This window comes from Phyllobates terribilis, unplaced genomic scaffold (assembly GCF_046119375.1).
Source record: "Phyllobates terribilis strain yellow unplaced genomic scaffold, ASM4611937v1 Scaffold_69__1_contigs__length_7402412, whole genome shotgun sequence".
Taxonomy (NCBI): Eukaryota; Metazoa; Chordata; class Amphibia; order Anura; family Dendrobatidae; genus Phyllobates; species Phyllobates terribilis.
In genome coordinates this window covers 4,532,395-4,604,483 of record NW_027362829.1, presented here as the reverse complement: position 1 = coordinate 4,604,483, position 72,089 = coordinate 4,532,395, and positions in this window count along the sequence as shown.

The following is a 72,089-nucleotide window of genomic DNA, read 5'->3' as shown; positions in this document are numbered from 1 at the left end:
ATTGGTAAGGGGTGTAGATCCATCCAGAATGTCTGATCCAATGCTTTACTACAGCCTAAAGCTGGAAAATCTGGGTTATGTTAATAAAAAATAAACCTTAAAAAAAAAGTTTTCTGCCCTTTTCTTTCTGGTGTCCTGCATGTGGTTTTCTTCTGTAGAATACACTCGATGTGCGAGTATACAAGTATTCCATGTTACCTCTGTGAAGTTACTGAGCATTCACATCACTTTGTAGAAAGCACCATGTCCATGTACCTGAACATCGCTGGTTGTATGGGGATCAGAGCCAAAAAAGGGGGAAAAAGGGGCCGATTTGTGATGTGTTTTTAAGTCACTTTTCTTTTGATGTCTTTTAGTATTCCTACATATTTTTGCGCCTGATTCTTATAAATTGTGCGTGTGGTTTCATGAATTTGGGTGGATTTAGCACAAGTCTCATATGTTCGACTGCAATGTCGCAAAAAAACGGAGTAAAAATGACAGCCGCCTATAGAATAATTTGGGGTGGGGGCCTAGTACATTTCTGCAGAAGGGTCTAGGCTATTTTTGCTGTCACTTGAGAGCTTGAGGAAGGTGAGTGGTTTTTGCTCCTTTCATGTGGTGTTGGTGCAGTGTGTCGGCCATTGTTGCTGTGGTTTTGTGCTTGTGGGGCGGCGCGGCCTGGAGTCATGGGGACTCGGTCTGGCAGCATGGGTGCTGTGAGGCACCGGGCCGCCCGCCCTGCTGGTGCATTGTCGCTGCGGCGGTGGGTGGCGCACGGCTCCGCTCCCGTTCAGGCAGGAAATGTTAGGACCCACTATGAGGTTTGCCGTGACGTGGCAGTGGGCTTCATACAGTCTGATCATTACATCAAATGGATGAGTTTTTGGAGGTGCGCTCCATGCTCCTTTTTTTTACATTTCTGTAAAGACTTTGTAACATTTTAAATAAACCCAGGAGAAGACATAAAATAGACTTTACAAAAGGGGCAAATTAAAACCGTATAAGGCCGAAATGAGAAACAGCCAAAAACACAGAAAACCACACAAAAATGTGCAAATGAAAACATGGATTGGGCCCAAAGTTTATTATTATAGAGGGATTGATACCTTTAGTTATAAAAAGGGACTTAAAATGGGAGTCGCATCACAGCTCAATACAACCTACTTTATATTTCACCAAATACATTAATGTAATTATAGCGGAGCATGGTATGGATGGTGTATATAAACATGCAGACAAGATGGCGGTATATTATCATACCTATAGCGGTGCATGGTATGGATGGTGTATATAAACATGCAGACAAGATGGCGGTATATTATCGTACCTATAGCGGTGCATGGTATGGTATGGATGGTGTATATAAACATGCAGACAAGATGGCGGTATATTATCATACCTATAGCGATGCATAGTATGGATGGTGTATATAAACATGCAGACAACATGGCGGTATATTATCGTACCTATAGTGGTGCATAGTATGGATGGTGTATATGAACATGCAGACAACATGGCGGTATATTATCGTACCTATAGCGGTGCATAGTATGGATGGTGTATATAAACATGCAGACAACATGGCGGTATATTATCGTACCTATAGCGGTGCATAGTATGGATGGTGTATATGAACATGCAGACAACATGGCAGTATATTATCGTACCTATAGCGGTGCATAGTATGGATGGTGTATATGAACATGCAGACAACATGGCGGTATATTATCGTACCTATAGCGGTGCATGGTATGGATGGTGTATATGAACATGCAGACAACATGGCGGTATATTATCGTACCTATAGCGGTGCATGGTGTGGATGGTGTATATGAACATGCATGCAACATGGCGGTATATTATCGTACCTATAGCGGTGCATGGTATGGATGGTGTATATGAACATGCAGACAACATGGCGGTATATTATCGTACCTATAGCGGTGCATGATATGGATGGTGTATATGAACATGCAGACAACATGGCGGTATATTATCGTACCTATAGCGGTGCATAGTATGGATGGTGTATATGAACATGCATGCAACATGGCGGTATATTATCGTACCTATAGCGGTGCATAGTATGGATGGTGTATATGAACATACAGACAACATGGCGGTATATTATCGTACCTATAGTGATGCATAGTATGGATGGTGTATATGAACTTGCAGACAACATGGCGGTATATTATCGTACCTATAGCGGTGCACAGTATGGATGGTGTATATGAACATGCAGACAACATGGCGGTATATTATCGTACCTATAGCGGTGCATAGTATGGATGGTGTATATAAACATGCAGACAACATGGCGGTATATTATCGTACCTATAGTGGTGCATAGTATGGATGGTGTATATGAACATGCAGACAACATGGCGGTATATTATCGTACCTATAGCGGTGCATAGTATGGATGGTGTATATAAACATGCAGACAACATGGCGGTATATTATCGTACCTATAGCGGTGCATAGTATGGATGGTGTATATGAACATGCAGACAACATGGCGGTATATTATCGTACCTATAGCGGTGCATGGTATGGATGGTGTATATGAACATGCAGACAACATGGCGGTATATTATCGTACCTATAGCGGTGCATGGTGTGGATGGTGTATATGAACATGCATGCAACATGGCGGTATATTATCGTACCTATAGCGGTGCATGGTATGGATGGTGTATATGAACATGCAGACAACATGGCGGTATATTATCGTACCTATAGCGGTGCATGATATGGATGGTGTATATGAACATGCAGACAACATGGCGGTATATTATCGTACCTATAGCGGTGCATAGTATGGATGGTGTATATGAACATGCATGCAACATGGCGGTATATTATCGTACCTATAGCGGTGCATAGTATGGATGGTGTATATGAACATACAGACAACATGGCGGTATATTATCGTACCTATAGTGATGCATAGTATGGATGGTGTATATGAACTTGCAGACAACATGGCGGTATATTATCGTACCTATAGCGGTGCACAGTATGGATGGTGTATATGAACATGCAGACAACATGGCGGTATATTATCATACCTATAGCGGTGCGTGGTATGGATGGTGTATATGAACATGCAGACAACATGGCGGTATATTATCGTACCTATAGCGGTGCATGGTATGGATGGTGTATATGAACATGCAGACAACATGGCGGTATATTATCGTACCTATAGCGGTGCACAGTATGGATGGTGTATATGAACATGCAGACAACATGGCGGTATATTATTATACCTATAGCGGTGCATGGTATGGTATGGATGGTGTATATGAACATGCAGACAAGATGGCGGTATATTATCGTACCTATAGTGGTGCATAGTATGGATGGTGTATATGAACATGCAGACAACATGGCGGTATATTATCGTACCTATAGCGGTGCACAGTATGGATGGTGTATATGAACATGCAGACAACATGGCGGTATATTATTATACCTATTGCGGTGCATGGTATGGTATGGATGGTGTATATGAACATGCAGACAAGATGGCGGTATATTATCGTACCTATAGTGGTGCATAGTATGGATGGTGTATATGAACATGCAGACAACATGGCAGTATATTATCGTACCTATAGCGGTGCATGGTATGGATGGTGTATATGAACATGCAGACAACATGGGGGTATATTATCGTACCTATAGCGGTGCATAGTATGGATGGTGTATATGAACATGCAGACAACATGGCGGTATATTATCGTACCTATAGCGGTGCATAGTATGGATGGTGTATATGAACATGCAGACAACATGGCGGTATATTATCGTACCTATAGCGGTGCATAGTATGGATGGTGTATATGAACAATGCAGACAACATGGGGGTATATTATCGTACCTATAGTGGTGCATAGTATGGATGGTGTATATGAACATGCAGACAACATGGCGGTATATTATCGTACCTATAGCGGTGCATAGTATGGATGGTGTATATGAACATGCAGACAACATGGCGGTATATTATTGTACCTATAGCGGTGCATAGTATGGATGGTATATATGAACATGCAGACAACATGGCGGTATATTATTGTACCTATAGCGGTGCATAGTATGGATGGTGTATATGAACATGCAGACAACATGGCGGTATATTATCGTACCTATAGCGGTGCACAGTATGGATGGTGTATATGAACATGCAGACAACATGGCGGTATATTATTATACCTATTGCGGTGCATGGTATGGTATGGATGGTGTATATGAACATGCAGACAAGATGGCGGTATATTATCGTACCTATAGTGGTGCATAGTATGGATGGTGTATATGAACATGCAGACAACATGGCAGTATATTATCGTACCTATAGCGGTGCATGGTATGGATGGTGTATATGAACATGCAGACAACATGGGGGTATATTATCGTACCTATAGCGGTGCATAGTATGGATGGTGTATATGAACATGCAGACAACATGGCGGTATATTATCGTACCTATAGCGGTGCATAGTATGGATGGTGTATATGAACATGCAGACAACATGGCGGTATATTATCGTACCTATAGCGGTGCATAGTATGGATGGTGTATATGAACAATGCAGACAACATGGGGGTATATTATCGTACCTATAGTGGTGCATAGTATGGATGGTGTATATGAACATGCAGACAACATGGCGGTATATTATCGTACCTATAGCGGTGCATAGTATGGATGGTGTATATGAACATGCAGACAACATGGCGGTATATTATTGTACCTATAGCGGTGCATAGTATGGATGGTATATATGAACATGCAGACAACATGGCGGTATATTATTGTACCTATAGCGGTGCATAGTATGGATGGTGTATATGAACATGCAGACAACATGGCGGTATATTATCGTACCTATAGCGGTGCGTGGTATGGATGGTGTATATGAACATGCAGACAACATGGCGGTATATTATTGTACCTATAGCGGTGCATGGTACTGGCTGTGCAGGGATATGGACTGTTGCAGCTTCTCTACTGTGGCAGCACTGAGAGATAGGAGACAAATCGTCAGTGATGTGAATGGCTTCTAGAGACATAAGTGAAACATGACAGGACTCGGCTCTGCACAGATGCACAATATGATCTAGAAGCCATGGAGCCAGTGTCAGTCACTATCTTTGTCTTTCCTAGGCTTCTTCGTGCAGTCGTTGTATAGGTGCACTATAGGTGCATCAGTGACTGCCAGTCATACTGAGATAACACAGGAGGACATACAATACAAGAGGGCTGTATCCAGCACCAGATCGGAAGAAAATCATTGTAAAAACAACCATTTATTGAAAAGTTATTAAAACTGCCGCACTTCAGACTCTGCGCTCTTAATCCTAGTATGGCGTAGTTCTCCAGCGCTAGGTCGTGGTTACATAATGAAGGTATAGGATATGATGTAGACAGATCATTAGTTCTCTGAACTGAATATATAGACATTTGTTTCTCCAATCAATTCTTTATTTAGTTAATATCCATTAAATCAGTTCCAGCATGCATGCCATCTGGTTCTCTGATCTTTAATGTGAGGAGCCATGAAGCCTCTATGTTTTCTACTACGTGATCCATCGCCTCCTCTCTTGGGTGGAGGAACTTTCTCAGCCGCATTAACCCCGAGGCTTCTGACATCACCATTGTGCTGATGTGGAGAGGCACCGGATACCCTATACCTTCATTATTTCCCCCCACCTAGCGCTGGAGAGCTAGAACATACTAGGAGAACACATGGTGTGAAGCGCGGCAGTCGTGCATGCCTCGGAGAAATGCTTTTTTTATTAGATGAATTCTTTGTAACATTTTTTTCAATAAATGGTTTTTACAATGATTTTCTTCGGCCCTGGTGCTGGGTGCACCCCTCTTGTAGCCATTTTGCCCTGCTGGGGGGAGTATGCACAATCAGCAGGGGAGCTGGATTAACCTCTTCTTTCCTCTCTAGGAGGACATACAATGTGGAGTCCATGGCTTCCCGCTCATCGGTACCAGCCGTGTCCGCTGCTCCACCAGATCCAGACCGCAGATAACATTCGCTCTATGGATCCAAGGCTGACCAGCCCAGATACTGAAGCATTAATGGCAGCAATTCCCTGTATACAGACATATCTTAGGGAACTGCTATTCATGCAATTCCCCAGTATAAGCTGCACCACTATTAAACCAATACCACAGCACTTACTCTTCTCTTTTCCTTGAACAGAGTTAAAAAATCATCTATTTCTGTTTTTCCCTCAAGGAAATTTTCGGCAAAATTGTCAGAGTCCTCTTCAGCTTGGTGGGCAGCGACCTTTAACCTGGCCTGTAGTGCGCTGAGACTGCAGCTCTGCGAGGGGGGGAGGAGCAGGACGTTACACCTCATCCCATATGGCACAGGGAGTCACCTATTTTACTAGCGGCAGTAGGTTTCCCCAGCAAATGGGGCTCATTTACAGATCGTCCATTGCAGCCAATCATAATGCAGCTTTCATTCCTCAAACTGTTCCTAAAAAATGAAAGCCAACCTCTGGTTGGCTGCTGTGAAAGCATCTGGTCATGTACCATTCACATGCTATAACCTCACAGCACTAATCATCAGGATTAAATACAAGTCTGGACAATTGGACCTATCGTCTGTCTAGTAGAAAAGATCAGCTGATATAAAAATGCGTATTATATGGAAAACTGGGTGAGATGATGCTGAAAACATTGTATAGGACTATAGTGGCAATCTGGGAACATGTAGCGACTAGTGATGAGCGAGCGTGCTCGTTTAACCCTTTAAACGAGCACACTCTGGTACTCGCTGAGTAGTTTTGTCGTGTTCAGCATTTCCGTTGCAGCCGGGGCGGCTGCATGTATCGCGGCTGTTACACAGCTGTGACACATGCAGGGATTGCCTGTTTGTTAGCCAGTCTCTGCATGTGTCACAGCTGTGTAACAGCCGCGACACATGCAGCTGCTGCGGCTGCAACCGATATGCACAGCACGCCGAAACTACTTGGCGAGTACCCGAGCGTGCTCGTTTAAAGGGTTAAACGAGCACGCTCGCTCATCACTAGTAGCGACATCATACATATAGTAATATTTCAATATTCAGCCAATTCTTGCATGGCCCCCTTACAGTGCACGCCGTCCATATCCCCCCGCACTGTAAACCTTTCAGAACGTTCCCTTTGTTCTACTGAACAATAATGTAATTTGTGGCTTCAGCGGCTTTCTGCAGATTAGAAGTCCAGTTTCCACAGGACACATAAAGGGCTTTTATTACCCTTTAACTTATCAAAGAGATCTACTGACAGCACAGTTCTGCAATTAAAGGGAATGTGTCATCAGAAAATGACCAGGACTTTATGTTAAAGGTAACCTGTCAGCTCCCCCGAGATCACAAACCGTCACCATGTATTTATTTCTCACTTTATACCCGTCCTAACAAACCCCTTTTAGTGGCTTTCTGATTTCTGCATTTGGCGAAAATCTATTTTATAATTGTGGTGGCAATTTGCTAATTAGAGGGTGACTAGTGGTGGGGCGCGTTGCAATGCCCCCACAAATATTCACCTACTTATTATCACGGCCGCAGTTATAAAAATGTTAGAAATCAGTAAGCCACTATTAATGGGCTCTTTACACAGGGTACAAAAAGATGAATAAATACATGGTGGCGCTTCGGGAGGCATGAGAAAGCTGACAGCTTCTCTTTACATGTTATTTTTAACTACTGAGTTTTTTTTCGATTTTCCATAACACAATCTAGATAAAAAAAAAATGCAAACTGGCCATTAATCCTAATACTAGACTCAAACGTCTTATTCTGTTCACAAGGCTTTGCATCAGTCTCATGATCATCACAGACAGGATAATAATGAAAGGTAACAATCAATATAGAATAGAATCCACCATTCACAAGAGGTGATATCACTGTCCCGCAGGCGCCATCTTCTCTAGCCCCGTATCCGCCACATTACCTCGCTCAGCTCATGCTGTCTTTGCTGGTTTTCATTTGAGTCAGAAGCTCATACTGGAAGAGAAGAAAAACACAAGGAAATGAGGATGAATTCACGCGGGCCGCATTTGCTGCAGCTTTTACGGCCAGATCAGAGCAGGTTTATAAGGTAAGTGGATGAGACTTTACAAATCTCATCCGCAAACTGTAAAGATTGCCCATATAGAAAAATGAGAACGCCAAAGATGTTCCAAATCCCGGCATGTCATTGTGGGGTGAAAATACAGCAGATTATCAATGTGAATTTCACCAACTTCAATATAGCAAGGGTGAGATCGTCAGAATTCCTCAGCACAATCCACAAATGAACCAAACCTACCGTAAAGACTGCGCCTGCCATGTCAGCCCCATCCACAGTGGCTTACCTTATCTAATAATGCTTGTCGCTTTGACTCCAGAATTGGCTCAATTTGAAGATTATTTTCTGGATTAAAAAAATTAAAAAAAATTCTATATTAATATACACATACAGAGGATGAAATAAGTATTGAACATGTCACCAATTGTCTAAGTAAATATATTACTAAAGGTGCTATTGACATGAAATTCTCACCAGATGTCGGTAACAACCCATCCAGTCCACACAGGCAAAGAAATCAAATCATAGATGTCCATGAATTATGTGTAATAATGAGAAATGACACAGGAAAAAGGTACTGAACACATGAAGAGAGAGAGAGGCAAAAAGCCATGGAAAGTCATGACACCAGCTGAAATCTATCAGTAATTAGAAACCCATCCTGTCACTTAGTGAAAAATAATATTAGGTGGTTCAACTGATGGCCTATAAAAAGGTGTCTCGTTAGCAAGATGCCACACAAGAAACATCTCATGATGGGTAAAACCAGTGAGCGGTCTCAAAACCTCCGCAACCTAATTGTTGCAAAACATACTGACGGTATTGGTTACAGAAGAATTTCTAAATTACTGAAGGCTCCAGTGAGCACTGCTGGGGCCATAATCCAGAAATGTAAATGTAGCACCCTGAGGATTCGGCTGCTACAGGGGTATTGCACCTCAACCCAGAGGTGTGATATTCCACTCCCGGGTAAGGATGGAGTGTGGAACTGAGCTAGTAGGCTGCATGCACTACACACATCCCATTTCCGAGGAACAGACCGATGGTACTCCCACTAGAGAAATGTGCAGGTACGACAGTGTCTGTTCCTGGCTGGAGTGGGAGGGGGGTGGAACATCCCAGTAGTGTAGGGGCAGATAGGGGGAGCAGCCTGGGTAAAGTTAGGAGCTCATTGGGTGCTGGTCACCTGAGCTCACACATAGAGGGAGTATATAAGGTGGGAACCATCTTAGATCAGGGTCAGTCTGTCAGAGTTGAGTCAGAGAAGCAGAGCAGAGGAGAAGAGCAGCTCCAAGGCCAAGAGAGAGAGAGAGGAGAAAGAAAGACCCAGAGGGGGAGAAAGAAGGAACTCCAAGAGCCCAAATTAGACCAGAGGGTGAAGAGTTGGCAACAGGGTACCGGATCCCAAGCTGGCAGAGGCTACAGCACACCTTAGCCAGGAACCGGAGGTCGTGGGCAGGATCGATCTGCCACGATCACCCACTAAATCCACCCGGAAGGCAGACCAGGAATAGGGTCAGGGAACCCAGAGACAAGGGTTTACCACCAAGAGGCCCGAGGGAGCCGGACATAGGTGGATCCCTGGTGGGGAAGGCCAGAGAAGAGGACAGGACAGAAAGGGAGCTCAGGACCACACTCCGGAGTTGCCTGGGAGTTGACCGAGTCCAGGACCTGGTGGACGCAGCACGGCTCGGGTGGTCACTCAAGGCCGGAGTGACCAGAACAACTGCAGTAAGTAAAAAACCCTGAACTGCACAGCCCGACTCTGAGTCTCATTTCCATCCTCGCTGCACCACCACAACCCCCATCCTCTGCAACTGACCCCCTGAGGCTATACCCCTCCCGTTGGGGGTTATACTACCTAAGCTGCACACACATCACCAGCCTCAGTGGACCCTGCTGCAGCGGCGGCCTTTTGACCGCAAATCAACGGGTGGCGTAGTCGACACAAAAGAACATCTAGAAACATCATAAGGACTGCCACACACTGAGCTTGACACCCTGGGCACGGACCGGGTCACAGCCACTCGGAGACTACAACCCCCATCTGATCCGGCTCCGGGTATCCCCAACAACACTGGCCCAGGGGGCGCTTCAACTTTGGCGTAGTCGGCAGGATCACGTGCCCGCAACCACCGGGTACTGCGTGCCTGAAGAAAAGTTCACCGTTACCTTAAAAAGAAGTCTCCCGCCGGTTCCGGAGGGTCCCCGCCATCGGGCCCCATCACAGGTCGTTTCCCGCCGGTTGTCCGCCATTTGCAGCTTTTTCCCGCCATCCATGGAGTTTCCCGCCACTGGGAGACGATTCCCGCCATTTCCAAAGATTTCCCGCCTTGGAAGAGTGAACGCCATTATGGGCGTGCCAGAGGGTGGCAAGAGGCCACCTCCCATCGTGGGCCAGGTCGAAGAATGGCGCCAAAAGCGGAAACCGCGCCCACCAACAGAGACTGTGATGCTGGAAGTGTCCATCAGCGTAAGAGAACTGCCCCTGGAACTGACAATCACAAAGTTGCCCCGGGACCACCCTCGATGTGGGCGGAGACAGAAGAAGAGAACAAAGATGGGTGTCGCCTGGAGCAGTCTGGAGAGAGCGCACCCGGAGACAAGACGTCTGGAAGAGAGTCCAGAGAAAGCCTACCCGGAGATGGAGGGAGAGTCAGGCAGCACCGACCCAGTGGTCAGGAGCCTGTTGCAGGTCGCCACTCCAGAAGGCCTGCTGGAGATCCTAACACAGCTCCCCCGAGACCGGGAGTGTGCACAGACCGCGTTGGAGGGCCTCGCACGGAGGATGGCCCGGGTGCAGCGAGAGACGTTGGCGGAGTGGAGCCGAGAGATGGCCCAGCAGACCGGCACCCGTCAGCGGAGCACGCCACCTGAGACGAGGAGACAGACCGCCTCTGAGGATGGCGCAGGAGGAATGAAGGCAGGAGACGGCGCCGAGAAGGGAGCTGAACGGACGGAGGCAGGTAAAGGGGACGTCTCTACCCCGAGCCGGGAAACCGCGTGCCTGCCCCAGCTCCCCGTCGCAGAGCCCGAAATTCCCCCTGCCGTGCCCGTCGCTGCATCGTCACCGCCGCCGACTAGGCCTCAACCGGAAACCGCGGCCGCGACCCCTGTGACGTCACACGCCTCGACCTCGAGCGTGGCCAAGCAGGAAAAACCACCGGCCTGGTCGCAAGGCCTAGTACCTCCGGGCGCCGCAATACCAACAGCGCCCCCTACCTCCGCGGAGCCACCGGCCTGGTCGCAAGGCCGAGTAACCCAGGGCGCCGCCGTTCTTACGGTGCCCTTTGCCTTTAGGGTGCCCCAAGCCTGGTCGCAAGGCCTGGTCGACCCGGGCGCAGCTACCATCAACGCGCCCTCAACATCTAGAGTGCCGCACCTGGGTGAAGACCTGTTTGCCCAGCATACGTGCCCGGATGGGCAGCCCTTTGTATGGCCCCAGGAGTACATTCAGCTGGAACTCCAGAGAGCAAGGCCCATGTGCGAGCCCCTGATTCCGGCTCCGAAGCCTGTAAAGAGGACCTCACCCCCGCTGGAAGAGGCACAGTTTGAGTGGGACCCCACCGGAGAAGACCTCATGGGGTTCACTCAGGAGACTCGGGCGGCCGCAGCGGAGCGTGCAGAGTGCTGCCGCCAGCAGCTCGAGGTCTTCGAGAAGGAGCAGAGAGAGAGGCGGGTCCTGGAACAGCAAGCACAGATAAGGAGCGCGGAGCAGAAGAGCCGGACCAGGAGGAACCCCCGTGCAGCTCATGGTCCCCCTTCCACCGGGACTGTGATAAAATTCAACATGCAGCACGGATGGGGCTTTATCAGAGACCATCAGACCCCCGGCGACGTCTTTGTAACCCGCAGAGACGTAGAAAGCCATCTGCCGGAGGGACACAGAGGTCGTGACCTGTACGTAGGGGACGAGGTCACCTTCACCCGGCACAAGTGTGCCAAAGGACCCTACGCCCTCCATGTGCATCGCCTGACGGAGGAGGAGCTGCGGTGTGAGGAGGAGCAAGAGGACCCGGACGGGTCTGAAACTGAAACCAACCAACAAGAAAGAGCAGGAGGACGCCGTCGTTGAAGTACGGTAGAGAGAGACTGTACATAGTTACCCGTCAGGGTATAAGAACTGTTCTAGTTAAAATATAGTCCCCGTTGGGACCAGCAGATTGAACTGAAACCCGTGTGTCCCTATTCCCACTGACCGAGGACTGAGAGCGGTCATTCCTTTCCTAATACCTGGCCGAGGACTGAGAGCGGCCATATCCCCTTGTATATAGTTGCGCTTCCTAAAGCGCCCCCTACCGGTTTTATAGGGAACTGTTTTATTCCAAGAGAGACTGTCGCACTTTACCCGGTCACAAGTTGCACAGTGACCGGAGGAACCAGAAACAAGAATGTTATTTATGAAAAGTTATTTATATGAAAAGTTTATTGCTGATATATATATATGATGTTTTCTATGTTTATGTTTATGAAAAATTTTGTATGTTTTGGATGTTTATATCTTACAGCCCGAGGACGTGCTGTGATTTACCAGGGGGGAATGTAGCACCCTGAGGATTTGGCTGCTACAGGGGTATTGCACCTCAACCCAGAGGTGTGATATTCCACTCCCGGTTAAGGATGGAGTGTGGAACTGAGCTAGTAGGCTGCATGCACTACACACATCCCATTTCCGAGGAACAGACCGATGGTACTCCCACTAGAGAAATGTGCAGGTACGACAGTGTCTGTTCCTGGCTGGAGTGGGAGGGGGGTGGAACATCCCAGTAGTGTAGGGGCAGATAGGGGGAGCAGCCTGGGTAAAGTTAGGAGCTCATTGGGTGCTGGTCACCTGAGCTCACACATAGAGGGAGTATATAAGGTGGGAACCATCTTAGATCAGGGTCAGTCTGTCAGAGTTGAGTCAGAGAAGCAGAGCAGAGGAGAAGAGCAGCTCCAAGGCCAAGAGAGAGAGAGAGGAGAAAGAAAGACCCAGAGGGGGAGAAAGAAGGAACTCCAAGAGCCCAAATTAGACCAGAGGGTGAAGAGTTGGCAACAGGGTACCGGATCCCAAGCTGGCAGAGGCTACAGCACACCTTAGCCAGGAACCGGAGGTCGTGGGCAGGATCGATCTGCCACGATCACCCACTAAATCCACCCGGAAGGCAGACCAGGAATAGGGTCAGGGAACCCAGAGACAAGGGTTTACCACCAAGAGGCCCGAGGGAGCCGGACATAGGTGGATCCCTGGTGGGGAAGGCCAGAGAAGAGGACAGGACAGAAAGGGAGCTCAGGACCACACTCCGGAGTTGCCTGGGAGTTGACCGAGTCCAGGACCTGGTGGACGCAGCACGGCTCGGGTGGTCACTCAAGGCCGGAGTGACCAGAACAACTGCAGTAAGTAAAAAACCCTGAACTGCACAGCCCGACTCTGAGTCTCATTTCCATCCTCGCTGCACCACCACAACCCCCATCCTCTGCAACTGACCCCCTGAGGCTATACCCCTCCCGTTGGGGGTTATACTACCTAAGCTGCACACACATCACCAGCCTCAGTGGACCCTGCTGCAGCGGCGGCCTTTTGACCGCAAATCAACGGGTGGCGTAGTCGACACAAAAGAACATCTAGAAACATCATAAGGACTGCCACACACTGAGCTTGACACCCTGGGCACGGACCGGGTCACAGCCACTCGGAGACTACAACCCCCATCTGATCCGGCTCCGGGTATCCCCAACAACACTGGCCCAGGGGGCGCGTCATAAAGAACATAATTTCATAATAAACCGGCCACGACCAGGTGCTCCCCGCAAGATTTCAAACAGATGAGTGAAATTACTTATCAAAAGAGTTGTCCATGACCAAGAACCACCTGTGGAGAGTTACAGAAAGACCAGGAATCAGCAATTGTTTCAAAGAAAACTATAAGTGATGCACTCAACCTCCATGGTCTGTATGCACGCTTAGCACGCAAGACTCCATTGCTGAACAAAAAGCATGTTGACGCGTGTTTAACGTTTGCTCAACAATATTTAGACAAGCCTGTGAAATACTGGGAGAATATAGTCTGGTCAGATGAGACCAAAATTGAACTCTTTGGATGTCATAATACACACCATGTTTGGAGGCCAAAAGACACTGCATATCACCCCCAAAACACCATACTAACAGTGAAGTTTGGAGGTGGGAACATCATGGTGTTGGGCTGTTTTTCAGCATACGGCAATCTTCATATTAATGAAGGAAGGAGGAATGGAAAAATGTACGAGACATTCTTTTTAAAAATCGGCTGCAATCTACCAGGATGATGATGAAACAAGGGTGGACATTTCAGCAAGACAATGATCCCAAACACACAGCCAAGGAAATGCTCAATTGTTTTCAGAGAGAGATAATTAAAGCTGCTAAAATGGCCCACCCAATCACCTGACCTGAATCCAACAGAATATTTATAGAAGGAACTGAAGCTCAGAGTTCATAGAAGGAGCCCAAGGGATCTTCAGGATTTGTAGCGTGTTTGTGTGGAAGAATGGGACAAAATCACACCTGAGCAATGCATGCAACTAGTTTCTCCATACAGGATGAATCTTGAAGCTGTCATCACCAACAAAGGCTTGTGTACGAAGTATTAAATACATTTCAGTAAGCATAGTCAATACTTTTTCCCCGTGTAATTTCTCATTATTACACATAACTTAATTTATGGAACATCTATTGTTTGATTTCTTTGCCTATGTGGATTGGATGGTCTGTTACTGATATCTGGGGAGAATTTCATGCCTATAGCACCTTTAGTAACATAGTTACTTAGAAAATTGGTGAAGTGTGAGTATTTCACCCGCTGTGTATATCCAGTGGGGAAAATAAGTATTTGATACACTGCCGATTTTGCAAGTTTTCCCACCTACAAAGAATGGAGAGGTCTGTATTTTTTTTTTTATCGTAGGTATACTTCAACTGTGAGAGACAGAAGAAGAATCCAGAAAATCACATTGTATGATTTTTACATAATTAATCAGCATTTTATTGATTGAAATAAGTATGTGATACAATAGAAAAACAGAACGTAATATTTGGTACAGAAACCTTTGTTTGCAATTACAGAGGTCAGAAGTTTCCTGTAGTTCTTGACCAAGTTTGCACACACCGCAGCAGGGACTTTGGCCCACTCCTCCATACAGATCTTCTCCAGATCTTTCAGGTTTCGGGGCTGTCGCTGGGCAACATTGGAGTTTCAGCTCCCTCTAAAGATTTTCTACTGGGTTCAGGTCTGGAGACTGGTTAGGCTACTCCAGGACCTTGAAATGCTTCTAGCAGAGACACTCCTTAGTTTCCTTGGCTATGTGTTTCGGGTAATTGTCATGGTGGAAGACCCAGGCACGTCCCATCTTCAATGCTCTTACTGAGGGATAGAAGTTGTTGGACAAAATCTCGCGATACATGACCCCATCCATCCTCCCTTCAATATGGTGCAGTCATCCTGTCCCCTTTGCAGAAAAGCACCCCCAAAGTATGACATTTTCCCCACCATGCTTCACGGTTGGGACAGTGTTCTTGGGGTTGTACTCATCCTCCTTCTTTCTCACGGCGAGTGGAGTTGATACCAAAAAGTTCTATTTTGGTCTCATCTGACCACAAGACCTTCTCCCATGCCAGATGGTCATTGGCAAACTTGAAATGGGGCTGGACATGTGCTGTTGTTTGAGACTGTGGTCCCAGCTCTCTTCAGGTTATTGACCAGGTCTTCCTGTGTAGTGATGGGCTGATTCCTGACCTTTCTCAGAATCATGCTTACCCCACAAGGCGAGATCTTGCATGGAGCCTTACACCGAGGAGAATTGACAGTCATCTTGTGTTTCTTTCATTTTCTAATAATTGTGCCAACAGTTGTTGACTTCTCACCAAGCTCCTTGTCTACTGCCTTGTAGCCCATGCCAGCCTTGTGCAGGTCTACAATTTTGTCCCTGGTGTCCTTAGACAGCTCTTTGATCTTGGCCATGGTGGAGAGGTTGGAGTGTGATTGATTGAGCATGTGGACAGGTGTCTTTTATACAGGTTTATATGGTGCAATTAATAAAAGGTAATGAGTGCAGAGTAGAAGGGCTTCTTAAAGAAACACTAACAGGTCTGTAAGAGCCAGAATTCTTGCTGGTTGGTAGGAAATCAAATACTAATTCCATGCAATAAAATGCAATTTAATGATTTGAAAATCAAACAATGTGGTTTTCTGGTTTTTATTTTTAGATTCTGTATCTCACAGTTGAAGTGGATATACGATAAAAATTACAGACCTCTCCATTCTATGTAGGTGGGAAAACTTGCAAAATCGGCAGTGTATCAAATACTATTTTTACCACCATGTATATGAACAGTACAGACCAAAAGTTTGGACACACCTTCTCATTTAAAGATTTTTCTGTATTTTCATGACAATGAAAATTGTACATTCACACTGAAGGGATCAAAACTATGAATTAACACATGTGGAATCATATAGTTACATAGTTTATAAGGCAGAAAAAAGACAAGCGTCCATCCAGTTCAGCCTATTTCTTGTGCACTGCAGCTATTCCGCAGCGTTGATCCAGGGGAAGGCAAAAAAAAACCATGCGGTATAGGACAATTTACATCATTGAGGAAAAATTCACTTCCCGACACCAATCTGGCAGTCAGATTAAATCCCTGGATTAATTAACTATCACTAAGCATAAGATGTAATTTTATTGTTCTCAAGAAAGGCGTCCAGGCCTCTCTTGAACTCATTAAGTGAGTTGGACATCACCACTTCCTCTCCCAGAGAGTTCCAGAGTCTCACGGCTCTGACCGTAAAGAATCCCCTTCTATGCTGGTGCAGGAACCTCCTTTCCTCCAGACTCATAGTGTGCCCCCTCGTCTTTGTCACCATCCTTGGTATAAACAGGTCATGGGAGAGATCTCTGTACTGCCCCCTGATGTATTTATACATGTTTATGAGGTCTCCCCTAAGCCTTCTCTTTTCCAACGTAAATAGGCCTAATTTTGACAACCTCTCTGGGTATTCTAGTCCCTCCATTCCCTTTATTACCTTAGTCGCCCTCCTTTGTACCCTCTCTAGCTCCAATATGTCTTTCCTGAGCACCGGAGCCCAGAACTGTGCACAATATTCTAAGTGCGGCCTTACCAGCGCTTTATACAGAGGAAGAACAATGTTCTCATCATATGCCCCTATTCCTCTTCTGATGCATGCCATGACTCTATTTGCCTTCGCAGCTGCTGCCTGACACTGGGCACTCCAATTTAATTTGCTATTAACCAAGACGCCCAGGTCCTTCTCCATGTCAGATTTCCCCAACGGTTTCCCATTTAATATGTATGGGTGACTGCTGTTTTTCTTTCCCATGTGCATGACCTTACATTTATCGGCATTGAACCCCATTTGCCATTTTTTGGCCCAACTCCCCAATTTATCTAAATTCTCCTGTAGCTGTGCCCTATCCTCATCTGTATTAACTACTTTACAAAGTTTAGTATCATCTGCAAATATTGCTATTTTACTATGCAACCCTTCCACTAGATCATTAATAAATATATTAAATAATATAGGGCCCAAGACAGACCCTTGAGGCACCCCGCTAGTAACCCTGACACACCCTGAGCTTACACCATTGATAACCACCCTCTGCTTTCTATCACTCAGCCAGCTATTTACCCACTTGCACACATTATCCCCCAGACCAAGCATTCTCATTTTATATACCAACCTTTTGTGTGGCACGGTATCAAACGCTTTGGAGAAGTCAAGGTATACAACATCCACTGACTCTCCCCGGTCCAGCTGTGAGCTCACCTCCTCGTAGAAGGCCATCAGGTTTGTTTGGCAGGAGCGATCCCTCATGAATCCATGTTGATATGGAGTTAGACAGTTATTATCATTAAGATATTCTACAATAGCATCTCTAAGAAATCCTTCAAACAATTTACCCACAACAGACGTTAAGCTGACTGGTCTATAGTTCCCAGGGTCACTTTTAGACCCCTTTTTGAATATTGGTACCACATTTGTTTGGCGCCAGTCTAGTGGGACAGTCCCTGTTCATAAAGAGTGCTTGAATATAAGATACAGCGGTCTGTCTATCACATTACTTAATTCTTTTAGTACCCGGGGGTGTATGTCATCTGGGCCTGGTGACTTGTCTATTTTGATATTATTTAGACGTTTCTGAACTTCCTCCTGGGTTAGGTGGGTGATATTTAGCGGAGGGTTTACTTTATCACTCTGCATTTCCTCCGATAAATTGTTTTCTTTTGTGAAAACAGTGGAGAAGAAGCTATTGAGTAGGTTTGCTTTACCCACATCGCCCTCTATGATTTTACCCAGGTTATTTTTCAATGGGCCAACTCCATCAGTTTTAATCCTTTTACTGTTTATATAGTTAAAGAACAGTTTGGGATTCGTTTTACTTTCCTTGGCAATTAGTCTCTCTGTCTCCTCTTTTGCTATTCTTATTTGTTTCTATACTTAACAAAAAAGTGTGAAACAACTGAAAATAAGTCTTATATTCTAGGTTCTTCAAAGTAGCCACCTTTTGCTTTGATGACTGCTTTGCACACTCTAGGCATTCTCTTGATGAGCTTCAAGAGGTAGTCACCAGAAATGGTCTTCCAACAAACTTGAAGGAGTTCCCAGAGATGCTTAGCACTTGTTAGCCCTTTTGCCTTCACTCTGCGGTTCTGCTCACCCCAAACCATCTCGAGAGAGGTCTGTAATTTTTATCGTATATCCACTTCAACTGTGAGATACAGAATCTAAAAATAAACCCATCTCGATTGGGTTCAGGTCTGGTGACTGTGGAGGCCAGGTCATCTGGCGTAGCACCCCATCACTCTCCTCATTGGTCAAATAGCCCTTACACAGCCTGGAGGTGTGTTTGGGGTCATTGTCCTGTTGAAAAATAAATGATGGTCCAACTAAACGCAAACCGGATGGAATAGCATGCCGCTGCAAAATGCTGTGGTAGCCATGCTGGTTCAGTATGCCTTCAATTTTGAATAAATCCACAACAGTGTCACCAGCAAAGCACCCCCACACCATCACACCTCCTCCTCCATGCTTCACGGTGGGAACCAGGCATGTAGAGTCCATCCGTTCACCTTTTCTGCGTCGCACAAAGACATGGTGGTTGGAACCAAAGATCTCAAATTTGGACCAAAGCACAGATTTCCACTGGTCTACTGTCCATTCCTTGTGTTCTTTAGCCCAAACAAGTCTCTTCTGCTTGTTGCCTGTCCTTAGCAGTGGTTTCCTAGCAGCTATTTTACCATGAAGGCCTGCTGCACAAAGTCTCCTCTTAACAGTTGTTGTAGAGATGTGTCTGCTGCTAGAACTCTGTATGGCATTGACCTGGTCTCTAATCTGAGCTGCTGTTAACCTGCGATTTCTGAGGCTGGTGACTCGGATAAATTTATCCTCAGAAGCAGAGGTGACTTTTAGTCTTCCTTTTCTGGGGCGGTCCTCATGTGAGCCAGTTTCTTTGTAGCGCTTGATGGTTTTTGCATCTGCACTTGGGCACACTTTCAAAGTTTGCCCAATTTTTTGCACTGACTGATCTTCATTTCTTAAAATAATGATGGCCACTCGTTTTTCTACACTTAGCTGCTTCTTTCTTGCCATAATACAAATTCTAACAGTCTATTCAGTAGGACTATCAGCTGTGTATCCACCAGACTTCTGCACAACACAACTGATGGTCCCAACCCTATTTATAAGGCAAGAAATCCCACTTATTAAAGCTGACAGGGCACACCTGTGAAGTGAAGACCATTTCCGGTGACTACCTCTTGAAGCTCATCAAGAGAATGCCAAGAGTGTGCAAAGCAGTCATCAAAGCAAAAGGTGGCTACTTTGAAGAACCTAGAGTATAAGACATATTTTCAGTTGTTTCACACTTTTTTGTTAAGTATATAATTCCACATGTGTTAATTCATAGTTTTGATGCCTTCAGTGTGAATGTACAATTTTCATAGTAATGAAAATACAGAAAAATCGTTAAATGAGAAGGTGTGTCCAAACATTTGGTCTGTACTGTATGTGTGTGTATATACACTACCCACAAAAAGTTAGGAATATTTGGCTTTTCAGGATGAACCTAAAATGCCCTCTAACCTTTTCAGGTGAACTTAATGTGACCTTCTCTAAACTTTTGAATGCACATGTCCAACTGTTCAATGTTTCAGTACTTTTTGCACAACTTGCTGTTCTCTAACAAGGAGCTTAATGGCAAAATTCACATCAGGTGTTTGATCCATGTATCGCCCAATAAAATTTGGGGTTCAATTAGAATTGGTATTAAACAGCCCCTACTACTTGAATAACAACATTAATCCTGTCATTGTCCCTCTGCATTCACAACACAGGCCTAATTTCATCTTCATGGATCACAAGGCTCCAGCTCATTGAGGTTACATCATTAGGGAATGGCTGCTGGAGACAGGGGAACCTCAAATGGAGTGGCCTGCATTTTCTCCAGACCTGAATCCCATAGAAAACCTATGGGATCAGCTGAGTCGCTGTGTAGAGGCTCGGAACTCTGTACCCCAGAACCTCAATGACCTGAGAACCGCCCTTTCCAGGGCTGTGGTGTCAGTAAGCCAAACTTCCGACTCCCGACTCTGACTCCACAGCCCTGGTCACTACTGAGCGTGTACATAAAGTGCAGCACAGATTCATCTGAACTAAAAGCCGAGATCCTTAGATCAGGAACAGAACAGACATTTATAGGACATTTCAGAACTTTCACAAATTCTTATGGAAACATTTACAGCACATCCTGTATTGTACTGCTGTACCCAATTTATTATATATTTTAGGAGTCGGAGTGGGTCCATTTTATACCGACTCCACCAACATAGACACCGACTCAGACTCCACAGCCCTGCACCCTCCAAGAAGAGTGGGATGCCATGCCTCAGCAGACAATAACTCCACTTGTGAACAGCAGGAGAATTCATTGTCGAGCTGTAATTGATGCTGCTCAAGGCCACATGACAAGTTATTGAGACATTGACATTTTTTGTTGGGGTATACCCACCACTGTTGTTGGCATTTGTTTCAATAAATGGTTTGAGATGAGGAAATCACCGTTACATGCTTCTACTTAAACGCCCTACTTGTATTATAATATATTACTGTAGAGGGAACTTTTTACATTTTCCATACATTTCACCAGAAAGCCACATATCCCTAACTTTTTGTGGTCAGTGTAGATATACAGGTGCTTCTCACAAAATTAGAATATCATCAAAAAGTTAATTTATTTCAGTTCTTCAATACAAAAAGTGAAACTCATATATTACATAGAGTCATTACAAACACAGTGATCTATTTCAAGTGTTTATCTCTGTTAATGTTGATGATTATGGCTTACAGCCAATGAAAACACAAAAGTCATTATCTCAGTAAATTAGAATATTTTATAACAGCTTAAATAATGATTTTAAAATCCGAAATGTTGGACTACTGAAATGTATGTTCAGTAAATGCACTCAATACTTGGTCGGGGCTCCTTTTGCATCAATTACTGCATCAATGCGGCGTGGCATGGAGGCGATCAGCCTGTGGCACTGCTGAGGTGTTATGGAAGCCCAGGTGGCTTTGATAGCAGCCTTCAGCTCGTCTGCATTGTTGGGTCTGGTGTCTCATCTTCCTCTTGACAATACCCCATAGATTCTCTATAATAGATTCTCTATGAGGTTATGGTCAGGCGAGTTTGCTGCCAATCAAGCACAGTGATACTGTTGTTTTTAAACCAGGTATTGGTACTTTTGGCCGTGTGGACAGGGGCCAAGTACTGCTGGAGAATGACATTTCCATCTCCAAAAAGCTTGTCGTCAGAGGGAAGCATGAAGTGCTGTAAAATTTCCTGGTAGACGGCTGCGCTGACTTTGGTCTTGATAAAACACAGTGGACCTACACCAGCAGATGACATGGCTCTCCAAGCCATCACTGATTGTGGAAACTTCACACTAGACCTCAAGCAGCTTGGATTGTGTGCCTCTGCACTCTTCCTCCAGACTCTGGGACCTTGATTCCCAAATTAAAATTGGAACTTTGGGACCTTGTGGAGTGTGTCAATGACTGCCTTCTGGACATCTGTCAAGTCAGCAGTCTTCCCCATGACTGTGGAGCATACTGAAAGAGATTAAGGAGCCTTTTTAAACACGCAGGAAGCCTTTGCAGGTGTTTTTTTCTTAATTATTCTAATTTACTGAGACAATGACTGTTGTGTTTTCATTGGCTGTAAGTCATAATCATCAACATTAGCAGAAACAGCCACATGAAATAGATCACTCTGTTTGTAATGACTCTATATAATATATGAGTTTCACTTTTTGTATTGAAGAACTGAAATGAATAAACTTTTTGATGATATTCTAATTTTATGAGACGCACATATATATATACAGTACAGACCAAAAGTTTGGACACACCTTCTCATTTAAAGATTTTTCTGTATCTTCATGACTTTGAAAATTGTACATTCACACTGAAGGCATCAAACTATGAATTAACACATGTGGAATTATATACTTAATAAAAAAGTGTGAAACAACTGAAAATATGTCTTATATTCTAGGTTCTTCAAAGTAGCCACCTTTTGCTTTGATGACTGCTTTGCACACTCTTGCCATTCGTCTCCTGCATGAAATGATCTCGATGGTCCAGATGGATGGAGTGGAGGATGGCTGGTTGATGGACACCCCATGCAAACACGGCTACAGCGCTAACAAGGAGGAGGTGGAGTAATGTTTTGGGCTGGAATCATGGGGAGAGGGATTGTCGGCCCTTTTAGGATCCCTGAAGGGGTAAAGATGAACTCCATAATGTATGTTGAGTTTCTCAAACAGCACTTCCTTTCATGGTTCAAGAAGAAGAACCGTGCATTCCGCAGCAAGATCATTTTCATGCATGATAATGCCCCGTCTCATGCTGCACATAACACATCTGCATCTCTGGCTGCTATGGGCATAAAAGGGGACAAACTTATGGTGTGACCCCCATGCTCCCCTGACCTCAACCCCATTGAGAACCTCTGGAGCATCATCAAAAGGAGTGTCTATGATGGCGGGAGGCAGCTCACATCTAAGCAACAGCTCTGGGAGGGTATTCTGTCCTCATGCAAAACAATTGAAGCAGAAACCATCCAAAACCTGACAAATTCAATGGACGAGAGAGTTCAGAAGCTCCTTTCGAACAAGCGGTCCTATGTGCAAATGTAACATCACCTAGAATAAAGTTTTGAGTTGAAAACTGTTTGATTTCAGTGTGTAATAACCTGCTAATGCTTAGAATTTCAAAAAAGACCATTTTTTTGTTCTTTATTAAAATGAAAAGGTTGAAAACTCTGCTGTGCATAATAATTTGGAACATGCATTTTGAGTGCAGTTTGAGTTTTTTTTTGTTTTTTTTTAAATATACTGTTATCATAGGCAGTTTGTACAAAAACCTTTCAGTTGTACTCTAATAGTTATTGACTGGAAAATTACAATGACTGCAATTCATATAGGTAATTTGGGAAAATCTGAGAAAATAATATTTGCATAATAATTTGGAACACAGTGTATACAGACCACAAAGTATGGCAGTATCAGCGATCAAGCAGACAAGGGCTGGAGAGAGCAGGAGAGACACTAGAAAGACGCTCGAGAGAGAGAGAGCAGGAGAGACGCTCGAGAGAGAGAGAGCAGGAGAGACGCTCGAGAGAGCAGGAGAGACGCTCGAGAGAGAGCAGGAGAGACGCTCGAGAGAGAGAGAGCAGGAGAGACGCTCGAGAGAGAGAGAGAGCAGGAGAGACGCTCGAGAGAGAGAGAGCAGGAGAGACGCTAGAAAGACGCTCGAGAGAGCAGGAGAGACGCTCGAGAGAGAGAGAGAGCAGGAGAGACGCTCAAGATCAGAAGAGACGCTCGAGAGAGAGAGAGCAGGAGAGGCGCTCGAGAGAGAGAGAGCAGGAGAGACGCTCAAGATCAGGAGAGACGCTCGAGAGAGAGCAGGAGAAACGCTCGAGAGCGAGAGAGCAGGAGAAACGCTCGAGAGAGAGAGCAGGAGAGACGCTCGAGAGAGAGAGCAGGAGAGACGCTCGAGAGAGAGAGAGCAGGAGAGACGCTCGAGAGTTAGAGAGCTGGAGAAACGCTCGAGAGAGAGAGCAGGAGAGACGCTCGAGAGAGAGAGCAGGAGAGACGCTCGAGAGAGAGCAGGAGAGACGCTCGAGAGAGAGAGCAGGAGAGACGCTCGAGAGAGAGAGCAGGAGAGACGCTCGAGAGAGAGAGCAGGAGAGACGCTCGAGAGAGAGAGCAGGAGAGACGCTCGAGAGAGAGAGCAGGAGAGACGCTCGAGAGAGAGAGCAGGAGAGACGCTCGAGAGAGAGCAGGAGAGACGCTCGAGAGAGAGAGCAGGAGAGACGCTCAAGAGAGAGAGAGAGCAGGATAGACGCTCGAGAGAAAGAGCAGGAGAGAAGCTAGAGAGAGAGAGCAGGAGAGACGCTCGAGAGAGAGAGCAGGAGAGACGCTCGAGAGAGAGAGCAGGAGAGACGCTCGAGAGAGAGAGCAGGAGAGACGCTCGAGAGAGAGAGCAGGAGAGACGCTCGAGAGAGAGAGCAGGAGCAACTGTCAATCACTTCATCACTATATGACTCAGTAATGATACCTATAGCATATTACTCAGGGTGACAACATGGCAGGTCACAGAGTTACTTTCATGATCTAGATTTGCTAAATTGGAGACATATCATGATACAGAGCCCATGTCCATGACTTATGTCAGCTCCAAAGTGAAATATGTATTGAAAAAAATAAAAAAAAATTATATATATACACACACATATACATACACTGCTCAAAAAAATAAAGGGAACACTTAAATAACACATCCTAGATCTGAATGAATGAAATATTCTCATTGAATACTTTGTTCTGTACAAAGCTGAATGTGCTGACAACAAAATCACATAAAAATCATCGATGGAAATCAAATTTATTAACTAATGGAGGCCTGGATTTGGAGCCACCCCCAAAATTAAAGTGGAAAAACACACTACAGGCTGATCCAACTTTGATGTAATGTCCTTAAAACAAGTCAAAATGAGGTTCAGTATTGTGTGTGGCCTCCACGTGCCTGTATGACCTCCCTACAACGCCTGGGCATGCTCCTGATGAGGTTGCGGATGGTCTCCTGTGCGATCTCCTCCCAGACCAGGACTAAAGCATCCGCCAACTCCTGGACAGTCTGTGGTGCAACGTGACGTTGGCGGATGGAGCGAGACATGATGTCCCAGATGTGCTCAATCGGATTCAGGTCTGGGGAACGGGCGGGACAGTCCATAGCTTCAATGCCTTCATCTTGCAGGAACTGCTGACACACTCCAGCCACATGAGGTCTGGCATTGTCCAGCATTAGGAGGAACCCAGGGCAAACCTCACCAGCATATGGTCTCACAAGGAGTCTGAGGATCTCATCTTGGTACCTAATGGCAGCCAGGCTACCTCTGGCGAGCACATGGAGAAATGCCACTCCACACCATTACTGACCCACTGCCAAACCGGTCATGCTGAAGGATGTTGCAAGCAGCAGATCGCTCTCCGCGGCGTCTCCAGACTCTGTCATGTCTGTCACATGTGCTCAGTGTGAACCTGCTTTCATCTGTGAAGAGCACAGGGCGCCAGTGGCGACTTTGCCAATCCTGGTGTTCTGTGGCAAATGCCAAGCGTCCTGCACAATGTTGGAATGTGATCACAACCCCCATCTGTGGACGTCGGGCCTTCATACCACCCTCATGGAGTCGGTTTCTAACCGTTTGTGCAGACACATGAACATTTGTGGCCTGCTGGAGGTCATTTTGCAGGGCTCTGTCAGTGCTCCCCCTGTTCCTCCTTGCACAAAGGCTGAGGTAGCGGTACTGCTGCTGGGTTGTTGCCCTCCTACGGCCCCCTCCTTGTCTCCTGGTGTACTGGCCTGTCTCCTGGTAGCACCTCCAGCCTCTGGACACTACGCTGACAGACAAAGCAAACCTTCTTGCCACAGCTCGCACTGATGTGCCATCCTGGATGAGCTGCACTACCTGAGCAACTTCTGTGGGTTGTAGAGTCCGTCTCATGCTACCACGAGTGTGAAAGCATAACCAACATTCAAAAGTGACCAAAACATCTGCCAGAAAGCATTGGTACTGAGATGTGGTCTGTGGTCCCCACCTGCAGAATCAATCCTTTGAGGGTGTCTTGATAATTGCCAATAATTTCCATCTATTGTCTATTCCATTTGCACAACAGCATGTGAAATTGATTGTTAATCAGTGTCGTTTCCTAAGTGGACAGTTTGATCTACTTGGAGTTATATTCTGTTGTTTAAGTGTTCCCTTTATTTTTTGAGCAGTGTATATATACAGTACAGACCAAAATGTGGACACACCTTCTCATTTAAAGATTTATCTGTATTTTCATGACTAAGAAAATTGTACATTCACACTGAAGGCATCAAAACTATGAATTAACACATGTGGAATTATATACTTAACAAAAAAGTGTGAAACAACTGAAAATATGTCTTATATTCTAGGTTCTTCAAAGTAGCCACCTTTTGCTTTGATGACTGCTTTGCACACTCTTTGCATTCTCTTGATGAGCTTCAAGAGGTAGTCACCGGAAATGGTTTTCACTTCACAGGTGTGCCCAGTCAGGTTTAATAAGTGGGATTTCTTGCCTTATAAATGGGGTTGGGACCATCAGTTGTGTTGTGCAGAAGTCTGGTGGATACACAGCTGATAGTCCTACTGAATAGACTGTTAGAATTTGTATTATGGCAAGAAAAAAGCAGCTAAGTAAAGAAAAACGAGTGGCCATCATTACTTTAAGAAATGAAGGTCAGTCAGTCCAAAAAATTGTGAAAACTTTGAAAGTGTCCCCAAGTGCAATTGCAAAAACCATCAAGCACTACAAAGAAACTGGCTCACATGAGGACTGCCCCAGGAAAGGAAGACCAAGAGTCACCTCTGCTTCTGAGGATAAGTTTATCCGAGTCACCAGCCTCAGAAATCGCAGGTTAACAGCAGCTTAGATTAGAGACCAGGTCAATGTCACACAGAGTTCTAGCAGCAGAAACATCTCTTCAACAACTGTTAAGAGGAGACTTTGTGCAGCAGGCCTTCATGGTAAAATAGCTGCTAGGAAACCACTGCTAAGGACAGGCAACAAGCAGAAGAGACTTGTTTGGGCTAAAGAACACAAGGAATGGACATTAGACCAGTGGAAATCTGTGCTTTGGTCTGATGAGTCCAAATTTGAGATCTTTGGTTCCAACCACCGTGTCTTTGTGTGACGCAGAAAAGGTGAACGGATGGACTCTACATGCCTGGTTCCCACCGTGAAGCATGGAGGAGCAGGTGTGATGGTGTGGGGGTGCTTTGTTGGTGACACTGTTGGAGATTTATTCAAAATTGAAGGCATACTGAACCAGCATGGTTACCACAGCATCTTGCAGCGGCATGCTATTCCATCCGGTTTGCGTTTAGTTGGACCATCATTTATTTTTCAAAAGGACAATGACCCCAAACACACCTCCAGGCTGTGTAAGGGCTATTTGACCAAGAAGGCGAGTGATGGGGTCCTATGCCAGATGATCTGGCCTCCACAGTCACCAGACCTGAACCCAATCGAGATGGTTTGGGGTGAGCTGGACCGCCGAGTGAAGGCAAAAGGGCCAACAAGTGCTAAGCATCTCCGGGAACTCCTTCAAGATTGTTGGAAGACCATTTCCGGTGACTACCACTTTAAGCGCATCAAGAGAATGCCAAGAGTGTGCAAAGCAGTCATCAAAGCAAAAGGTGGCTACTTTGAAGAACCTAGAATATAAGACATATTTTCAGTTGTTTCACACTTTTTTGTTAAGTATATAATTCCACATGTGTTAATTCATAGTTTTGATGCCTTCAGTGTGAATGTCCAATTTTCATAGTCATGAAAATACATAAAAAGTCTTTAAATGAGAAGGTGTGTCCAAACTTTTGGTCTGTACTGTACATACACACACACACACACACACATATATATATATACATACACGCACGCAGTAGGGAAAATAAGTATTTGATACACTGCCGATTTTGCAAGTTTTCCCACCTACAAAGAGTGGGGAGGTCTGTCATTTTTATCATAGGTACACTTCAACTGTGAGAGACAGAATCTAAAAATAAAATCCCCCCAAAAAATCACATTGTATGATTTTTAAATAATTAAATTGCATTTCATTGCAGGAAATAAGTATTTGATCACCTACCAACCAGCAAGAAATCTGGCTCTCACAGACCTGTTAGTTTTTCTTTCAGAAGCCCTCCTACTCTGCACTCCTCACCTGTATTTATTGTACCTGTTTGAACTCGTTACCTGTATAAAAGACACCTGTCCACACTCAATCAATCACACTCCAACCTATCCACCATGGTTAAGACCAAAGAGCTGTAAAAGGAAGCTGAGAGGACCCTATAAGCCTCCATATTGATTTAAAGTGATTTCTTATTAGTAGCAATTAAACAACTTGCATTAATACACATCATCTATAGTGACGTCATGAGCCGCCAAGCAACATCATTTAATGGCTCCAGTGCTACAAGACATGACTATGGATGACAAGTCATTGTAGGGTACCGATTACACGCGGTGGGGTCTATCAACAGCATGGGACAAAGATATTCTAGAACAGGGGTCTCAAACTTGGCTGGGTATATGGGCCGCACATGGAAAAAATTTGAATTTGGGGGGCCGCATTCTTTGTTCAATGTGACATTTTTAGTGATACCATTTTTTTTGTATACACCTTTTGAACATTTTTGCCGTGTTTATTTTTTTATGGCTTGGGTCGTTATGGATGTGGCGATAATAAACGAGCACTTTTTTGTGTTTACTTTAGTTTACATATAAAACAGCATTTTTAGTGCCCAATATTTTTTCATGCTTTATTTTATTTTTTATTTTTTTTTAAATTTTATTTCCCCCAATTGGCCACATACAGTAATATTGTCTTACAATTAGCATCATATAGTAATAATGGAAAGCATCTTGTAGTAATGTTCCCCATCCAAGTCCCCATCTTGTACTAATGTGCCCCATCCAGGTCCCCATCCTGTGGCTATGTGCCCCATCCAGGTCCCCATCCTGTGGCAACGTTCCCCATCCTGGCGCCCATCTTGTACTAATTTGCCTCATCCAGGTCCCCATCTTGGGGCTATGTGCCCCATCCAGGTCCCCATCCTGTGGCAATGATCCCCATCCAGGTCCCCATCTTGTGGCTCTGGTCCCCATCTTGTGGCTCTGTGCCCCATCCAGGTCCCCATCTTGTGGCTCTGTGCCCCATCCAGGTCCCCATCTTGTGGCTATGTGCCCCATCCAGGTCCCCATCCTGTGGCAACGTGCCCCATCCTGGCGCCCATCTTGTACTAATGTGCCTCATCCAGGTCCCCATCTTGGGGCTATGTGCCCCATCCAGGTCCCCATCCTGTGGCAATGTTCCCCATCCAGGTCCCCATCCTGTGGCAATGTTCCCCATCCAGGTCCCCATCTTGTGGCTCTGGTCCCCATCTTGTGGCTCTGTGCCCCATCCAGGTCCCCATCCTGTGGCAATGTTCCCCATCCAGGTCCCCATCCTGTGGCTATGTGCCCCATCCAGGTCCCCATCTTGTGGCTATGTGCCCCATCCAGGTCCCCATCTTGTGGCTATGTGCCCCATCCAGGTCCCCATGTTGTGGCTCTGGTCCCCATCTTGTGGCTATGTGCCCCATCCAGGTCCCCATCTTGTGGCTATGTGCCCCATCCAGGTCCCCATCTTGTGGCTATGTGCCCCATCCAGGTCCCCATGTTGTGGCTCTGGTCCCCATCTTGTGGCTCTGTGCCCCATCCAGGTCCCCATCTTGTGGCTATGTGCCCCATCCAGGTCCCCTCTTGTGGCTATGTGCCCCATCCAGGTCCACATCTTGAGGCTCTGTGCCCCATCCAGGTCCCCATCCTGTGGCTATGTGCCCCATCCAGGTCCCCATCCTGTGGCTATGTGCCCCATCCAGGTCCACATCTTGAGGCTCTGTGCCCCATTCAGGTCCCCATCCTGTGGCTATGTGCCCCATCCAGGTCCCCTCTTGTGGCTATGTGCCCCATCCAGGTCCCCTCTTGTGGCTCTGTGCCCCATCCCGGTCCCCATGTTGTGGCTCTGTGCCCCCTGTGCTGTTCTTCACACACATAAAATAGAAAAAAAAAAGATGATTCTCACCTGTCCTCCGTTCCCTCGGCGGCCTTCCTGCAGATGTGGCCCGCAGGCACCACAGAGTCCGACCCCTTGACGATCCCGACCTGGTCCAGGAGGAGCCGCCGACAGCAGCGCTGCATTGCCGCACAGATACTGTCTCCCAGCACAGCATTTTCAATGTCAGCCGCCGGCCAATCAGAGGCCAGCAGCTGACATCTGCATATGGCAATGACGTCATACTCGCTGCGCCGACACGCAGATATCAGCTGCTGGCCTCTGATTGGCCAGCGGCTGGCATTGGAAATGCTGTGCTGGGAGACAGTATCTGTGCGGCAATGCAGCGCTGCTGTCGGCGGCTCCTCCTGGACCAGGTCGGGATCGTCAAGGGGTCTGTGCCTGTGGGCCGCATGCGGCCCGCGGGCCGCGTGTTTGAGACCCCTGTTCTAGAAGTACCTAATATGGTCTGCTTTCTTTAAGGGGTTGCCCACTACCTTGATATTGATCACTTACCCATTGGATAGGTCATTAATATGGAATCAGTGGGGGCCATCTTCACAAGTGAATAGGAGCATGCAGCTCCCTCTCTGGGGGGCTGTCAGAACCCCATCGATTTGATATTGATACCCAATGCTGATGTTATCAATATCAAAGTAGAGGACAATCCCTTTAATTCCCATTAGGTTCACATTTAATAACCCCAACAAATGCAACGTAATCTCTCAACTAAGACAATAGCACCCCGTGTCACTTACATATTGATGCTGATGGTGAAGTTCTTAAAGGTGATTGGCAGTCTGTACTCCACATCTTTCTGAATTTCAGTAATACTGGAAAGATAAAAAAAAGAAAACATTAATGATGACAATTCTACAAACTGCTGTGTCCCAAAAGAAAACACAACAGGTGGATATGTGTAAACCTAAAAGATGCTCCAGTATTGTGGGTGCTGGAGCGTGCAGTCTCACAAGACACGATTTGTCTACCGTCTTGAATTGGAGGTGCCCCAGCCCCCAATAATGATCTAGGTCTGATTCGGCAGAACAGCACGAGGTCCGGCAAATCTGACCGCTTTATGGATACAACATGCTCCATATTACGACCACAAGAAAAAAGCCAAATAAAGAAGTGTGAGAACAGGACGGCGATGGGTGTACGGAGGATGGCAGAGAGATGACTGCAGAACGCAGCATAAAGCACTCAGACATTAATCATCCCTGACAAAACATAATGCAAGTGCTGCTTCATGCTGGGTGCGCTTCTCAGGTAACCCTATACTGAAGGACTTGTACTGTTCATAGACCTAACATACAACACATTACATACAAGTTATCCCGCATCAAGAGACACATGACATAAAATAATAACCATCCTAGACATCAAGTTCCCCTTTGAGAGGTCACAAGGTAATATCCGATGGCTCTAAAATGGAATCTGCCACCAGGTTTTGCTATCCCATCTGCATGATGTAAGGGCAGAAACCTGATTCCAGAAATGTGTCCCTTATTTCGCTGCAGTTTTGATAAATTTTAGTTTTATCTACTGCAGATCTAGCAGTGCTCTGAATGCTGAGCTCCGTATAACCGGCTGCACCACTGATTGGCAGCTTTCTGTGTACACTGTGCATAGGCAGAAGGCTGCTATACAGACCTTGTGAAAAATGAGAAAAGAGAAAGGGAGAAAAAGCGCGCCATGTACCACCTGAGGAAGATAGTTCACTATCGAAACGCTTTGTGGAAAGGGCTCATTAAATTTATTTTTTAGTCCTAAAATTTTTTTCACTTCTAGTGTTCATTCTTTTAGCGCCCTATAGACCGCTTTTTTATTTAATTTGGACCACTCCTGAAAAATGAGGGATACCTGGTTGCAGGTTTACTAGTCTTCTAGTCACAACCTCCTACTGATAAAACAAAGATTTTATCAAAACACCAGCAAGCAGCCCAGAAAGTGACACATCGCTGGAATCAGGGTCTCTGTCTCTACATCATGCTGCTCTCGGAATATATGGCAAAAACCTAGTGACAGATTCCCTTTAAGCTCTCATCTCTAGTGATCAGGACCCTAGAATTTTCTTCTGAGGTGGGTTTCCCTTTAGCCCTGCACCTACCTAGCGTCACTGCATGGCTGCGGAAATAAAAAAATAAATAAAAAAAAAAAAATCTTTCTGAATTCTGAAGAGAAGGAGCAGTTGTGGAGTGTCTATATAATAGATGTAGAGAAGTGGGATGACGGCGGCCTGTGCTGAGCATTGCCCGGCTGATCGGGTGATGACTGATGGGTCACATGAATGAGTTATTACAGCAGAAACCGCACCCGTCCTGATAACTATTCCTGCAAGGAACCGGCCGCCCCTAACCCTGCAGCTACATAATAGAGATGCAAAGAAACAAGGAGAAAGAAAGGATGCAATGACCGGGATCACCAAGGAATAGCAAAAATATAGAATTTTATTAAAGACTAAACATACAAGACATGTTAAAAAAAAAACTAAAAAGCAACAATTGCACCAATGAATAACAAAACCATTGCAAGGTACTGATATGGTTAATCCTCACATATATATGCCCAACTAGTCACAGAAAATCTGAATATATGACTACAGACTGCCCACCACAATATAATAAAGAGCAAGGTAGCAGCAAAGTATCTATTCACAAAGGCATTAATATCCAAATAAGCCTATAAAAATAGTGCCCATTATATAACCCCACAATGAAACCTGCTGCGGACACAATCGCCCCAAATGTGAAACAATACAATTGGATTGCTAAAAGAGCAAGCTAACGCTGTTAGGTCGGGCAGTAGAAAAAAATGATGTAAATACACCTGAACCATCAGGCAACCTACAGAAATGTGCATGGAGGATGTTGTTTTTACATAAGAGTTATGTATACAGAAAAGCTCTATGTCCTATACAGGAAAAGTGTGGGATGAGGAGCTTACAAGACCACTAAAGTAAGACATTCACAAGCTCCTTCTGTATACTCCCTGGTGCCGGGGGTCCGACCCCACTGATCTTACACTCAGAATGTATGGGACTCCTGTAATGTCACCCTTCTTTTCTACAATGTAATCAAGGCATATTTATATGTCTGAACAAGACTTGTATCGACCCATAAAAGAAAAGAGCCGCAGCTCCACCATACTGAATCCCTGCACAGCGACGCTATCAGCCGTGCAGGGACACAACGCAGCTGCCGTCACTTATATAATGGCCGAATGTGCAGGGAAAAGCCACAACGGAGCTCATTGTTCTGAAGGCTGCAGCGTATCCGAGCTATATGTGATACTACTCTGACATAGGGAAAGGGACAAAAACCCTTCAAATAGCAGGGAGTGACGTCTGATTAATATTTAGATTTGTATTGAACATAAAAGCACAATCTTAGGACCATTACATACATTACCAGACTACTTTATAGATGATCAATTGCCAGCACAAGTTATATTACGCCCAAAATATCTCTGCAGCACCACCAAATTGCTGTATGAAGAATATGAGGAGTTATAGAAGTGTGCGCCCACATATTATCTGTACAGGTCCATATATCAGCCACTATTATGTGAAATATGTCATAAAATACACTATTATACATTATTAATGTTCTGTCCCTTTAAAATTCTGTCACCATGGTAACGACAGTCATACTCAGCCAATAGGATTGCTCGGTTTGAATTTGAAACAAAAAAAAAAACTCCTATGTGGTCAGTTTGTTCCATCTGATCTGAGTGTGAAGACAGACACCTGCGATCAGCGAGAGATTATAGGTATAAGACGTGATATAATATAATGGACGGAGCCACATCCCATCACACGCACTCAGCGACCACAACTGACAGGAATCAGCCCATTTACCAGAGGAGAAGTCATTATTCCCCAGCACGTGATACGCTGAGACACCAGTGGGGGGCGCCACACTCATCACATCTCCCATCTGGAAGGATCCAGCCATCACTTCTAATGGGGGTCACTGCCCTTTTTTGGTGATTGCTGGAGTTTCCCGCGGTCGGACCCCACTGATCTATCAGTCGTCACCGAGCCCAGGGATAAGGGGATGACTTGTTCCATCTGATAATTCCCCTTTAATGAAGCTCAGATACAGAACAGTAAATATCCTACACATTTCCCAATTTGCCCTTTCCCCAGCAGAGCCCCCGAATTATTTATAGCCAATGTTTCTAAGACCAAAGAAATATCAGCCAATCCCCAAACCCTCTGCTGACGCCTCCTGAGGTTTTATAGATTGTGGAGACATTTCTACAAGAGAAGATATCAGCGGACACCATGGGGATGGAGTATTCTGCCAGCGTTGGAGCAGGTAGTATCCATCACTCACTCACCGTTCTCTATACTCTTGTTACATGGCTTTCTGGGGCTTTCATTAAACAGACTCATCTGTGGGGACATTTTCTTTCCTTTAATGCATATACTTGGTGGTAAATATTTTTCTGAGTTTTATTGAAAATTGTGCACAGTTTGCCTCCTGTACCCTCTGTGCTGTACTGTCTATTGCTGGCTGCAGAACTAGTTAACTGAGAATCCATCAGTGAGCTCCTTCTGACAGTCTTAACATACATACGTCCTCTTTGTACGGTGAGGATTGCTCCTAATATCTGGTTGTGTTTTCTGCAGATTACATCAGTCCTGAGGAACAGCTGAGGAGACTGGCATATTGTGTGAAGTTTCTCCCTTCTCCCCTCTACAAGAAGGAGGTCAGTGAGACGACTCAGGGCAACGCTACGGCCTCTTCTATAAGGTAGCTGTGTATTCGGATCTTAGTTGTAGCCTCCTAACTTCATCTCTTCTCTTCCAGCGCCTTATGCCGACCAACCCCATTGCCCAAAGAAGATGCATCGAAGAGTATAAAGCCAGGGAGAAAAGGAAGAGGGAAGAAAGGCGCAAAGAACTAAAAGAACGGCGCAAGTACCTGGATGAAGAGGAAGACGAGGAAGAAGAGGAGAAAGCAGCAAAGAAGATAAAGCTGGACATCATGGATTTAAGACAGAAGACACTAAAAGAACTGTGCGCCTACCTGGATGAAGAGGAAGAAGAGGAAGAAGAGAAAGAAGAGAAAGAAGAGAAAGAAGAGAAAGCAAAGAAGATGAAACTCCACATCAAGATCCCTAGGGGGGAAGTGACGGCCAAAGGCCAGAAAAGAAGACAACCGATCCCAACAACAAGAAGGAAGAAGGAGAATCAGACCAACTTCCGCCAGTACATCAACCGGTATTTGAGAGGAAAGAGGAACATCATGTGGACCATCCTGCTGGAACCTCTCTGCCGATAACATCACATACGGCAATACCGGCTGGTAAGTATCAGACCACCAAATAACAGCAGGATAGTGTAATATTGTAACATACCTGGCGGCGTCCTTGCATGGTGGTCCATCTCCCACTGTGCAAGAGGGCGCACTTGATCTCCTGTCCAGAATGTCTCTCTGGCTTCCCTCCATGCTGTCTGTTTGTGTCTGTTTCTGCTGCTTAAGGGCGGCGCCCGATCACTTCCTGCCTTTTGTACCTGCTGTGGGTCACACCCCTTGTGCGTCCTCAGCCTATTGCTGTCTGTCACTTGGTATATAGCTCAGCAGCTCCCTTCTATCCCTGCCTGAGCATAGTGTTTCCTTCAGTGTGTGCTTGCACTCTGAAGGTGCCAGGTCCCGTCTCTTGTCTCCTGCTTTTTGTATCAGTTCCCGTGTCTGAACTGAGTCCTGTATGTCTCCTGCTTTGCGGTATCAGCTCCCGTGTCTGAACTGTGTCCTGTATGTCTCCTGCTTTGCGGTATCAGCTCCCGTGTCTGAACTGAGTCCTGTATGTCTCCTGTTTTGCGGTATCAGCTCCCGTGTCTGAACTGAGTCCTTTCTGTGCTCTCTTGTCTGTCCTGTCTGAACTCGCTCCTAGCCTGTTCCTCTCGCCTTCTAGTGGCCGATTTCCTAGACCAGCTCCTGTGTCTGGTCTGTCCTGTCTGAACACGCTCCTTGCCTGTTCGTTCCGCCTCTCTGGGGGCCGTATTCCCAGACCCGCTCCTGTATCCCTCTGCAGTGTCGGTCTCCTCCGTACACTCAGTTCCAGTCTGAACTCTCTCCTGTCCTTTACCTGTTTTGCCTCTATGTCCGTTCCCTTCCTTTTTCTGCAGAGTCTGAACTCGTACCTAACTCCTGCTTGTTGTCTCTGCAAGTACTGTGTGAGTATCTGGCTCTGTCTTTCCCTTCCTGTCTGTTCCGTGTGAACAGAGCCCTGTCCTCCCTGCTCAGCCTTGTCTGCACTCTAGCTGTGCTTGCCTGTAACCCTCTGCCTGTATTGTTCCTGAGTCCCGGTGTGTACTGGGTCCTATCTCGCCTGTGTTCCTACCTGCTAGTGCCTCCCTGTCTGCACTCTAGCTGTGCTTGCCTTTACCCCCCTGCCTGCATACCCGCCTGCCTGCATACCAGTCGTGCCTGCCTATACCCTCCAGTCTGTGTGCCAGCCTACCAGCCTGTTCCTGTATTCCCCTGTGTGGGTCAACAGCCGTGTCCGGGGTCTGTCCTGGAGTAGCACCTGGTCCCTCTGCTCGGTTCCTCCTTGGTGCACTGGCGTCGTATGCCGTCGTGCGACCCTGGTCGGATCGGGTGAATACTTAGTCACGCCCCTCCAGGCATTCACTCTCCGGCACGGTCCAGTGGAATCACTACCAATCACACGCACACGCCGCTTAGCCCGGGCGTGTGCATAACAGCATGCTCAGGCCATGGTTCCCGTTGAGCCCCACGGCCTTCGCTCTTTGAGAAGTTTTTCCAGCGAATACATGCATTAAAATAAATAAATAAATTTTTTTCCCCCTTTAGCTGAGTTCCAGGCGAATTACGCACCCGTCCAGATGGATCTATCAGCTCTCGTTCCTGCGGATCCGCCACGTTACTATGGGGATCCAAGACAGTGTCGTGCATTTGTGGAGCTATGCATGCTACACTTTAAGGCCTACCCTCTCTATTTTCCTTCCGATTGGGCTAAAGTGGCCTTTATGATTGACTACCTAGCGGGTGATGCCTTGAAATGGGTCACCCCCCTATGGGAAGCATGGGATCCTGTCATCCTTGACCTGCAGGCCTTCCTGGTGGCCTTTCGTATGGTCTTCGAGGACCCTAACTCTGAAGCCCCTGCTGAAGCTTCACTTCCCAATATCCCAGAGCAGCCCCGTCGGGTAATGTGTGTGGGTAGCGCAATAGTCCTCCAGCCCAATGAGACTACTGCCCACCCAGAATCCTCACAGGGTGACTACGCTTTCCGGAATACTTCTCTCAACCTCAAGAGGCAGTTCAGACGTGCTAGACTTAGAGGCAAGCCGTCACGCCAGGGTCTGTCCTCCCTGAGACCTCCTGACCCCAACCTTGAAGTCCCTACTGAAGCTTCATCTCCCTGTATCCCGGAGAAACCCCAATGGGTAATGTGCGTGGGTAGTGCACCAGTTCTCCTGGCCGAAGAGACTTCTGCCCATCCAGACTCCACACAGGAGAACTTCCTGCACCCGGCATCAGATGCTTCTTTCTCTTTAACCGGTGTGCATGTCCAAGGATGCTCCAAAGCTGTGGTTACCTCAGAGTCTGTACACCTCTACTACCTGGCGGAGGATCCCCTTTTGCCTCCTGAACCCTCCGGGATACCACTCGATGACAAATGGAGAGAGACTTCTCTACACCCGGTACTCAATACTTTGTCCGCTTCGTCCTGTGAGCCTGACAATGGGTACCCCAAAGTGGTAGTTACCTCCGAGTCTCTACACCCCTCCGACCAGGCGGAGGATCTCCAGTTGTCTCCTGAACCCTTCGGGGTGCTACCTGGTAGCGAAAGGACAGAGACTCTCCTATACTCTGTACCTGATACCTCGCTCGCTTCGTCCAGTGAGTCCAACTTAGTGTACTCCGAAGCAGAGGTTACTCCTGAGTCTCTACACCCCTCCGACCAGGCGGAGGACCTCCAGTTGTGTTCAGAATCCTTCGGGGTGCCACCTGGTGGTGAATGGACAGAGACTTTCCTATATCCTGGATCTGATACCTCGCTTGCTTCGTCCAGTGAGTCCGACCTAGTGTACTCTGAAGCAGAGGTTACCCGTGAGTCTCTACACCCCTCTGACCAGGCGGAGGACCGCCAGCTGTCTCCAGAACCCTTCGGGGTGCCACCTGGTGGTGAATGGACAGAGACTTTCCTATACTCGGTACCCGATACCTCGCCTGCTTCCTCCAGTGAGTCCGACCTAGTGTACTCTGAAGCAGAGGTTACCCGTGAGTCTCTACACCCCTCTGACCAGGCGGAGGACCGCCAGCTGTCTCCAGAACCCTTCGGGGTGCCACCTGGTGGTGAATGGACAGAGACTTTCCTATACTCGGTACCCGATACCTCGCCTGCTTCCTCCAGTGAGTCCGACCTAGTGTACTCTGAAGCAGTTGTTTTCTCTGAGCCTCTGCACTCTTCTGACCCGGCGGAGGACCTCCAGTTGTTTCCTGAATCCTCCGGGATACCACCAGATAACAAAGAGACAGTGACTTTTCCTCATTATGTACCTGATAACCCGTCTATTTCTTCCTGTGAGCTTGACAAGATGTACCTCGAAGCAGAGATTACCCTTAAGTCTCTGTCCCCCTCCAACCCAGTGAACGACTGGCCCTCGAATTCCCTGCGGAAGATTCTGGCAGGCCTGAAGAAGAGGGGGCGTAAGGGGGGAGGTACTGTAACATACCTGGCGGCGTCCTTGCATGGTGGTCCATCTCCCACTGTGCAAGAGGGCGCACTTGATCTCCTGTCCAGAATGTCTCTCTGGCTTCCCTCCATGCTGTCTGTTTGTGTCTGTTTCTGCTGCTTAAGGGCGGCGCCCGATCACTTCCTGCCTTTTGTACCTGCTGTGGGTCACACCCCTTGTGCATCCTCAGCCTATTGCTGTCTGTCACTTGGTATATAGCTCAGCAGCTCCCTTCTATCCCTGCCTGAGCATAGTGTTTCCTTCAGTGTGTGCTTGCACTCTGAAGGTGCCAGGTCCCGTCTCTTGTCTCCTGCTTTTTGTATCAGTTCCCGTGTCTGAACTGAGTCCTGTATGTCTCCTGCTTTGCGGTATCAGCTCCCGTGTCTGAACTGTGTCCTGTATGTCTCCTGCTTTGCGGTATCAGCTCCCGTGTCTGAACTGAGTCCTGTATGTCTCCTGTTTTGCGGTATCAGCTCCCGTGTCTGAACTGAGTCCTTTCTGTGCTCTCTTGTCTGTCCTGTCTGAACTCGCTCCTAGCCTGTTCCTCTCGCCTTCTAGTGGCCGATTTCCTAGACCCGCTCCTGTGTCTGGTCTGTCCTGTCTGAACACGCTCCTTGCCTGTTCGTTCCGCCTCTCTGGGGGCCGTATTCCCAGACCCGCTCCTGTATCCCTCTGCAGTGTCGGTCTCCTCCGTACACTCAGTTCCAGTCTGAACTCTCTCCTGTCCTTTACCTGTTTTGCCTCTATGTCCGTTCCCTTCCTTTTTCTGCAGAGTCTGAACTCGTACCTAACTCCTGCTTGTTGTCTCTGCAAGTACTGTGTGAGTATCTGGCTCTGTCTTTCCCTTCCTGTCTGTTCCGTGTGAACAGAGCCCTGTCCTCCCTGCTCAGCCTTGTCTGCACTCTAGCTGTGCTTGCCTGTAACCCTCTGCCTGTATTGTTCCTGAGTCCCGGTGTGTACTGGGTCCTATCTCGCCTGTGTTCCTACCTGCTAGTGCCTCCCTGTCTGCACTCTAGCTGTGCTTGCCTTTACCCCCCTGCCTGCATACCAGTCGTGCCTGCCTATACCCTCCAGTCTGTGTGCCAGCCTACCAGCCTGTTCCTGTATTCCCCTGTGTGGGTCAACAGCCGTGTCCGGGGTCTGTCCTGGAGTAGCACCTGGTCCCTCTGCTCGGTTCCTCCTTGGTGCACTGGCGTCGTATGCCGTCGTGCGACCCTGGTCGGATCGGGTGAATACTTAGTCACGCCCCTCCAGGCATTCACTCTCCGGCACGGTCCAGTGGAATCACTACCAATCACACGCACACGCCGCTTAGCCCGGGCGTGTGCATAACAAATATAGTGGTAGTGTATCAGTATTAGTGTAATAAGAGTAATAATACTAGTGATAATAGTAAGAAATAAATAAAATAGTAATAAAATAACAGTAGTAATAGTAGTAGGTAGAATAGCAGTGTGATCCAGGGTCCTAGGACTGATCGCCTTTTCTCGGGGTCAAGAAGGAATTTTTCCCCTGTGACACAAATTGGCTGAAGGTGTCCAGGGGTTTTTGCCTTCTTCTGGATCAATACTGTAGTTATAGGGTAGTATTAGTAGTGATAGGAGAGAATAATAATAATGTAAAAATATAGCAGGTTATTAATAATAATAAGAATATTAAATAGCTATATTTATAAAAATAAAAACATAAATTAAAATAACTCCAGTAGTACAATAAGTAATATAGTAATTATACAACTAATAATAACATTATTAGGTTTGATCCAGGGTCCTAGGACTGATCGCCTTTTCTCGGGGTCAAGAAGGAATTTTTTCCCAGTGACACAAATTGGCTGAAGGTGTCCTGGGGTTTTTGCCTTCTTCTGGATCAACACTCTAGGTATAGGGTAGTATTAGTAGTGATAGGAAAGTAGAATAATACTGTAATAAGATAGCAGGATGTTAATAATAGTAAGAATGTAAAAATAATTATAGTGTTGTTTTGATTATTTTAAGTAGTTATAGAAAACTTAGAATAGCAAAGTAATAAGATAGCAGGACATAAATAATATATAATCTATAAAAAGTACAAAAACCTAAATTAAAATACTAATAACTACAGTAGCAGTACAATTAGTTGTGTAATATTAATAAGAATTATTAATAGCTAGTAATAACATTATTAGATTTGATCCAGGGTCCTAGGACTGATCGCCTTTTCTCGGGGTCAAGAAGGAATTTTTCTCCTGTGACACAAATTGGCTGAAGGTGTCCTGGGGTTTTTGCCTTCTTCTGGATCAACACTAAGTATAGGGATTTTAGTATAACCATTATCATAAACACAAGAGTAATAAAAAATTATAAAACTAATTAAAAAAATGAATTATAACAGGTACAATTGATTGCATTAGTACAGTAATAATAAACATTAAAAATGATGGTCCCAGTTAGTAAGTTAGTGTAGTGTTAGTGTAGGGACCCATCTGAAGAGGTCGCCTTGACGTTGGCAGATGGGCTCGCACAATTTTCTCAAAGTGTGCGCTAAGAACCTCATATTTCTATGTACAGGAGATCTAGCAGTAATACCATTCAGGAGATAGGTATTTGTGTACACACATTTTGTTATATACTTTTGTGCCGCACACAGGGCAGGTATACAGGTACAGGACGCTCATATGTAGTGAGAGTGTTGCAGTAATATTATAACTGGGCCTTAAGGGTAAAATGTTGATAACTACAGGTCCTGGAAACACATCAGAAACTAGAACCTGTAAGTAACTGGTTCCCAGCTAGTGATTAATATGTAAAGGGCAGTCTGGCACCAGGACCCACGTTATAGGACACATTATCATCAGGCAGGTGCAGTCAGGGCTCTTACAAGATCTGCGGCAGTTGTGTGGCGGTATAACACAGTCCCGCTCCTGCTTCAGTCGCCAGCAGTGGAGCCAACCCTGATCCTGGCAGCTTAACCCCTTATATGACACAGTCAGTGGCTTTCACAGCATTTAGGCACTTAAGACCGGAGAGGGAGGCGCGATCATGGTGCCGATGAGTTTCTATGGCAGCCGAGATCTAACAATGGACCCCATGACGGCCATCTTACTGCTCTTATTAGACCCCGGCTGAGGAGAGGTCTATGAGGACACCGGTCAGAGTTATGTCGCCTGCTCTGCAGCTATTAGAAATATCTAGGGCTGATTAGTTTGCTATCTGTAAATCGGATCTAGCCCTGCCCCCCCCCCCAGCAGCACTGGGCTACCACTGGTGTGATCAGGGCTATTGGGCTCCTAGATTGGGCAGAGGAGCTCAGTCTTCAGCAGGAGCTGGCTGAGGAGAGCGGAGCGACTTGCATGGGGCTGCTGCACAAGAAGCAGCTCACAAGGTGGAGATTTATCCGGAGACGCGGTACCCGGGCTGTGATCTGCTTTGCAGGCTGCATAGTCGCTCCCTCTTAGGACCCGAACTTCACCCCTAACAGGCACAGCAGAGCTCGGACGGCTGCAAGTGTGGGAGAGTGGCTGATTAGTGACTGCTGTGTCTCCTGCACTCAGATAAGAGCAGTACAGAGCGGGGGCTCAGTAATGGTGAATACGGGAAGTGTCCACCCCTCACATGCCCTATATGTGGCCCCCAGAGGTAAAGTCTTCCCTGTACCCAGCGCCTCCTCCCGCCTTCACTGCTGGCGTGCGCCATTGCTTAGAGGGGATGTCTGAAGATAACAAGTTACATACATAGTAACATAGTTTTTAAGGTTGAAGAAAGACTAAGTCCATCTAGTTCAACCCATAGCCTAACATGTTGATCCAGAGGAAGGCAAAAAAAAACCCTGTGGCAAACACTAAGCTCCACATTGAGGAAAAAAATTCCTTCCCGACTCCATACGACAATCAGACTAGTTCCCTGGATCAACGCCCTATCATGGAATCTAGTTTTTGTAACCTGTAATATTATACTTTTCAAGAAAGGAATCCATGCCCTTCTTAAATTTTAACAGTGAATCACTCATTCCAACATCATGCGGCAGAGATCTCCATAGTCTCACTGCTCTTACAGTAAAGAATCCCCGTCTGTGATTATGATTAAACCTTCTTTCCTCCAGACGTAGAAGATGCCCCCTTGTCCCCGTCTCAGGCCTCAGAGTAGAAAGATCAGTAGAAAGGTCTTTGTACTGTCCCCTCATATACTTGTACATAGTAATAAGATCACCCCTAAGCCTTCTTTTTTCCACAGTAAATAACCCCAAGTGTAATAACCTGTCTTGGTATTGCAGACCCCCCAGTCCTCTAATAACCTTGGTCGCTCTTCTCTGCACCCGCTCTAGTTCAGCTATGTCTTTCTTATACACCGGAGACCAGAACTGTACACAGTATTCTAAGTGTGGTCGCACTAATGACTTGTATACAGTCATGGCCAAAAGTATTGAGAATGAGACAAACAATAATTTTTCCAAAGTTTACTGCTTCATTTTTTGTAATGGCAATTTGCATATACTCCTGAATGTCAAAGAGTGATCAGCTTAACAGCAATTACTGTACTTGCAAAGTCAATATTTGCCCAGAAAATGAACTTTAACCCCCAAAACACATTTCAACATCATTGCAGTCCTGCCTTAAAAGGAGCAGCTAACATCGTTTTAGTGATTGATCCATTAACACAGGTGTGGGTGTTGATGAGGACAGGGCTGGCGATCAATCAGTCATGATTAAGTAAGAATAACATCACTGGACACTTTAAAAGGAGGCTGGTTCTTGGTATCATTGTTTCTCTTCAGTTAACCATGGTTATCTCTAAAGAAACACGTGCAGCCATCATTGCACTGCACAAAAATGGCCTAACAGGGAAGAGTATCGCAGCTACAAAGATTGCACCTCAGTCAACAATCTATCGCATCATCAAGAACTTCAAGGAGAGTGCTTCCATTGTTGTCAAAAAGGCTCCAGGGCGCCCAAGAAAGACCAGCAAGCGCCAGGACCGTATCTTAAAACTGTTTCAGCTGCAGGATCGGACTACCAGCAGTGCCGAGCTTGCTCAGGAATGGCAGCAGGCTGGTGTGAGTGCTTCTGCACGCACTGTGAGGCGGAGACTCTTTGAGCAAGGGCTGGTTTCAAGGAGGGCAGCAAAGAAGCCACTTCTCTCCAGAAAAAACATCAGGGACTGACTGATATTCTGCAAAAGGTACAGGGAGTGGACTGCTGAGGACTGCAGCAAAGTCATTTTCTCTGATGAATCCCCTTTTCGATTGTTTGGGACATCTGGAAAACAGCTTATTCGGAGAAGAAGAGGTGAGCGCTACCACCAGTCTTGTCTCATGCCAACTGTAAAGCATCCTGAAACCATTCATCTGTGGGGTTGCTTCTCAGCCAAGGGAATCGGCTCACTCACAGTCTTGCCTAAAAACACAGCCATGATTAAAGAATGGTACCAGAATGTCCTCCAAGAGCAACTTCTCCCAACCGTCCAAGAGCAGTTTGGCGCCCAACAATGCCTTTTCCAGCATGATGGAGCACCTTGCCATAAAGCAAAGGTGATAACTAAATGGCTCATGGAACAAAACATAGAGATTTTGGGTCCATGGCCTGGAAACTCCCCAGATCTTAATCCCATTGAGAACTTGTGGTCAATCATCAAGAGACGGGTGGACAAACAAAAACCAACAAATTCTGGCAAAATGCAAGCATTGATTATGCAAGAATGGACTGCTATCAGTCAGGATTTGGTCCAAAAGTTGATTGAGAGCATGCCAGGGAGAATTACAGAGGTCTTGAAGAAGAAGGAGCAACACTGCAAATATTGACTTGCTGCATTAACTCATTCTAACTGTCAATATAACCTATTGGTACTCATAATATGATTGCAATTATATTTCTGTATGTGATATAAACATCAGACAAACACTAATAAAAACCAGAGGCCAGCAGATCATGGGAAAATATAATTTTGGTGTCATTATCAAAACTTTTGGCCATGACTGTAGAGGTAAAATTATCTTCTCCTCATGAGCATCTATGCCTCTTTTAACGCATCCCATTATTTTATTTGCCTTTGCAGCAGCTGCCAGACACTGGCCACTAAACATGAGCTTGTCGTCCACCAATACACCCAGATCTTTTTCAGTGACAGATTTATCCAGTGTTTTACAATTAAGCATATAATTATACATTTTATTTCCTCTGCCCAAGTGCATTACCTTACATTTATCCCCATTAAAGCTCATTTGCCATTTATCAGCCCAAGCTTCTAGTTTACATAGATCCTCCTGTAATATAAAATTGTCCTCCTCTGTATTGATTACCCTGCAGAGTTTAGTGTCATCTGCAAATATTGAAATATTACTCTGTATGCCCCCTACAAGGTCATTAATAAATATGTTAAAAAGAAGGGGGCCCAATACTGACCCCTGTGGTACCCCACTGTTAAATGAGACCCAGTCTGAGTGTTTTCCATTAATAACCACCCTTTGTTTCCTATCACTGAACCAATTCTTAACCCACATACATATATTTTCCCCTATCCCCATTGTTCTCATTTTATGTATCAACCTTTTGTGTGGAACCGTATCAAAAGCTTTTGAAAAGTCCATATACACAACATTCACTGCATTTCCTTGGTCCAGTCCAGAACTTGCCTCCTCATAAAAACTGTTCAGATTAGTCTTACAGGAACGGTCCCTTGTAAACCCATGTTGATATTGGGTCATGAGGTTATTCTTCTTCAGATACTCTATTATAGCATCTCTTAGGAAACCCTCCAGGATTTTACCCACAGTAGAGGTTAAGCTTACCGGCCTATAATTTCCAAGTTCGGTTTTTGTCCCCTTTTTGAATATTGGTTCCACATTTGCTATACGCCAGTCCTGTGGTACAGACTCTGTTATTATGGAATCTTTAAAGATTAAAAATAATGGTCTATCTATGACGTTACTTAATTCCTGCAGTACTCGCGGGTGTATCCCATCCGGGCCTGGGGATTTGTCAACTTTAGTTATCACTTATCCACAGGCTCATTGATCACTTACTGATCGTGGGGTCTGACCACTGCGAACCATCGTCTGATCGGGAAGGAACGGAAAGTCAGGGAACAACTGCAGCTCCATTCATTCTCTATGGGGCTCTGGAAAAAGCCGAGCTCAGCGCTTGGATGCCACATAGGGAATGAATGGAGCAGATCCTGGAGTAATAACATGTCCTCCTCAGCTTTCTGTCTGTGTAAGTGGCTCAGCCCTCGTCTCCCCTTCTGTTCCCCACTTCTGTTTTGTTCCCTGTGGACTTTCTCTCAGTCCTCTGCAGCCATTATGTGTGTAGACAACTTCAAAAAGAAAAAGTAGCAGAACATCAGTCATCTAATAATCCACGATATTCAGGGGGGAAAACAAAACGGTGATGTTCTTACACAGTCGCCTCCTCCTGAGCTGATGAAGATGTCGATGGCAGCACATTGCGGTTTGTGTTCTCTGCCTGAATATCGCGGATTATGTGACGTCCCGCAGCTTCTCATCATCCATGTTGGGCTGTTGGACGACGTGTGGACGCTCGGCTTGTTGGATTCTTGTGTTACTACCAGCACTGACTTTATATTGTGACTCCTGTGCTGATTTCCATTTCTAATTGCAGCGTGTTATACCAGCACGTGACGGCTGCCACAATCACGTGACGGCTGCCACAATCACATGACGGCTGCCACAATCACGTGACGGCTGCTACAATCACGTGACGACTGTAGCGTCGGCGTCCCTGCCTCCTGCTAGGCAGGGACGCCGTTCCCCTCACCTCTCCGCTCCGTGCCCGGCGTCTTCCTCCCGCTCTGCTGGCAGCGCACGCTGCTTCCTGGTCAATGTGCTTAGGGCGCGCGCTCCCTCTCTCTTAAAGGGGCCGCGCGCGCAGTCCTAAGGAGTCCCCGGCCAATGGCCGGAGGACCTCACCATATATAAGGCACCTCCTCCAAAATGGAGGTGCCCGAGCTCTGTTGTTGCAAAGCCTTTCAACTCTGCTTCAGCCCTCAGGTCCCGTTGACTGATACCTGCCTGATATCTGCCTGATTTCTGTCTACCTGCTTGCAATCCTGTGGTCCGACAGTCTGCCTACCAGCACCTGACAGTCTGTCTATGGATCAGTCCGCCTGCGGACCAGGAACTACCTGCCAGATACCTGCCTGCCTGTCCAGAGACTCTTACCCGCTCACCTGGGAGCGCTCACCTGGGAGCGCTCACCTGCTACCCGCCTGCTAGCCTACCTGGAGGCTTAGCCGTCACTTGCTGTGACCACCTGCCTGTCCAGAGACTCTCACCCGCTCACCTGGGAGCGCTCTCCTGCTACCTGCCTGCTAGCCTACCTGGAGGCTTAGCAGTCACTTGCTGTGACCACCTGCCTGTCCAGAGACTCTTACTCGCTCACCTGGGAGCGCTCACCTGCTACCTGCCTGCTAGCCTACCTGGAGGCTTATCCGTCACTTGCTGTGACCACCTGCCTGTCCAGAGACTCTTACTCGCTCAACTGGGAGCGCTCACCTGCTACCTGCCTGCTAGCCTACCTGGAGGCTCTGCCGTCACTTGCCGTGACCCCCTGCCTGCCCAGAGACTCTTACCCTGTTGTCACTTGCCGTGACCACCCGCCTGTCAAGAGACTGTCCGTCACTTGCCGTGACCACCCGCCTGTCAAGAGACTGTCCCCGTCACTTGCTGTGACCGCCCTGCCCTTCTACCCTGAGACTGTCCTTGTCACTTCCAGTGTCTACCTACCCGCCTTCCCTTGGAGCCACTCGCTTCCTTACAAGGACTGCCCTTTGTATAGTAGCTCAGAGGTTCCACCTCCCAGACCCGTTACAGTTTGCTCGGGCCATGGAACCCGGTGGCACCCAAGCTCTCGGACCTATGTCATGAACTTTCCCGTCAGAGGTCCCAACAGGAGTCCATCCTGAGTCACCTGTGTAGTGTTAACTCTCGCCTGGACACACTGACTGTCTCATCGGGAGCTGCTTCCACTCGCACACTTACTACCCCGGCACCGCCGCTGCCCATCAATACCATAGCATCCCTTCCCGGTCCCCGCTCTCCGCCCCGCCTCGTTTTGGCGGAGGTCAGGCACGGGGCTTCACTAACCAGTGCACTCTGCACTTCGAACTTTTGGCACACCAGTTTTCCACCGACCGAGCCAAAGTAGCCTTCATCATGTCCCATCTCATGGGGGAGGCGCTGGCTTGGCTAAATCCTCTATGGGAAAGAGGAGATTCCCTGGTGTCCAAAGTGCCAGCCTTTCTCACGGCTTTCCGGAAAGTCTTCGACGAACCAGAACGGAAGACCTCATCCGCCTCATCTCTGCTACGCCTCAGTCAAGGAAGTCTCACCGTGGGCCAATATGCCATACGGTTCCGTACCCTTGCTTCGGAGCTTGCCTGGGATAATGACGCCCTGGTGTCCGTCTTCTGGGAGGGTCTGTCCGGCCGTATTAAAGATGAACTCGCCGGTCGGGACATTCCTACCACTCTCGACGACTTAATAACACACGCCACCCGGATTGACATCCGGTTCCAGGAGCGCACCAAAGAGTTCACCCGTGAGAGGAGGTTTCCACGCCTTGCCCCTACCTGTCAGAAACCCGTCACTTCCTCCGTTCCTCCATTACTCCTCAGGCGCACTCACCCGAGCCTATGCAGGTCGACCAGACCAAGATGGTCAAAACCCGTCAAGAATTACGCCGTGCTGAGGGGAGCTGCTTCTACTGTGGCAGTAAGGAGCACCGGATCCGTTCCTGCCTGGAGAGGTCGGGAAACGCCTGTGTCTAGGATCGCTCAGAGAGGTCGTCCTAGACAAGAGTAAACCCTCTCCATCTCTGATGCTGTCGGTCTCTATCATCTGCGGGGAGAACAGTTTCTGTGAACTAGCTCAACTTGTCTCTGGAGCTGCCGGAAATCTCATTTCTCTATCCCTGGTAGAGAAATACCACATTCCCACCAAACCCCTGGCTGTACCCTTATCTGTCGCCTCCGTGGATGGGGGTCTCTTACCGCATCCCATTCAACTCATCACCGAATCCATAGCTCTGCAGGTGGGAATGCTGCACTCTGAGAGCATCTTCTTCAATGTTCTGCCTGGACTCTCTCACGCCCTCTTGCAAGGCCTACTTTGGCTCCAGAAACATGCACCCGTGCTTGATTGGCAGACCGGAGAAGTCCTTCGCTGGGGAGAGGACTGCCATAAGACTTGTTTAGTTCCCGTTCTTCCTGCCCGTCCTTCTCCTACCCCAGCCAATCTACCCGGCCTACAGGTTCCCTATTGGTCTTATGCGGATGTCTTTAATAAAAGAGAAGCAGAGACATTACCCCCTCATAGACCATACGATTGCCCAATCGACCTGATACCCGGCGCTACTCCTCCCCGTGGGCGTATTTACCCTTTGTCCGCTGCTGAGACCCGGTCCATGTCTGAATATATTGAGGAGAATCTGGCCCGGGGATTTATCCGGAAATCTACCTCCCCGGCGGGAGCAGGCTTCTTCTTCGTCAAAAAGAAAGACGGCTCACTCCGTCTAGACATTAGAAACGTATCGTCACATTTAATGTCGGAGGTGTAGATCACTTTAAGAGAACTTTAATGAGCCATGTGAGCTCCTTGTCTGATCAGGATAACAGAGGGGTGGAATGTATTTGTACACCGGACAGATTAGTTGTTGGCTTCTCGGGTTTGGGCTTTGGACGGTGTAGGCCTCGTCTTTACAATGTACTGCCTCCTCTCTGTTTACAGCCTGGGAAGACACATGATAAGTTCAGGTAATATGATCTGTAGGAAAAAAATGGGTGAAGCCGGACTGCGGGACTAAGTTTAGATCAAGTGCGTCAGTAACCTTTATCTCACCAAACAGGTCACAGTCGTTCACGTTCATTTCAGATCTCACATGTACAAATACACATGAATGAGCACGGTCATGCACTGTGGACTTGTGGACTGAGGCCACGGCCCCACTATCAGTATTCGGTCAGTATTTTTTCTCAGGAGTGGGAGCCAAAACCAGGAGTGGGTGATAAATGCAGAATTGGTGACTTGTTTCTATTAGACCGTTTCTCTGATTGTTCCTCACCTGGTTTTGGCTCCCACTCCTGAGAAAAAATACTGACCGAATACTGATAGATAGTGTGGCCAATCATCAGCGTCAGGCCACAGCCCCACTAACAAGTCCACCGGTGCTCATATAAAGCCTTTTCAAAAGGGCCGATACAAAGTGTACCAAGATGGTTGCTTATTGTCGGCAGCACGTCCTGTTTACATGGGCAGATGAGATGACTATAAACAATCCAATCAGGCGATGGATGAGTCTTTTTCTAAATAATACATTGTTCCTGGTTAATAATATTTTTTTAGGACTTGGACCTCCTAAAATTAGGACTTTAAAAATCCTAAATATTTTCACCGTGATAGTGATGCTCATAGTCAGTCTCCTCTGATATGCCACAGCAATTCCAACAGTAAAGCGTTGTCCCATACACAAGAGTACTTCAGCCGAGTGTCTCTGTGTTCTCTATAAGAGAACCGCAGTCCTACATCTTTGGTGATAAGTTATCTCCAGGGAAACAGAAGGATCAATAGTTCAAAATCTGACATGTCGGACACTTTAGAGGTATTCTCATCTCCAAAATCCTATCCCAATATGTAGTAGGTGTAATAATATTAGCAAATACCTACAATTATAAATGTAGGATAGTTCTTCTGATTAGCTATGTCACTTACCCCATGTGCAGGGCATTGCAGTAGCTTAGGTATTCATTGTTACGACCACTAAGCGTAACTATGTGTGGTCGTAACCATGGATGCCTAAGCTACTGCAATGCCTTGCACATGGGGTAAGCAACATTGCTAATCAGAAGGGCTATACTACATTTCTAATTGGAGGTATTTGCTAATATTATTATTACACCTACTACATATTGGGATAGGATCTTGGAGATAGGAATACCCCTTTAACTTCCCCAACAATCAGTTGTCTGGGCCCCCATACACATTTGAGTTTCAGCTGAATCTGTCAATATCGGTGGGATAGGTCAACATTAGTCTAATATGTATGGTGGGCCTTCAGTTAGATATTTTACCAGTAGAGTTTATACAATGGGCTCTGTGCTGCTTTATAATGGTCACCCCAGAGTTTGAAGCCCCCGTAGATCCCAGTATACCACACAATAGAACATTTGCTGCATTTTACAACAGTTTGGCTTTTGTAGATCCTTATTTCCATAAAGAACGGATGCAGCCAAATATCCCAGAATACTAAGAATTATTCAGGAATGGTTCCTTGAATAGTCAGGTATTTTCTTTTTTTCCTCGATGTCCTGGAAAGAGGTGAAGGCTCAGCAGGAGAAGCTCCGAGATGATCATTCCATCATAATGTGTCATTGTCGAGTCTTCAGATGTGGTCCTCTCCCCGCGTGGGGTTTTCCTTTTAGGAGGAAGCTTTAGATTTACCACGTCAGTGTTATGCATTGTTACTTATTTTTATGTTATGTGAATGTTTTATACACGAGAACATTGACCACTGAGCCTTTATTATAGAATTCTGGGTAAAGCTACTAAATATGGCCTAATGATAATATACAATCACGCTTGTTGTACTTGTGGAATTTTATTCTAGTGGTTTCCTGCTTCCTGACTAATTGTGATTTAGATTAAATACTATCTGACCGCGGTCACTTGTGAGGTCCGAGTACTATCTACGTCTTATAATAGTGTTGATCATGTTAAGGAATATATCAGCTAGAAATTTCTGTAATTATTAAAACCAGACATTTATATTCTTTTTTATCAATAGGTTTTTAATTTCTGATTGTCAAGATTTTTCTAATTGTATTCTCTGTAAATGATCAGGCGGCAATATTACCTGAGCTGATAAGCCTTACAGTGGATATATGGACCACTTTAGACTGTGGATGTTCACTGGGTTATAGGCATGCTCTCTGACCTGTGCAGAGGTCATTGAGCAGAGAGGGGGGAGAAGGTCAGCTGAGACCATCAGCTTTTGTGAATGGTGGATCCTGTATTATCTATATGACAAGATGTTACCTTTTATTTTAATCCTGTCTGTGATGATAATAAGATGGCTGCTGAGAATCTCTACAGAACAGGCAGGGTAAGCCAATGCTGAGGCTTAATATGCATTTACACTGAAAGATTATAAACGAGAGCTGCTGAGAAGTGGAGTGTAAATAGGCTATAGGGTAAAACGAGAAAAAGACGGATTTTGGTAAGACCTTACCTGTAAAATCCTTTTCAGCGAAGGAAGGAAGGGAGACATAGATCCATTACGAGTGGGTAGGCGGAGCCCCACAGGATAGTTCACCTCAGATTTAGAAAAAGTGACAACCGGCCCCTCCAGCTTAGGCTCCTCCTACTCCCATGTTCTCCAGTCCGTACACAAGCTAAGGAAGAGCAGACAACACCAGGGGAACAACACAACCCCTTCTGAAAATTCAGAAATGTGAGAGAACAGGTTATGTATATAACAGCATGAAAACACACAGTCCCAGGCACTACTTACTGGACCTGACAACTGCGATGAGCTGGCAATGCTGGAACAGAGCCCTAGTGCGCCAACCCCAGACCAGATGACCGCCATCAGGAGGGAGTCGCGCCGCATCTAGAAAAACCATAATACACTTCTGCCATGGGAGGGTGCTGTGTCTCCCTTCCTTCCTTCGCTGAAAAGGATTTTACAGGTAAGGTCTTACCAAAATCCGTCTTTCAGCAGCAGAAGGGAAGGAAGGGAGACACAGATCCATTACTAGTGGGACGTCCCAAAGCAGTCCAGAACTCAAGGGTGGGAAACAGTGGCAGAATCGCCAACACCCCAACAACTTAGGCAAGTGCGCAACAAGCGCCGAACAAAAAATAAAGAGATAACCTAAACCACCGCCGCCTGCAGGACCCTGCGTCCCAAGGCCGCATTGGCGGAAGCACTCACGTCCACTTTATAAAATTTAGTAAATGTGTGAACGGAGCACCAGGTAGCCGCCTGGCAGAGCTGCGCTGCCGAAGCCCCCTGACGAAAAGCCCACGACGAACCAACAGCTCTTGTGGAATGAGCTTGAACCTTAACGGGACAAGGCTCGCCCTTGAGCCGCTACACCTCCAGGATAGCCGAACATATCCACCGAGCTATAGTGTCCTTGGAAGCCCGCTGACCACGGCGACGACCAGCAGGAATCACAAACAGAGAATCCGATTTTCGAAACCCTTGCGTGATTGAAAGATAGAACTTCAATGCCTGCACCAAATCCAACGAGTGCAAGGCACGCTTCTTCGGACTCTTTAGTTTCGGACAGAGAGAAGGCAACACAATGTCCTGATTGAGATGGAAAACGCGACACCACTTTAGGTAAAAAATCTCCACGGGTACGAAGCGCCACACGATCCGGGTGGAATTCCAGAAAAGGGGGCGAGCAAGACAGTGCCGCCAACTCCGAAACCCTTCTTAAAGAGGTGACCGCCACCAGGAAGGCCACCTTCCAAGAAAGCAAGTAAAGCGTAGCTGAATCCATAGGCTCAAACGGCCCATGCTGAAGAGCCTCCAAAACTAAATTGAGCCGCCAAGGAGCCACAACCGCCCTCCGAGGCGGAAACTGACGTGCAACCCCGCGAAAAAATGAACGCACATCCCTTCGTGAGGCAATAGCCTTCCGAAAAAGCCCGGATAGTGCAGAGACCTGACCCCGCAAGGTACTAACTGCTAGACACTTGACCAGACCATATTGCAGAAAGGCCAAGAAGTTGGGAATGGAAAAAACCCTCGGGTTCCTTGACGATCCAGAACACCATGAATAGAAGGCCTCCCAAGTTCTGTGATAAATCCTAGTCGTAGCTGGACCTCTGGCCGCCCGCAAGGTGGCAATGACCTCGGCCGAAAACCCACGACGGGTCAAGATTTCGGTCTCAAGAGCCACGCCGTCAAACGAAGTGACTTCAGGTCCGGATGACGAATGGGCCCTTGGGTTAACAGGTCCGGGCGAAGAGGCAGTGGAAACGGAGGCGCCGCGAGAAGAGACACCAGCGTTGAATACCACACCCTCCGCGGCCAATCCGGCGCCACCAAAATGACCGATACTCGTTCGAGATTGATCTGCCTGATCACCAGCGGAAGTAAGGATACCGGCGGAAACACATAGATCAGCTCAAACTGGTCCCACAGGGCCACTAGAGCATCTACCGCCACAGCCTCCGGGTCCCTGTACCTGGACATGAATGTCGGAATCCTGGCGTTCAGCCTGGATGCCATCAAGTCCACTTGGGGAGTCCCCCAACGGGAGCACAGCAGAGCAAAAACCTCCGGATGAAGACTCCATTCTCCGGGATCTACCCGCTCGCGACTGAGGAAGTCCGCCGAGATATTCAGCACACCCGGGATGTGAAACGTGGAGATGACTGGAACCCTGGACTCGGCCCAAACCAGGATCCGAGAGACCTCCATCATGAGTCTGGAACTCCTCGTCCCGCCCTGATGGTTGATATACGCGACAGCTTGCATTGTCCGTCTGAATCCGGACCGGCAGACCGCTTAAAGGGACCATCCAATGTCGGAGGCAGAGAAATATTGCTCTCAACTCCAGAATGTTGATTGGCAGAGACGACTCCTCTGACGACCAGACCCCCTGAACCCAGAGGTCGTTCCCAACCCCCCCCCCAGCCAGTCAGGCTGGCATCGGTGGTAATCACCGACAACCGTGGGAGAAGAAGGGATTTCCCCAGGGATAGAGCCTCCAGACGTAACCACCATCCAAGAGACTCTCGCACCCTGCGGGAGATGACGACACAGCGATCCAGCGAAGTCGGCGATCGGTCCCAACGGGTCAGAATAAGATCTTGGAGATCCCGGGAATGAAATTGTGCAAACGGCACCGCTTCCATTGCCACCACCATCAGACCCAGAAGGCGCATGCACTTCCGAAGGGACATCGCCCTCACCGACCTCATAGCCTGGACGTGGTGACGAAGGTTCGCTTGTTTGTCCGGAGGGAGGGACACCACTGCCCGTACGGTGTCGAAATGCATCCCCAAGAACAGGATTGACTGCGACGGCTCCAATGACGACTTCTTCCAATTGACCAGCCACCCGAAGTCCTCCAGGTGCTGAAGGGAGAGATTGCGAGCTGTCACTGCCTCCTCTGCTGTGGGCGCCACAATTAACAGGTCGTCCAGGTAGGGGAGAATCGTAACTCCTTGCTTTCGAAGGAGCGCCATGAGCGGCGCCAGAACCTTTGTAAAAACCCTGGGCGCCGAGACCAACCCGAATGGTAGGGCCACAAATTGGTAATGGGCCTGCCCTACGGTGAAACGCAGGAAGCGCTGGTGAGCCCTGCCGACAGGGTCATGCAAATAGGCGTCGCAGATGTCGATCGACACCAAAAAATTGTACTGCGACAAGGCCACCACGACGGAGCGAAGAGACTCCATACGGAATTTCCGGATTCAGACATGAAGATTCAAATCCTTGAGGTCCAGAATGGGACGAAACTTGTCCTCCTTTTTTGGGGACCACAAAAAGGTTGGAGTTAAAACCCCCTTCCCCAGTCCTCCGGCAGAACCGGAACCACTACACCCTGCTGCAGAAGAGAGTCAACCTCCCGCAGCAGAGCGGCAGCCAGCTTGGGCACGGACGGGATGCGAGACTGACGAAACCTGTCCGGGGGTAGAGAGTGAAACTCTATGAAATAGCCCGCTGACACAACCTGCGTCACCAAGGCGTCCGATACGTGGGACGCCCAAACCGACCGGAATTGTAGCAGCCGACCTCCCACCCGAGAGCCCTCGAGAGGGATCCTGGCGTCAGTCCGCCTTAGCGGGCTTTTTGTCAACCTCCCTTTTGTCCCGACGGAAATGCTGTTTCCAGGGAGTACGGGATTTCTGGGTGGACTTCTTACCGGAAGACGAGGGACGACCCGATCTCCAAGAGGGCTGATCGAATCGTCCCCTGGGTCGAAAGGACCGACGACCACTACCGGCACTTGACCTGTCAGACGTAGAAGCTGCTGCTTTCCGCTGTGGCAAAGCCACATCCTTGGCCTTAGCAATCAGCTCCGTGAGGTCCGACCAAAAAGCTGACCGCCCTTGTGCGCCAGAGTAAGCAAACCAGTCCACTGTTTGAGCCACAGTGCTCTCCTGACTGTGACGGCCGAGGCTTGAGCCCTGGACAGAACCGAAGTAGTATCCAGCACTGCGTCTCTGCTATATCGGGCCACCTCTTCCAACAGCTGGTAGAGCCTTTCCACGTCAGACAGCGGAGTCCCATCTTGCCATGCCGACCGCAGCTGATCCAACCATCTCAGGGAAGCCTCACCAGTATAATGTTAGGTGTCAGGCGTGTGCTGGGCATGAAATTGGGTCAGAATCATCTGTGGATTCTGTGGTCTCCCATTCTGGTCCAGCTGGGGCAGACACTGCTCAGCATCACCATCTGGCCCAACGCCTAACTAGTGCACTAGATGTACAGGCTGTCCCCACATGGCCCCCAAGGCCGCTCGGAATCCATGACCCGCGGCCTCGTAGATGGACTTCGCCGCTAACTCCGTCCTTCTGTCCAGCGGATCCTGTAGACTCGCCTTCCCTTTAACCGGAAGCAAAGAAGATTTGCTCAGCTGAGACAATGGCACGTCCACTTCAGGAGATGGGACCCAATTAGCGATCGTCTCTGTGGAGCAGGGATACAGGGCATCAAAAAACCGCATACCTTGGAAGCGTTTATCCGGACACAGGCATTCTTTCTCCACCGCCTCGTTAAGTTCATCGTGCGCCGGCAGTGTCGAACGAGCCCAACGCGACTCCTGATACAGCCGGGCCGACTTGCCCGGCCTCGTCACCTCTTCAGACAGCTCTAACACTTCCCGCATGGCTCCAATAAGAGCATCCACGCTGCCTGAAAGCGAAGCCGGGCGACCCTGCCGATCCTCTTCATCAGAATCGGAGATCTCACCAGCAGAGCTTGTCGGTGAATCCGAAGCCTCTGATGCGCTGCGCGGAGGAGACAGCGCCACCACAGGCCTGTGGCGCTTCTCACCCTGCGCCGGTAGGGACTTAGCTGATACCCAGTGACCCAGGAGGTCAGACAGACTGTCAATGGAGCGAGTGAGCGCTTTAACATCACTGAGGCCCCTGACCAGAGACGAACCTGACGCCGTCAACCCCGGCATATCAGATACGCGTGACCGATCCTGAAGCGGGCCGGGAGAGAGGTCCGCGCCGCCTGGACCCTGATCCGACATGCCCCCTACTCAGTAGCGAGCGTCGCGGAAAGAGCAGTAATAACCCCTTACAAGAGCACAGTAACCGGGGAAGTGAGATCCTGCTATCACAGCCTGGTCCCACAAAACAATTTACCAAGCACTGAAGGGTTAAAGCTTCTCCTTAGAGGGAGAAAAGCTACCCCAGCACTGCAGAAAAAAGGTTTTCTGATGATGGCCAGAAGGGGTTAATGCTGCTGAACACGCAATGCACCTTGCCTTAAAAGGACTAAGGTGTGCATGCAGCAGAGAAGACAGCAGCGCTCTGTGCTGTAGAGATGAGACAAACAGATGACTCACCAGCTTCCTGGAGCCTGTGTGTGAGAGCGGAGAGCAGGGGGGAGGGAGAGGACAGCGCTGAGCTCCGTGAGGCAATGGCCGTTTGCAGAGCCGAAGAGAAGGAAGGCAGGAGGGGGGCGGGGACTGCCCAGCGCGCGCTTTCCAGGCGCTTCCTGTCTGCACAGACGATGGCAGGCAGCCAAGAACATAAGCCACGCCCCCCGTTACACTAACGGAGCCCGCGCTCCTCTGACCCGCTCCCCTGCTAACAGCAGCGGTGATGTGCATTCTCCAGTATTACACCTCTGCCTGAAAAGACAAAAGGTGCAGTCACCATAAGACAGTAACACACACACACACAGGGCACTTACCCAGCTGAGCGCCACAGGGACCCCCAGGGATGTGTGGCGCCATGGCCCTTCGCTCCCCCCCAAGGCGGAGCTCGCAGGGACCCCTAGATGCAGTGTGCGTCTCCGCCAGGGAGCGCCCTGTATCCCCCGGGGCCGGCAGGCTTCTGCGGGACCTCCTTAGGAGGTATGCAGATCCGCCAGGGGAGGGCCAGGGGTCCCAGCAGCGCTGAGACCCCCTGAGACCTCTAGACCACGGGGGGTCCAGGTCTGCCGGTAAAAATAAAAAATTCTTCTGAGGAGCTGCAAAGGCAGCGACTATCCTCTGCGACCTCAAATTTTAGACTGGAGAACATGGGAGTAGGAGGAGCCTAAGCTGGAGGGGCCGGTTGTCACTTTTTCTAAATCTGAGGTGAACTATCCTGTGGGGCTCCGCCTACCCACTAGTAATGGATCTGTGTCTCCCTTCCTTCCCTTCTGCTGCTGAAATGCTTGTTCGTAGGGTGAAATTATTTTTAAATCATTAAAAATCATTCTTCTTGGCGGCGCATCATCCTGTATAAACAGGACTTGCACTGCCAAGAACAATGGTAAGCTTACGCCTTCTGAACGTTCAACGCACATCATTTAGCATGGTTTTCCTGTGTAAACAGGCTTCTAAACCTCCGACAATCAGTAAATATTTACCAGTTAGTGGTAGTTTACTGCCACTAATCTGTCTGTGTAAATGGAGTATTAGTGGGCAAAGCAAAAATTCCAGGATTTTAGGATTTTATTTTTATATGTAACCTCTCACCGCATTAGGATGTGACTGAACATCCTGAGAAGGAGCCTGCGTGTGTGGAGGTGGCTCAGGAACTCCACAAGAAGCTGATGGTGTCTGTTAACTATTTTGAATGTGCGCTGTTAATCGATGGGTTACCACAGCAGCCGGGGGCCAGCTTAAGCAGAGGCGTTCATAGAAATCATGGGGCCCCATACCAAGAGTCTATATTGATGGACTAGGCAGGGTTAAAACATATTGATGCAGTCACACAAGGGCCTACTTTCCAACTTTTAAATACAGGGAGAGGACATGTTTTGTGGCTTGGACACAGAAATAATGCCCCTGCTACTGATTCCTCTTGTTTGCACACACTGATACCATTTTAATAAACCCCATAGAGTATGCTGCCCTCCACACACGGTGCGATACCTCGGAGTGAATCTCCTGTCATCATTTTCTCCCACAGTAGTCCTTACATGGACAACATGATGACCCCATGGCAAACCCCACCAGTATAATGCACCTACAGTACTCCCCCCACACACACACACACAGTATGATGCTCTTACAGCCCCCCACACATATACACACACAGTATGATGTCTTCCACAGTTCGCTCACACAGTATGATGGCCCCCAACAGTTCGCTCACACAGTATGATGGCCCCCAACAGTTCGCTCACACAGTATGATGGCCGCCCCACATCATGTATGATGGATCCCACAGTATACGCTTTTCTTGTTGCCAAAATAAAAAAAAACTCCACACAGAGGGCCCGATCTAGTGACGTCATTGCACCTGCAGTGCTGAGACTTCGAGCACAGACGTACAGGCTGAATGATGGGGAACAAAGGCCATCTTTCAAAGAATGATATGTGGATGAAGAAAGCCCTGTAGCATCAGGCTTTCCCAGCTAATGAGCGCCATAGTGGCCACGTGGTCTACCGCTATGGGCAAAATGCCTTTACCTTTAAGGCCCATCTTAGTACTTTTTACAGCAGACTGAGTGCCATAGGAAACCATGATTTCCAGTAAATACCGCAATACTGTGATATTACAGTATATATAAGCAATCCAAGGATCACATGTTTAAGTCCACTAATGGGTACAAAAAAAATGTAAAAAAAATAAAAAGTCAAAATATAAAAAATAGATAATTTTTAACTATCCCACGTTTTCCCTATTAAAATCAAAGAAACGGGAAAAAAAAACATTTGGTATCGCCACATCCGTAAAAGTCAGATGTATCAAAGTATGGAATTATGGTAATTAACCTTTACGGTAAACATTGCAGAAAAAAAAAATCAAAATGCCAAAATTGTGGGTTCTTTGTCACCTCAAAAAAAATACAATACAAAGCTAGCAAAACGTTCTATGTACTCCAAATTGGTATCAATAAAAACGTCAGCTCCATAAACACAAAAAGCGCTTAAATAAAAAACTCCCTGGTTCTTAGAGAGTTAAAATAGCGATCACAAGACGTTATGTCACCAAACTCATTAAGGCCTAGTACATTAATGGTGCCACAGGAACGGGCAACAGCGAAAAATGTTATTTGCAAATCTACTTTCAGCGTCTGTATGTTGGCCCTTGAGGACATTGCACACGCTGCTGCCAATTCATAGTTTTCCATGAACGTTTATTTTGTGCATAGGGTAAAAGAATACATAAAAGATATTTCTTATAGATGGCAGCTAGCGTTCTATTACTCCTGGTTTAGGAGCTGTGACTCTCACAATCCCTCCAGGTGAGCACCTCAAATTATTTCTTTCCCCCTCCACTGTTTTTTTTTCCCTATGTTCTGTGCGCTCTATTCCCTAAACAGCTCCATTTTCAATGGACAAATCATGATGTCTAGAGATCTCAATATTCTCCTTGTCAGAGGTGCCCCCATGAGGGTTGTCAGAAGATCTCAAAAACAGCAGGTGTTGTGGGGTGTGCCTGGCATACAATAGTTAGTGCCTACCAGGGTAGAACATCCGGTGAGCAGGTGGCGGAGTCATGGGCGCCCAAGGCTCATTGATACTTGTGTGGAACGAAAGGTACAGTAGCCCCAGCTGGTCCGGTGCTGCAGAAGAAATACTGTGGCACATATTGCTGAAAAATTAACTTTTGGCTATGAAGAAAAGATGTCAGGATAAAGTATTGCAGCTTATTACATATGGAGATGCACACTGGTCATTGTCATGCTGACCCGGTTACAGCCAAAAGCACCTACAAGGGTATATGGGCATCAGAACTGAACCATAGAGTAATAGAAGAAAGGGTTCTGGTCTGATGAATCATGTTTTCTTGTACATCACGTAGATGGGTAGAGGTGTATAACTTACCTGGGGAGAAACATGGCCTCCAGGCGCACCTTAGGAAGAAGGCAAACTCCGGGGAAGTAATCTATAGTTGCATGTGCCAAACATTACATTTTATCACCCTTTTGGAATTTTTTTATATAAAGTGACCAACCCCAATATAATAAATAATACAGAATTTTACATTTTCATTGTACAATTTTTAAGCCATATCCTCACTTGGAGTATCCTACACAACCCTATATATATATATATATATATATATATATATATATATGTATATATATATATATATATATATATATATATATATATGTAGCACCCCGAGGAATCGGCTGCTACAGGGGTATTGCACCTCAAACCAGAGGTGCGATATTCCACTCCCGGGTAAGGTTGGAGTGTGGACCAGGACTTGTTAGGCTGCATGCACCACACACACCCCATTTCCGAGGGACAGGTCAACGGTGCTCCCACGAGACAGGAGTGCAGGCACGACAGCATCTGTCCCTGTCTGGAGTGGGGAGGGGAAAGTACACCCAGTGGTGTAGGAGCAGATAGGGGTGGGTCTCTGGGCATAGGTAGGAGCCCATTGGTTGCTAGTCACCTGGGCTCACACATAGAGGGAGGTATATAAGGTGGGCACCATCTTAGGACAGTAGTCAGTTCAGTTCAGTCAGGAGTTCAGCCAGAGAGGGCTGACAGGGAGCTGTGGCTCAGTCTGGGCCGAGCTCCAGAGGCAGGCCTGGAGTGGAGGCCAGAAACAGCAGAAAGAGAGAGAGAGAGGAGAAGGAACAGAAAGGAAAGTAAGAAAGGAACTGGAACAGAGGAGAAAGGAAGCAAGGAACACAGAGAAAGGCCCAGAGACACGAGGACAGAAGGAACCCCATATGTCCAGGAGATTGCGGGTGAAGGGTTGGCAGAGCAGGGTACCGGAACCCAAATTGGTGGAGGCAACAGATTCCTCAGCCAAAGACCGGAGGTTGTGACCACATCTTGGTGCGACCCCTCACTACATCCACCAGGAAAGCATACCACATAGGGTCAGGGAAACCGGAGATAGGTTTCGCCAACAGAAGGCCCGAGGGAGCTGGACAAAGGTGGGTCACTGGTGGGGACGGCCAGAGAAAGGAAAGGAAGGGAGCCTTGTGCCACGCTCTGGAATTGCCTGGGAGTTGGTCGAGTCCCTTGCCTGGTGGATGCAGCACGGCTTGGGCAGTCATCGCCTGCAGGATTGACACGAATAACAACTGTGAGTAAAGCATTGGAAACTGCAACCGCACGTCTCTGTGTTTCATCGCCGTACCAGCACCATTAGTACTGGGACGCTCACACCATCACTCCCACCATCTTCCACATTAGCTGCCCTGAGGCAATACTTCTCCCGTGGGGAGTTATTCCATACTCGGCTGCGCAAACTACATCAGCCTCAGTGGTCTGCAGCGCAGCGGCGGTCCCCACTGACCGCAATCCACGGGTGGCGTAGTCGGACACTTGTTACAGCATTAAGACTGCCACTGAATTGACCACCCTGGGCACGGACCGGGTCGCCGCCACACGGAGACTACAACCCCCCAGCATCTTACAGAAGGCCCGGCTCCGGGTATCCCCTGCACAGCACAGGCCCAGGGGGCGCGTCATATATATTATATATATATATATATATATATATATATATATATGTGACACCCCGGGGGTCTGGTTGCCACAGTGATAGAGATGTTATGTCTGAGAGCAGGTGGGAGGTCCTTTGGTCAGGGATCCTGTGCATGCCACACCTCCTGCCCAGTCTTGGGAGGGGAAGAACTTCCCCTATATAAACCCGGGGCTGAAGCAGGGTTAGGAGTCCAGGAGAGTAGAGACAAGAAACAGTCATAGGAAGAAACAGCTGGAGCTCAGTGGGAGCAATACTACTACGAGTCAGGGGCTGGCAGCTGCAGAGCTCGCCCTGACTGAGAAGCTTTCTTACCGGACCCGGCGTCCGAGGCTGTGGGGACTAACTCTTACCCAGCAGCAGAAGCCGACCGGCAGGGGATTTCAGGTCCTCAGGCCCAGAAACCCGAAGGCACGGTCACACGTGTGGGACCAGCACCGCCATCGTGGAGCGGAAGCCAATAGAAGGCCCCGAGTCACCGGCCATACGGGTGAGCACCACACGGTACACTCAGGGACGAGGGCTATTTATATCCGCTTCTAGCAAGGTAGCCAGAAGAGTACAGTCAGTTTGGGAGGCCTACAACTCCGCCTGGCCAGGGGAGATCCCATCTGCTCAAGGACTGACCAGGCCCCGTTCGCTAGCAAGTACTCCGGGAGGGTCTATCGTTGTTACCAGTAAAGACCCTGAATTACACCGCACCGTCTCTGAGTGGTTCCTGCTACCCCCATCTTCCACGTCGGCTGCCCTGAGGCCATACCCCTCCCGTTGGGGGTTATACTATCACGCTGCACAATTCTACACCGGCCTCAGCGGTCTGCCCTGCAGCGGCAGCTCCATAGCTGCAAATCAACGGGTGGCGTAGTCGACACTCAAATAACATCTATCAAGACTGCCACACACTGAGTTTGACTCCCTGGGCACGGACCGGGTCCCCGCCACTCGGAGACTACAACCCTCATCTGATCTGGTTCCGGGTAAGCCCCCGTGCGCGAGACGCTGCGCGACACAGCAGGCCCAGGGGCGCGTCAACTTTGGCGTAGTCGGCAGGATTTCGTGCCCGCAACCACCGGGTACTGCGTGCCTGAAAAGCAAAGACTGTTCAAACTTACCAGTGGTGAGGTTTCCCGCCATCCGGCGCCATCTTCTGCCTTCTTCCCGCCGTCCTCGAAGTTTTCCCGCCATCCGGCGCCATCTTCGGCCTTCTTCCCGCCATCCGTGGAGTTTTCCCGCCATTGGACGCCATCTTGAGGACGCCGCGCGGGAAGAAGAGGGGCGTGGACTTCGAAAGCGCGCGAGAACTGAAGCCCCGCCTCACGTCCGGACGTTGCGTAAGGTCCTGGAAGGAGCCCAGCAGACGCCGACGTCACCGGAGCGCGACGGAAGGTCCTCAACCATGACGATCTACTGCGGAGCCGCGGCCTACGGAACAGGATCATCGCAAGGTAGGCCACGGTCCACTGGGGGGAGGAAGATGTCGGATACGGAGGAGAGCTTCACTGCCTCAACCCCCGCCAGCGCCACCGCTGCTGCAGTTATGCCCTTCACCATACCCTATATCCCGGGAGCAGCTTGGCTACCCCAGTACTCAGGGGAGTCACATACCCTGCATGACTTTAGAGAAAAGCTGGATAGCCTCTTCCAGGTGTACCCCCTCACAGAAGAGCAAAAAGTGAGCATCCTGGTGGCCCAACTAACCGGGGCAGCTAAAAGGGAAGTAAAATCCTGGCCACCTGGGAGGAAGACTGTCGCAGGGATACTAACCCGGCTGAAGGATACCTTTGATACCCGCACCTCAGCCGAGATTAAGCTTAGATTCTACGGGTGCAAGCAGCGAGCGCATGAGAGTATAAGGGACTATGCACTAAACCTACAAGAGGCCCTGAGGGCCATTAAGCAGACCGACCCTGATGGAGTGGGAAACGAGGACAGGCTGTTGACTGAACAATTTATAGAGGGACTGTATTGTAATGCCCACCGAACCCAGTTGCGGGCGATGGCCTTACAGGATCCCCATCTGGGCTTTGCACAGTTCAAGGACAGAGCCATCCGGGTGCTCCGAGAACCGGCACCGGGTGGCGTTATGACCCACAGGCGCCCAGCTATTACTTACCACCAGGAGGCGGCGCCCTTGTCGGCAGGGCCTGTGGGAGCTGATGCGCAGGCTTTGGACAATGACCCGGCTCCAGACCTACACCATCAGGTCCAAGAGCTAGCTAAGAGCGTTGCTGCGCTAACCCGAACTGTGCAGTCTTTACAGGTTTCCACCCCAGGGAAGATCCAGCTGGCATCCGGACCGGAGGACATCCCGTGGCGTCGACCAAGGAGGACCCCACCGGCCAGAGGAAGACCCAGTGACCGATACAGCGAAGACGGACGACCCATCTGCCGCCGCTGCAATCAACCCGGACATATGGCAAGGTACTGTTCTTTAAACGGGCACAACCTGGGGTAGAGGGCCAACCCCCAGGAAAAAGATCACCAGGCCCATCGAACTGGCGCGACAGATATGTGGGAGGACGTCCAGTCTTGCCTGTGGTACTGGATGGCATTCCCATGAGTGCCCTACTGGACACCGGGTCACAGGTCACCACCATCCCGTACGTGCTCTTTAAGCAGTACTGGAATGACTCGGATATTACCCGCTACCCTGACGACGACTTGAGTATCATCGCCAGCAATGGCCAGCCCGTGCCACAGATCGGATTTAAAGAGGTGACCATCAAAATCGGTAGAGTCGAACTGGCAGCACAGGGACTGATCATTGTAGATATTGACAAACATGAGAGTCACCCAAAAATAACTCTAGGAACTAATGTAATTGAAAATTGTCTTGCAGAGGTGATTTTCCTTTTACAGCAGGTTGCCAAGAACGCCAGCTCCGGCGAGCAGCGGGTGCTCCAGAAAGAGATCCGGGCACTGATGCGACGGCAACAGGTGGAACTCTCCGGCGGTGAGATTGGTAGCGTAAGAATGTGTGACCCTTTTCCTATTGCCATGCCCCCAAAAAGTGAAATGATGATTTGGTGCCGGGCAGCTATTGGTCTGAGAGGTAGGGATTACCAGGCAATGGTAGAACCAGTTTACTCAGACAGTAGGCCCACCATTTTGACAGCACGGGGGGTGGTTGATGTACGCCATGGGAGGGTGCCCGTTCGCATAATAAATATCGGGGAGAGGGAAGTGTACCTGCCCCGGTATGCCACGCTAGCCAAATTATATACCATTAACCAAAATTCTATACAATCTGTGGAACCCTTGCCTCCATCTCACCCGGAGGAAGGTAACGGCTCTAAGAAAAACATGGAGGACTGGTGTCAGCAACTACATCTGGGTACTGACTCCACTCCCTCACACCAGAAACAAGGAGTCTATCGGGTGGTTCAGGAGTACGAGAGAGTGTTCAGTAAACACCCGTTAGACTTCGGGCGAGTCAAGGGGGTAGAACACCACATCCCCACGGGAGACCATCCTCCTATAAAAGAGAGGTATCGACCCGTACCCCCTGCCCACTACCAACACGCCAAGGGGATGCTTAGAGACATGAAGGAGGCTGGGGTGATCAGGGATAGCTGTAGCCCCTGGGCAGCTCCACTAGTCTTAGTCAGAAAAAAAAGACAACACCATGAGGATGTGTGTAGATTACCGGAAAATCAACCGTATCACACACAAGGATGCGTACCCCTTACCAAGGATAGAGGAGTCATTGGCTGCTTTAAGATCTGCTAACTTCTTCTCTACCTTGGATCTCACTAGCGGGTACTGGCAGGTTCCTGTAGCAGAGGCGGACCGGGAGAAGACCGCATTCACCACCCCGATGGGACTTAGCGAGTTCACCTGCATGCCGTTCGGACTCTGCAACGCACCAGGAACCTTCCAACGACTAATGGAGTGTTGTCTGGGCCACAGAAACTTCGAGACGGTCCTGTTGTACCTGGACGATGTCATCGTATATTCCAAGACGTATGAGGACCACCTGAAACACCTGGCGGAAGTGTTCGAAGCTCTGGCGAGTTACGGCCTAAAGGTGAAACCCTCCAAGTGTCACCTCCTGAAACCAAAGGTGCAGTACCTGGGACACGTGGTGAGCGCTGACGGAGTGGCTCCCGACCCTGATAAGATCACCGCAATTAAGGAATGGCCAAGCCCCTCCAGCGTAAAAGAAGTGCGGCAGTTCCTCGGGTTGGTAGGCTACTACCGAGGGTTTATTCCCGGTTTCACCAAAAAGGCAGCACCTATGCAGGACCTCCTGATAGGCCAGTCCCGGAAGGCCAAGAACCAGAAGCCGCCCTTCAAATGGGAGGAGCTGGAAGAAGAGTCCTTCCGCCAGCTGAAGATGGCCCTCACGAGGGACGAAATCCTGGCGTACCCGGATTATAGCCAGCCCTTTATCCTCTACACCGACGCCAGTAACATCGGGCTAGGAGCCGTACTGTCCCAGATCCAGCAGGGGAAGGAACGAGTAATCCCCTACGCCAGCCGAAAACTGCGACCCACCGAAAGGAACCCCGAGAATTACAGCTCATTTAAGCTAGAGTTCCTGGCCGTAGTATGGGCAGTCACCGAGCGCTTTAAGCATTACCTCGCTTCTTCCCGGTTCACCGTGTACACGGATAACAACCCGTTGACACACCTGGACACGGCAAGACTCGGTGCCCTGGAGCAGAGGTGGATGGCCCGTCTGTCCAACTACGAGTTCACAATCAAATACCGGGCCGGACGCTCCAATACCAACGCGGATGCCCTGTCCAGGATGCCCAACCTGCCGGACGAAGGAGAAGATCCGGAGGGACTGGAAGAAGTTGAACTCCCTGCGTTCCACCGTCATGGGACTATCCAGTATTCCCACCGGGTAAGGAGTAAGCAGGCTGCTACGTTGAACCCCTTACCTCACTACAACTGGGCGGAAACGCAAGACAGCGACCCTGCCGTCCGACTGGTGAAGGAGATGCTGACTCGCCCGGAGGCTTGCCTTGAACCAGACGCTCCGGAGGAAGCCAAACAACTATGGGCAGAGAAGAGTCGACTGTTCCTTTACAAGGGGAAGTTGTGCCGCAGAATGGTTAACTCCCAGACGCATGAACTACTCTGGCAAGTAGTGGTGCCACGAAGAGACGCAGCCATGGTGATGGAGGCATACCACGACGGAGCTGGACACTTCGGGTGGAATAAGCTGGAGTTCCTGCTGCGCGAGCGATTCCACTGGGTAGGCATGAGGGGAACCATTGAGAAGTGGTGCAGAGACTGTGGCCCGTGCAACCTGAGAAGGAAGGACCGTGCCAGCCAGAAGACTCCCCTGCAGTCCATCGTCACCCGGCAACCGTTGGAACTGGTAGCCTTGGATCATGTAAAACTGACCCCAAGCAGAAGTGGCTACGTCTACGCGTTAACCATCGTGGATCATTACTCCCGGTTCTTGGTTGTCGTCCCCGTCAAGGACTTAACGGCTCAAACAGCAGCTAGAGCCTTCCAGCAGCACTTTTGCCGTCCACACGGGTACCCGGACCAAGTGCTGACGGACCAGGGACCTGCCTTTGAAGCGGAGGTCTTCCAGGAATTCTGCAATCTGTATGGCTGCCGGAAGATAAGGACGACACCCTACCATCCGCAAACTAATGGACTTTGTGAGAAAATGAACCAGGTGGTAATGGATCTTTTAAAAACGTTGCCCCTGGAAGAACGCAGTCTGTGGCCTGAGAAGTTGCCCGATCTGGTGGACCTATACAACCACATCCCAGTAGGTTCCACCAACTGTACCCCGGCTTACCTAATGAGGGCAAGACCTGGTAAGTTACCTGTTGACCTGGAAATGGGAGTCCTGACACCCGAGGACACTTCACCAGAAACAGACTGGGACACAGAGAGGCAGCAGCAGTACCGGAGAGTACAGGAGAGCGTGGAGCGAAGTCTCTGTCAGGCTAGGGAAAGACAAGAGAAAACTTACAACCAGTATGCTCCCGCTGTTCCCCTGGTACCCGGAGAGCAGGTCTTGAAGAGGAAGAGACGGCTCCACAAGTTGGGCGACCAGTGGGAAAAGGACCCGTACACCGTACTGCCCTCAAGCCACGAGAACCCGAAGGTTTGTACCATCAGTAAAGACGGAGGGGAAACCACAGCTATTGTATCCCGGGACCACCTGAAGAAGTGTCCCGAACAACTGAGGAACCCTGAAGAGGAACAAGAAGACCATCGACCCGTAGAGGAAAGGGAAGATATGGTTAGTACTGTGCTCGGGGACTTCCCTCGGTCTTGGACTCAAGTCAATGGTGCAGTTGTGGTACCCGTACTCACCTTCCTCCAACCAGCCTCCCAAGCACCTACGGAGCAACAGGTAGAGCTGGAAGAACAGCCGGTCCAGGAGGCAGAAGACCCCACACCCGCAGACCAGGAGGATCAACCCTCTGCTTGCAGTGAGCCTGCCATATCCCTAGTGAGCCAAAGAGCCGGTAGACAGCTGTCCAGTTTACCCTTGACAGCTCCTACACCCTGTAGTTCAGGGCTAGGCAGTCAGCTCCGTAGGTCCACTAGGGCCACTAGAGGCCAGTTACCCGCACGGTGGAGGATTTGAAGTGTATAAATTGTTTTATTTATGTTTACCTGTGTATTGTTGCTTGTGATAATTTTGTGTTTCTAGTTATTTGTAGGAGTCCTTGGTGGATTTACCGGGAATCCTGTGTACATAGTTGGAGCGTAACCCAGGACGGACTAAAGACTGTTAAGGACTCGGGGTAGGACAAACCCCTACCTGGTTACGTCTCCCTGTTTTGGTGAAATGGACACCTTGCTTTTCTTCAAAGACTGCACCCGGTTACGGACATGCCGTAACCATCTTTATATGTTTTTCTTATTGTATTATTATTGTTTTTATCTTGTTATGTTTTTCTAAAATATGTTTAGTCCTGGAGTACTAAATTTCACTAGGGGGGAATGTGACACCCCAGGGGTCTGGTTGCCACAGTGATAGAGATGTTATGTCTGAGAGCAGGTGGGAGGTCCTTTGGTCAGGGATCCTGTGCATGCCACACCTCCTGCCCAGTCTTGGGAGGGGAAGAACTTCCCCTATATAAACCCGGGGCTGAAGCAGGGTTAGGAGTCCAGGAGAGTAGAGACAAGAAACAGTCATAGGAAGAAACAGCTGGAGCTCAGTGGGAGCAATACTACTACGAGTCAGGGACTGGCAGCTGCAGAGCTCGCCCTGACTGAGAAGCTTTCTTACCGGACCCGACGTCCGAGGCTGTGGGGACTAACTCTTACCCAGCAGCAGAAGCCGACCGGCAGGGGATTTCAGGTCCTCAGGCCCAGAAACCCGAAGGCACGGTCACACGTGTGGGACCAGCACCGCCATCGTGGAGCGGAAGCCAATAGAAGGCCCCGAGTCACCGGCCATACGGGTGAGCACCACACGGTACACTCAGGGACGAGGGCTACTTATATCCGCTTCTAGCAAGGTAGCCAGAAGAGTACAGTCAGTTTGGGAGGCCTACAACTCCGCCTGGCCAGGGGAGATCCCATCTGCTCAAGGACTGACCAGGCCCCGTTCGCTAGCAAGTACTCCGGGAGGGTCTATCGTTGTTACCAGTAAAGACCCTGAATTACACCGCACCGTCTCTGAGTGGTTCCTGCTACCCCCATCTTCCACGTCGGCTGCCCTGAGGCCATACCCCTCCCGTTGGGGGTTATACTATCACGCTGCACAATTCTACACCGGCCTCAGCGGTCTGCCCTGCAGCGGCAGCTCCATAGCTGCAAATCAACGGGTGGCGTAGTCGACACTCAAATAACATCTATCAAGACTGCCACACACTGAGTTTGACTCCCTGGGCACGGACCGGGTCCCCGCCACTCGGAGACTACAACCCTCATCTGATCCGGTTCCGGGTAAGCCCCCGTGCGCGAGACGCTGCGCGACACAGCAGGCCCAGGGGCGCGTCATATATATTCTCTATCTCAAGTCTTGGAGCAGAAATACTTCACATACAGAATCTGTTGCTATAGTGAGCTTATTGTTCTGTTCATGATTGCAGTTTGTGAGCTCCGATCTCCTTCTATGGGTGAATTTCTTTGGGGTCTTGAATCCTCTGGCTGGTTAAAACACATGAAAACAATCCTAGATGCTGATATCTTCATTGCAAAGGTAAGATGTGTTGTATGTGTTCATATTCTACTGCTGCTTGTCTCATTTGTACTATTCTAGGCACGGACTGTACAAAAATGATCCTTTTAGTGCTGAGAATAAACGAGATTTGTAATTATATAAATGTGTAATATTTTACATTTAATTTGCACATTTAGGCCGTGTCAGAAGAGGGCGCCAGCGTGCTCGTTCATTGTTCTGATGGATGGGACCGCACCGCTCAGGTCTGCTCTGTATCCAGTCTGTTACTTGACCCCTATTACCGAACCATCAGAGGATTTATGGTAAGAGGTTTTATTTCATATACTCTATGTACTGGTGGAGATTTACGGAGTTGATATTTTTTGCATAGTGTAACTTTTATTTTTCCCAATTACTATTAGGTGTTAATTGAAAAAGACTGGATTTCATTTGGACACAAATTTAATCACAGGTAACCCTGGTCACTGCACATATGTTGGAAAAGTCAAACAGAGTCACTTATTTACAGAGGGCCTTTCACCAAATTTTTCATGTTGAACTGAAAACACGTTGTAGCTTCAGAGCAGAAAAAAAAAAAATTGTTAGTTCTTTTTTTATTTTGCATCTCTGTTGCAGGGATATTAACAATCAAAGTATTTGTCACCTAATGAGTTAATTTTCGTTACATCCAAGTGGGTGTTATCAGAGAGCTTTCACTGTGGGGCATGTACTTCTCCTTGTACGATGCTGTCCAATTATAAACAGGCAGCAAGATGCTAGAAAAAGAACACGTCCACACCATATCTTACAGCAGGTTTCTCAGTGTGTGGGTTATAATGAAAGCCCGGATCTCCTGGTCTAACCTCCTGCATGATTAGAATATCAACTGTATTCAAATCCCATCAATCAACACATTTCAGATATGGGCCCAGCAGTCAGTGTGGGGCTAGGGTCAGCACAGCTGAGTTTAGCTGTGTCACTTTCCAAATCTTCCATCAGCTCTCCTCCTCTCGGCAAAAGAGACAAAAAAACCCCACCATACATTCTAATATAATATACTTACTGTAGTTTTTCTGTGCCATTTCCAGTCTCAGGCGGTTTTGGGAGTACAGTCCACCTGAAAAAGATGTTGCATGCATATACCCCAATTGCATTGCTTCAGCATTTTTTTTTTTTTTAAGGTATGGAAATTTAGATGGGGATCCCAAGGAGGTGTCCCCAGTGATAGACCAGTTCCTGGAATGTGTCTGGCAGCTCATGGAGCAGTTTCCCTGTGCGTTTGAATTTAATGAGAGATTCTTGGTCCACATACAACACCATATATACTCCTGTCAGTATGGAAACTTTCTGTGCAACTGCGAGAAGGAGAGGAAGCAACTGATGTGAGAGAATATGTGCTCTG